General features: G+C 36.8%; 2 protein-coding genes across 2 annotated transcripts; both read left to right on the top strand.

The window, feature by feature from the left end:
* The first annotated feature begins 13,824 nt into the window (after positions 1-13,824).
* Positions 13,825-17,582, top strand: LOC120537082 (bone gamma-carboxyglutamate (gla) protein). The gene is made up of 4 exons (XM_039765724.1): positions 13,825-13,949; positions 14,527-14,571; positions 16,094-16,178; positions 17,136-17,582. Exons 1-4 carry the CDS (start codon positions 13,889-13,891, stop codon positions 17,236-17,238), a joined length of 294 nt encoding a protein of 97 aa, XP_039621658.1. The 5' UTR covers positions 13,825-13,888; the 3' UTR covers positions 17,239-17,582.
* An 8,313-nt stretch (positions 17,583-25,895) lies between these two features.
* Positions 25,896-58,262, top strand: LOC120537081 (WW domain-binding protein 11). The gene is made up of 12 exons (XM_039765723.1): positions 25,896-26,096; positions 29,083-29,167; positions 33,357-33,388; positions 38,100-38,193; positions 41,579-41,775; positions 43,297-43,430; positions 46,924-47,141; positions 47,271-47,501; positions 50,157-50,261; positions 51,222-51,551; positions 51,672-51,851; positions 57,125-58,262. The coding sequence occupies exons 2-12, from the start codon at positions 29,104-29,106 to the stop codon at positions 57,631-57,633; spliced, it is 2,094 nt and encodes a 697-aa protein (XP_039621657.1). The 5' UTR covers positions 25,896-26,096; positions 29,083-29,103; the 3' UTR covers positions 57,634-58,262.
* Positions 58,263-58,598: the final 336 nt, after the last annotated feature.

Genomic DNA, 58,598 nt, shown 5'->3' with positions numbered 1-58,598 from the left:
TTTTCATAACTTCTTTAAGACACTACTTCTCTGCTGCAAAGCACGGGTATTCTGCTAGTAAACAATAAACCAATCCTCCAAACTCCCAGACGCTTAGCCACCCTGCCTCCCAACTCAGCTCATCCGTCTGGGATTTCCCACAGTCCTTTATACTCCTTGCCCCGGAAGTGTTTCTGAGCCCTCAGTCCATGTGATTATCCAACACTTCCAGGTCAGGTAATTTTCTCTTTTTCTTCAGCCCGGAAGTATATCATTTCTTCCATTTCCGCGACTGTGAATTACTTCTGGGCTATAAGGAAAGTATAAGTCCCTGGGCCTCCCTGCAGTGTCCTCCGGTGGCCCCCATGGTATCCAGCAAGGCTGTGGTGAAAAACTCCAAATTCCATGATGCCCTGCTGGAATTCGGGGCCCTTCCATGTTGCAGGGATGGCTCCATCTGGCGGTTTGGGGTTGTTGGCCAGGATACATGGCCGGCAATCCCTCACAAAACATAAAACTAAACAGTGGCAAGTGATCTGTCCAAAATTAACTATGAAGATAGGCCTGACAATGAGCCTGTAGTCCAGAGGCTTCATAACCAGATTCTTAACCATGGTTTCCAGATTGTAGATTATTCCTATTTCGCTTTGTTAATCATTTAAACACAAATTAATTTCTGACATCATTCTGTTCAGGATTTCCAGGAAGCTACAAACAAGCCAAAAACACCTGCAATACCACATGCTAACATTATGGTCTGTCAGCTTGTGTTTGGACTATTGTTAGAAACCAAGTTCCCCAGAGGAAACCTACATAAACAACAAGAGAATGTACAACCTGCCAAGAGTGGTGTGTTTTACATGGCCATATCGGAGTCATCTTGCTTGTTACTGTTTTCTCTCTAAATAGCTAGGAGAGTAAAGTGAATTGTGTCACTAAGAAAGTAAACAGATGTTAAACTGTTATGTTAAAATTTAAAAAATCATTTCGTTTACATAAAAAAAAAGAATTAAAATGGGCAAAAAGCATACATCTTATATAATTGTGTCTCAAAATCTTGTTAAGGTATTGAGGCATGATAAAAATCTTTTCGAAGTTTGTGTTGAGCTTCAATTTTTGCTATAATCGGTTCCACGGGCATAATAAAATAAAAATATAGTGAAAGGTAAGTATACATTTTTTCCAGGGAAGAAAATAGTTTATTCCTGTGATTGGTGGTGTTCTGAACTGTGATAATGGGAGGTATTAACTGTAATTCATCTTAATGGTCCAAAATAATAAAAACCTACTGCCTAAAAAAACATTGAACATTGGTAAAATTCACTACTTAAAAGTGGTGACAGCATATAAGTAATACAAATTTTTTTTTCTATTATGTGTGAGTGTGTGCCCTGCGGTGGGCTGGCGTCCTGCCCGAGATTTGTTTCCTGCCTTGTGCCCTGTGTTGGCTGGGATTGGCTCCGGCAGACCCCCGTGACCCTGTGTTCGGATTCAGCGGGTTGGAAAATGGATGGATGGATGGATTTTGCTTTTCATTAGCTGAAACTGGCTTAAGCTTCGCACATAGTGTTACAAGGATAGGCTGTGGTACCTCGCAGCCATAATTTGGATTAAGTAGGTTTGAGAATGTTACATTTTGTTAAAAGAACTACTTTTCTCCAACATTAAAGACAAATATAATTTTATCTTATCTTCTATTTTACCTCTCCAAAACAATTAAGCTATAACACAACTGAGACATTTTTCAATTCATTTAATAAATACAGCCGAGTGTCTCTAACATACAAATGAAAGTTAATGCTATGTTTCCAAATGACATCTCCTACTGGCAAATACAGAGATAAAAGAGGAGTTATAATATCACTAAACCCTTAGGGATACTTAGGAATGAGAGAGCGCTATATGAATACAGCTGTATGCATCAGCATCTGTTCATGAGCTAGAGTCCTTTTAAGGTTTTCTTCTGTGAGCAGTGGTTCTTATCCTCTGTAATCTTGTGCTGGGAAAGAATTGTACTATATATGGAAACTCTTTACAATACAGTATATACATATAGTAAAGGGGTACTGGGGACGTCAAGTGTTCAAGAAGATGCAAGTATTACTGCTAAGGGGAAGCACAGGGTGTGTTTCCAGGGATGACCAGGATTATTTATTATCATATGTACTTGTACATACTGTACTAATAGGAATAATGGGAAATGTTTTAGGAGTCCTCTAATCTGACAGATGGAAGGTAGGGAACCATTTGTTATGCAATATAGTAGCCAGACCTCTGTGGGATTGCAGTTTCTTTTAGTTCAGACTGAGGTTCAAATGTGCAGGAACACCAGAAGCCCAAGATGGAGTTTCAGAAGGACACCCTCAGTAGACCCAGAGTTCATTTCAAACCTAGAACTTATCCAGGCGGTCATCCCAGAAAGAATTCCTACATAAGGCTTAAAAGCACCTTCTGGTTATTATTACAATGAGCTTAGAATGTGTAGCTAGGTTCTCAGCACTGTGAAACATTCATATGCAATAACTAGACAGAAAAACTTTCAATGGGAGTTGTTTTGCTTTTATTTAGCAAAAAAAATCTGCCAATGGGGTAAGCAAAATTTACTTGACAAGATTTCTTCAAGTAAGCTAAATAATTGTCAATACAAACTTTTGATGAGTCAACTTTTACAATAAGCAAAACAAAATTTAATGGCATGATATAAATACTTTTCCACTTAGATTTAATTTTTTGCAGTGATGATCTCTGTGTTATTTTCCCATTGTTTGTACCTTTATGTCTTTTAAACTCTTACATTTTGTAATAAAGACCTTTTTATTGTATTTTTTCCTTTGTTTACTTCATGTGGGTTTGGGAATAGCTCAGCCTTGCCCTTGATTGTTTACAGTATAAGGTTTTATATACTGTAGATTCACAGTATATGGTGGCTATAAGCCCAAACTGTAACTACCCCATGTCAGATTTAAAAACCCTTCATTATATAGGCAAATAATTACAAGTTTCATTTGAATAGAAAAGGATATGTATTATTTATAACAACACATCCACCCCTAGGCAGGCTTATTGCCACCATGAAGAGAAAGCAAATTGGAAAAGACTTATTAATGGTAATAATAAAAAAAAGTCTAACGAAAAACTCCTAAAGGAACGATAATTCGCTGTACTTAGCTGAAAGCAAGATAATATGAAATAAAAATTATATGAGACAAACCCTGCAGCATCTTAAACAAAAGTTGGTTCTGCTACATTAACAAGTCTTCAGTATTGATTTACTGTAAACGTCGAGACTACTTGGAGGGTAGATTATTCCAGAATGTGAGTGTAAGACTGACCTCAGCAATTCAGTGTACCCAATTCAGCACATATATATTATATATATCAATATTGTTGAGAAACAGAGCCTAGGCCAGCAGCATCAGGCACAAGACAAGACCTGACTGTGAACAGTCCACCGCATAGCATACTCATGCACATAACCACATTCACTCATGCAGGATCGATTTACAGTCACCAATTAGACAACCTTTACATCTTTAGCATTCAAAAAGAAAACTAGAACATCTAGAGAAAGTAAAAGCCATGCGAACAAAGAGAGAACATACATGCTGCACAGACATAGATATCAAGTCAGGATATAAGGTAAGTCCTATGGAGTTGTGGGCCACTTTTCGTGACTACAACTATGAATTTCACTGTATTTTGTACATGTGACAATAAACCTGAACCACTATGCCTCCTTTAAGGTATATATATATATATACACACATACATACATACATACACTGTATATTCATAGAATCCGTTGTCTGAGTCCCAATCTGATTGTATGGGTGGTTACCTACCAGATAATGCATGTAGTTGGTCTGCCACGGGTGCCCTCTCAGTTGCGAGAAGCAGATTAGTACATAGTTTACTGTCTAAAAATTAAAGGAATACTTTGAAAACACATCAGATCTCAATGGGAAAAAGATTCATGCTGGATATCTATACTGATATGAACTGGGTAATGTGTTAGGAATGAAAGAATGCTACATCGTTTGATGGAACTGAAAATTATCAACCTACAGAGGGCTGAATTCAAAAACACCCTGAAAATCAAAATGAAAAAATGATGCGGCAAGCTAGTCCATGTTGCTGAAATTTCATTGAGCTCCTCAACAGTCTGAAGTGCAACCTGGCTGCATTGGATGAATTGAAACAGAATGTCTCAGAGGTGTTCTATTGGATTTAGGTCAGGCGAGCATGGGGGCCAGTCAGTGGGATCAATTCCTTCATCCTCCAGGGACTGCCTGCATATTCTCACCACATGAGGCTCACTGCACCGCTACAGGGTCTGACAATAGGTCCAAGGATTTCATCCTGATACCTAATGGCAGTCAAGGTGCCGTTGTCTAGCCTGTAGAAGTCTTGGTGCATCCTTCCATGGATATGCCCGCCCCAGATCATCACTGAACCACCAAACCAGTCATGCTGAACAATGTTACAGGCAGCATAACATTCTGCATGACTTCTCCAGACCCTTTTACATCTGTCACATGTGCTCAGGGTGAACCTGCTGTCATCTGTGAAAAGTACATGGTGCCAGTGGTGAACCTGCCAATTCTGCTATTCTCTGACAAATACCAATCGAACTCCACGGTGCCAAGCAGTGAGCACAGGGCCCATTAGAGGATGTCGTGCCCTCAGGCCACCCTCATGAAGTCTGTTTCTGATTGTTTGGTCAGAGACATTCAAATCAGTGGCCTGCCTGCTGTAGGTCATTTTGTAGGGCTCTGTCAGTACTCATCCTGTTTCTCCTTGCCCAAAGGAGCAGATCCCGGTCCTGCTGATGGGTTAAGGACCTTCTACGGCCCTGTCCAGCTCTCCTAGAGTAACTGCTTGTCTCCTAGAATCTCCCCCATGCCTTTGAGACTGTGCTGGGAGACACAGCAAACCTTCTGGCAATGGCACGTATTGATGTGCCATCCTGGAGAAGTTGGACTACCTGTGCAGCCTCTGTAGGGTCCGGTATTGCCTCATGCTACCAGTAGTGACACTGACCGCAGCCAAATGCAAAACTAGTAAAAAAAACAGATGAGGAGGGAAAAATGTCAGTGGCCTCCACCTGTTAAACCATTCCTGTTTTGTGGTCATTTCATTGTTGCCCCTCTTGTGCACCTGTTAATTTTGTTAACACCAAAGCAGCTGAAACTGATTAACAAGCCTCTGCTACTTAACTGACCAGATCAATAGCCCACAAGTTTTATTGACTTGATGCTATACAGTATATATATATATATTATATATATATATATAATACACAGTATCAGAGCCAACAAAGAATACTAACTTTTATTTACCAATGACTTCCGAATGGTTTCATCTTCTTAGATCGGCCCTTTTGTAGAAAAGAAAAATAATGTAAAACAATCATTTAATAATTTCTTGACAAGCACATTTTAGATTGAAAGCCTGCTGTAGTAGGAGACCTGAGGAACTGCTATCAAGAGGATTATTATTAAATTGAAATTATCTAGTAAGCCTTTATTTAGTGCTTTTTTAAACTAAGTAATACTACAAATTGACAATTACATACTATTGATAATCATATTTATTCTTACATTTTATGTTTCAAGAAGCATTGTTTTTGTCACTTGCATTCAAAAATATGCAAACATACACACCCTGATATATAGACATATAAATTGCTTTGACCCAGACAACCTCATTCCTAAAATAATCATGTTTATGCTGCCCAAAAACAAACTTTTTTGCTTCGATCCAAGAAGTAAAAAGGACTTGCTAATGCCAAACTCAATGACTGCCAATTCCATATAAGGAATTCATAAGTATAAATATATACATCAAGGAAGAAGGTCCCTCCAAGTTTATCTAAGCCATATTTTGGGTCTTGGCAGGCAGCAACTAGTGGTGAAAGTTTAAAATTCAATTTCTAAATTGTGTTGGTAAAGCAGAAAACTGGCCAAAACACTTGAATCGAGAAAGCCTTGTTAAGAAACTAAATGTTTTCAATTAAAATCATCCTAGTTAACCTGATCTTGAAAGTGCATGTGAGACTAATATCAGAATTGCACAAATGACACTGCAGAATTAAGAAAAAATAACAGCTTTATTTTCTATTAGAGCACTTCAGTTAACATCAGTATGCATTACTCCGCGCAAAACTCATTTTCAATGATCATAGCAAATACAAATGTGCATGTTAAATTCTCTCATCATAATGTGTAGTATATGATATGGTATGAGGACATTAGAGGCACAGTGGTTCAGCTTAATAGCTCTCATCAGGTGTAAAAGTGGAAAGGTTACTTACTATACAAAGCAACCTGAGTAAGAAAATAGCCAGGGTAGACGAAAAAGGTAAATATGTTATTTTTGTTTTTCACTTATTAGCAATAATTTTTCCATCCTTAAAGTTTACCTTTTTATTTTAGCACTGTCCTTTCTGCATTTCTGTTTTGCATTTCTTTTTATTGCCTATTTACATTGAACTACATCCCGGTCTACTGAGCTCCACTTTTCAAACTTGACAGTTAATTTGAGTCATCTGTTGAAATTATAACATAATATCCTTAAATGCATTTAATCTAACTCATGTTTAACAGTGCTATGTTATGTTTTGATAAAATTACTTAAAACAGTTGGTCTGTGAATTTCTGTGTTGTGGTTGGGCATTACATTTTGCCATAGTATGCCATTGTATGCCAATTATGGTATACCACTAGTGTTATTAAATTGCTGTTGACTCTTGGCACAGGGACAAACAGAGATGTCTAAATGGGCTCAGTATATGTTGCAGTAAAATGACACATTTCTGACATCCGCTAAATGTCCCCTACTTATGTGTGGATTGTTTGCTTTTGTCAAGATTCTGCAGTACATATGATGGTAAGAACTGTTGTTAGCTGTTATAGCTACTGTATATGGAAAGAACTGAATTGATTTGCTACTCAAGTATTTTACTTTCAGTTTTAAAACCTCTTGCAATCAAGCAAGATTGGTTCCTGCTTTGTTGGATGACAATGTTGTATCTGCTATCTGCAAAAGTAAATAATAAAACACAAACTGCTGGCATCTGTGCCATATAATCTTCTTGACAATGGAGGAGTGACCATAAACCTTCAAAGAAGCAAACCATTGTTCCTTGTTCCATGTTGCAGGCTATTCGTGAAAACTTTACATCAAGCACGAAACTCAACCACTATACTGCCAGACGAATGTCTCTACATTTAGAAATTAAAGCAAACATTGTATACACATCATATACATTGTACAGTAACCCAACGAAACTTGACATGTAATTTTTGTTTTAAGTATATCATTTGCTTTAAGCAATTTCTTTTTGTTTACAGCAAAGAAAGAATAGGATATTCATCTTTATTGCTACTATTTAATACCCGCTTTTGTTGTACAGATATATGAAAATTTTCACAAACACATCCATCCACCCATCCATTATCCAACCCGCTATATCCTAAAAACCACAGGGTCACGGGGACAAACACATTAAACAAGAAACTTCCTACATGTAAATAGAGTTCCCAAATGTTCTACATGTTTTTACAAGTACGCATGAAGGTGAAACAAAAATAAGAACCAAGGGAGGAAGAGATTAAAACTTGATTGCAAATTCCAGCTTACTACTTTGAACAAAGTCTCCATGTAATAATATTAAGGTCAGTGAAGATTTTCTTTCAATATGTTGCTCTTCTGTATTCAAATGTATAATAAAAATGAACAATGATAATTTATTGACCCCTTAATTGCTACCAAGTATTTGTTACCACTATATAAAGTAAATAGTCATAAAAGACGGTAATTTTAATTGCAACACTATACTTAGAATGACCCCAAGGAGACAAAAATTATACAGAGAGAATTACCTAAAGAACAAAAATGGGTTGTTCACCTCAACTTTCTCTCTTTCTTTCTCTAAATCTGTAACCAGGCCTTCCTTTCACCTGACAGTTGCACCGTTACCTTACTTTCATTTCCCAGCTTTAGAGTCAGCAACCTTTGCGGCAGAGTGATTTCTGCTGAAGAACAAAAAACACTTCCAGTGTAAGGGTGGCCATACATTGACTCCTGAAAAAAACAGGCTGGGGACCGTGCTAACAGCTCCTTGTGTCCCTGAACACCTAGCATTCTATTACCCTTTAAATGACTCTTTGTGAGGCAGTTATCTATGTTACTGTTTTGTTAGAGGGACAACACTGTCCAAAACATTTACTTTTGGGACTATGTGCTCTCTATAAGTCAGGAGGTGCTGCCATTCATGGTGTTCCTTTCCTTTTTTTAAGCCCTCTGGTCAAAGGGACAGATATCTCTACAAACTGTTGGGTTATCTTCCTTCACGAATCATGGAGAAGCATTGCATAATTCCCCCAGAATGCCACCTCTTTCTTATATTCATGCTAGTATTTCTTCCTAATGCTTTTAGACACAGTGCCAGTGCTAGTTATTGTGCGTCCTAGGCCAAGCTTATTAGTGCGCCAACTGACTGTTCAGTAGCTGTTGAGTCCCCCTGCCCTCCAATGATCTACCCCTTATGTTAAGTGCCTAATTTATCTTAATGGTGTCCCGTTTACAGGGTAAACAGCTGGACTTAAAGGCTCTAGAGGGTCACATACACTCACTCCTAGTGACATGTGCAATATCTGTAATGTTGCCGTTTGGCTCTTTTACTTCTCTGGATGTTTTCTGTGGTTCGACCTCCTGACCTGTGCATACTTGGTGATGCTCTTGTTCTTGGGACCTTCTTGCAAGCCCATTCCAACACTCTCATACACACATCCAATAAAAAATAAAGTTTTGGAAAGGTACATATGGTGTATTCATTTTGATTGCTTTTATACAACATAAAGCATTTATCTGTATAACAATAAGAAAGTGTTTTTGATTTAAAGGATCTAATGTGGCAGTTGCTGCCAGAATAAGACCCAGACCTCGATGGACCTCTAATGGAAAATTCAGTTTTCAGAAAATGGAAAGTTGGATGAATGGATGTTTACACTGTGATTATCAACAGGTGTTTCACTTAGTCTAGCTTTACTGAAAAAGAAGAAAAAACAATTTGAAACTACTGGCTTGGCTTTTTCTGCCATCTAGTGGAAAAATATTTTAACTACTGTGCCATTACCTGAAAGAGAGAAACATAATTAAATTGAAGTAAATTAGTTGAGCTGACAAAAATGTTTCTAAAACAAACATTTAGGGAAAAATTAAACATAGTTCTGAGAAGCACCTAAAAATGGATTTTATGAATATAAAGCCATACCTAATGGGCAGACAGCTGAAACAATCATTTCCAGGAAAGATTTGAAAGCAATTGAAAGGGTGAAACAGACATCTTCTATTTATAAGCAACAGATGAATGGGTGATGTAAAAAATGCATTCACAACACTATTTTAACTTAAAATTTTGATTCCATTTATCTGCCATCTTTAATGTGTAACTCCTAATGTCTAGAATTCAAAGAAAGTTATTCATTATATTATCGATAATTTGTACCATTCAGCAGATATCTTTTATAAGAGACTTCATCTAATATTAAATAATCAAGTTGCAATTCCACTTAGTGGAACCAATTAACTCCAATTCAACTTCATGGGGCTAGAGCCTATGCCAGCAGCATAGGCCACAACAACCAGCCCTTAACAGGGCATCAGTCCATCACTGAGTGCACTAACACACACACCAATTTAACACCAGTTCAGCTAACTTGCACATCTTTATGGATGTGGGAAGAAAGCCAGCATACCCACAGAAAAACTCATACAGATGTGCAGTTCTGTGTTCAGTACCACTAACCAGTGTGCCACCATGCTGAGACACTTTGCTAATAGGTAATTATGTTTATTTGTTGTTATGGTGACATATTGAAGATGCTGCATCAGTGGCTAATTGTAGACAGTTGCAGGTAGCTAAATCCTTATTAGCTGACTTCATTCTTAATTATACATTGGCAATCTTGTTGTCTCATATATTTATAAAAAGCACTTCACTATGTGGTGCTACACTGAAACTTTTCCAGTTTAGATTACACTGCATTTGCGACAAAGAGTATAGAGCCAGTGAGCCCATTTAGAGTACAATCTTGATGCTTTGATTAATTTCTAGTCAGAAGGAAATATTATTGTAAAGGTTTTGGAAAAATACATTTATGGATTAAATATATTTATAAAATTTCATGTGGCCCCATTAATATATATATTGGAGTGGTGGCTCTGGGTCAAGGGATCTGTGCTGGCAATCGGAAGGTTGCCAATTCGAATCCCGTAAAAGGCAGAAGTGACTCTGCTCCACTGGGCCCTTAAATAAGGCACTTCGTCCTCGGTATGACGCTAATCTGCATCCAGCCCTGCGTGCAGGTCCTCCAACTTACAGGGAAAACTTGGGGTTTGGTGGCAGAATTGGCACTCCAGTCACCGCAAAAAACCTCACACTGTCCCAGTGTGGTGCTGAGGTGTCACCCACTGCCCTCAGGTCACAATCCAGGTGGTTCCTCATGTGGTGGGTGTAGCAACGCGTTATCAGCGAATGCTCCCAACCTCTCTATCCCATTAATAAGAATGCACTACTATTTTGCTTTTATATTGTATCACAATAATTGGAAAGCAGAAACAGCTTAAAAAAAATTTTGTCATAATAGACTAAGTAGTGTGAAACCGACCAGTCAGTGGTTGTTTCAAGGAAGAGCACCTAAAGGGGCTGGTGAGATGGGAGAAGCTAGAGAGAGAGAACAGAGCTAAGAGAGATAAGAAGAATATAAAGACCAGCAATCAAGGAAAGTGTCACAAAAATAAAGTTTTTGTACATTTTTATAGTCACTTATTTGAAATATCCAGGTGAACAGCCGATTTATCAGGAATATAACATATTTTGCACTTTTTTTCTATTTTGTCACATATTACATGTTCTGCTTTTAGTACTGCATCTATAAACTTGTGTAGCTTTATGTGTGTATATTATTAATAATGCACCAAACAAGGCTGCATTGAATTGAATATAGATAACAGCAACTTTATAATCTGCATTATAAATATGAATACAAGTGTGGTGAGTTGGCATGGTGTCAGATTTCGGAATACTTTAGAAATACACATAGCACAACATTCACAATCTTGTTAACACATACATCCTAGGAAAGACCGGGGGAGAATCCAACCAGGCAAAATGAGAATCCATAGACTGCACACAGAAAATAACTGATAACAGAAGTTAAATCTGAACACATTCTGTGCGGCAGCAGCACAAACCACTGTGCCATATCTATTGAATAGTCAAGTTCATTGTTTCTTACTGGGGCACAACATTCTGTCGAGTATTAAGACACTGTCACACACTCGTATAGCAGAGGCAGCTAAAGGGCTCAAATGATTGCAATTACTAGCCAGACCAGGGGATGGCAGTGTTTGCTAACCCTTTCTCTCGTTCCTCTGCAGACCAGCTGAAGGAAATCCCACCTGAGTCTAAGGATGTTATTTCTGGTCCTGGTTATTCTGACATCACTTCCACTTCCGGCCCTTCTGACATCATTTCCTCCAGTTCACCTATATAACCACAATTTGCATTAGTTTTTTTCATTTCTGTATTGGACTCAAACCTGTAAAGACACATTTCTTTGCTTTAAACTTACTTTCTTTTTCAAGTATATGGGGTGACTACCCCAAACCTTTTTCTGTTTTTGTACTCTTTAGTTCCATAATATATTTAAATATTACTTCCATCCATCCATTTTCTGAACCTGCTTATTCCAGTTCTCAGATACAGGGACCTGGACTGAATCTGTGACACTGATGACAAGGCAGGAAAAAGCTCTTGTTGGGCACCATTCTATTGCAGGCTACCTCCATTCTCATCTCACAATTTTGCATTGCAAATAAGTACCTTGGGAAACCCCATAGCAAAATTGGGAGATTATGCAAGCAATAAACACAATGGCAAGGCTGGGGTTTGAACCACAAACTCAAAATATGAGGTGGCTGCAGTATGTACACTGCCACTGTACCAATACAAATCCCGGACATAGACAGGCGGACACGTTAATGTCACCCAACACACGTTTATTCATAACTATTTACAAGTTCAAGTGCACACAAACCCCAAAAGTCCCCAAAGTCCTGGCCAACAACAATGCTTCAGTTCCTTCAGACCACCTCCTTGCCTCCTCCACCAAGCTCTGTCCGAATCCACTCCCGACTCTCACCATTGAGTGGTGGTGGCTGGCCCTTTTTAAAGCCCACTCGGAAGCATTCCAGGTGCTTGACCACCTAGTCCTAAATGCACTTCCGGGTGGGGCTGAAGATTCGTCCAGCCGTGCTGCTGATTCCATGCAGCTCCCCCTAGTGGCCATCCAAGCCCCCAACCAGGCTGTGGAGGACTCCATCTCCCGTGTAGCCATGCGACAGGCTGGGGGATCACCATTTGCCAGGGAGGCTGCCACCAAGTTTCCCGGGGGAGGTATTGAACTGCCCATGGTTGCTCCCCCGGAACAGATGCAGCAGGGGCGTCCCTGCCGGGCATGGGACCCGGCTGTTCGCAACAATATATAAAATCCAATGTCTGTCTGTGTGTCTGTCTGTCTGTCTGTCCACTTTTCACAAGAAAACTACTTAACAGATTTAGATTGTTTTTTTTCAATTTTCTTGAACATTCTGGTTGTTTTTGTGACTTCTCTGATCGCGCTTAATATCATAGTTCACTTGCAGGAGCTAATTATTCACGTTAATCCAAGACAGCGGCTGCAGTCCGAGGGGAGGGGGAAGCGTGGCATCAGGAGTGGGGCCCTCCTCATTCACGCGCCAGCCTCTATTTGACTCAATCTGCCTGTTGCCACGCTGGAGTGTACCTTGCCTCTGCTTAGCTAGCGATACCTGTTTGTTTATTGCTTTTTAAAGTGTGGTCTGTTTCACTACTATGTGGGCAGAGCTGCGGGGGACAGCTAGTATTTACTAAATTTAATTTAACTCTAGCTTCAGAATAAAAGCGTAAAAAATGAAAATTACACTTGAACAAATTTTTCAAAAATTATTAATACTAAAAATGCTGTACGTCTATAGAAATGATCTTAACATGAAATACTCCTTAGATTATGTGTTTACTAAGTATGTGAATAATTGTTGTTGAAATTAATTGCATACCTAACATTGTTCTCATATACATTCATTTTTCATCTTTCAACAAGCCATTATGACACCTGATCTAATTTTAATTGCAAAGATTTAGTATTATTTTTAAGTGTTTATGAGGGAGATAGCAGAATGCGAGTACTATAACTTTTATCTTCTTGTAATATGTCTTACTGTGTGAAACTGCATCAAGAAAGAAAAAAAACTTACCTGTTTGCTTTCCACCAAATATAATCAAATATATCCACCATCCACCATTCATGTTTTACCTGCATTATATCTACCTGTCAGTGATTTCCTTGATTAACAACACTTGCAAATCTAAATTTGTATGGTCCTGGCAGGGAGAAACCTTCCTAGGTTCACTGATGAGACAAGATTAAAATATTATTCAGAGTTAGCAGTTTCCTGCTCAGTAATTTAAAAAAATGACCAAAAACGGCTGAAAAAAAGCACAAAAAGAATAAAAAATATCATACTAGTGTATATTTGTGGAATCTGAAGCAAAGAGAGACTGATCACCACACAAGACAGATAGGTCCTGGCTCTGTTCCCAATGTGGTTGACCACTTTTTTTTTTTGTTTTGGCTTTTCTATTCAATTCAGTCAGACGTGGACATTGTGGGTTGACCTTGGCACTTGACTTGGTGGCGTGTAGAGGGGCGTTAGACTGCAAGGCAGAGTATAAATTTGAGGGGACACCAGATAGGAAATCACATCAAGACGGAAATCATCTAAAGGCATCTCAAAAGAGAGAAAGCAATCGAAGAAGGCAAACATGAGGAACCTGACACTTGCTGTTCTGTGTGCTGTCATCGCAATTTGCCTCTGTCATGGGGGTGAGTACACTCTTTAAATTTTCATCTTTGCTTGTGTTTTATTGGATTATTAAAAAAAACTTGCTCAGATATATTTATTAATTAATCAATAAAGGTCTAATAACAGTGTAAGAAACCTATTTGTTTCAGCTATAATGATAGTGTTTTGAAATGGTAACATGTATTGAATCATTTTTAATATTGTATTCATTTTTCCAGACTTTACTGTGCTTTCTTGGTGTTCAAATGTATAGTTACTAATGTGTTAAAGGCTATGAATAATCTATTAAAAGTAATAATTAATATTTAATATGCTTGGTTGTGCAAAGAACGGGAAAGAAAATATTTTATTTATAATATTTTACGTATAATATATTCAAACACTGAGGAAGGCAAGGCAAGAGAGAGATTCAGACTTTTCCTGTTATGCTAGGTTCTTTCTTTATGCCAGTTGCTTCTGTAATAGCAAGATGAACAGAACATGGCAGGTGTAAAGTTAGATGTATACTATATTTATATACAGACAAAAGTCAAATAACAATATACTGTATTTTGAGGCTTGTTTAAATGAAAATAATGCCATGATAATATTTTCCAGATTCTGACAACTCTGTTAGCGCCCCTGATTCTCACAGTTCAGAAGGTAAATGTTTTTCTTATATAAACATTACTTATGCATAATTGTAAATTCTGAAAAATGCACCAGCAGAGTAAAAAGTAAGGAAGCAATGGATGTTTTAAGTAATTCATATGGTTTTCAGTCATTGTAAAGTGCCATTCATAGTAAGCACTGCCAGATACAGATATTAATGTTGCTGTCAGTAAAGCAGGTTTAATAGAATTTATTTATTGTTTATAGCTGTATCTTTATAAGAAGAATGAACATGTGTACATTGATCATTTTATGGTGCCCAAAGACTAAAGGGAATTCCCTACCAAGCTTTTCTTTTCCCAGTACTTAGCATTTAACTCAAAATACAGTTTTAATGTCTTACTATACTGATCTGAAATTAATATTGAATAAATGAATAAATTAAAATGATTACCCAAGACATTCACTACTTACTGCTGTAAGTTTATCTCATGAACTTTAAAACATTATCATTGATTTAATTATAATGTAGGCATTTATTAAACTTGTACTGTCTGGAAATGATAAAATACACACGTATTCAACTAGACTATGTAGATTTCTTAGTGTACTATTGTACCTATAATGGAAAGAAGAAATTTGAATGCTCCCTTTTGGGTGCACTCTTTGACTAACAAGAGATTATAAACTAAATCGATAGATAGATAGATAGATACTTTATTAATCCCAAGGGGAAATTCACAAAAAGAGTAGTAAAAAGTGTCCAGGAAACGAGTTCACATAAAAGAAAAGTGGTAGGAGTTAACAGTGAAATAGAGAAAAAAGGTAGAAAGATAAAGTCATATACAGAGCTGCTGGAATGGCTGCCACTTGCAGCGGCACCAGAGTCAGAAGGCAGTTTGGTTTGCAGCGAAGCTACTTTATGCCCTCTTCTAATTATCCTAACACACGTGCTCCGGTTTCCTCCCACAGTCCAAAGACATGCAGGTTAAGTGCATTGGTGATCCTAAATTGTCCCTGGTGTGTGTGTGTGTGTGTGCCCTGTGGTGGGCTGGCGCCCTGCCCGGAATTTGTTCCTGCCTTGTGCCATGTGCTGGCTGGGATTGGCTCCAGCAGACCCCCATGACCCTGTGTTCGGATATAGTGTGTTGGATGATGACTGACTGAATGACTGACTAGTTCAGCATAAATAGATTTAATGTGTAACAACAATTCAGGTTACTATCCTTTGTTTGTGAGAACTAAAATGAAGAAAATACCATTCTTTCTTCAGATCAGCAGACTCCATGTCATGAATGAAATAAATGGACACTTAAGTTTTCTGGTGTTCCCTAAAAAACCTTCCATGTTCCGTTTAATTTAGTTCCCACGGACCTATTTCAATATTAACATTCTTGACAATACAAACACATTCACACAAACTAAATGCCACAAGATTTGTTTTAACAAATGTTTGAAATGTGACAAGGTTCAAGCAAGTCTCTGTTGTTAAAAAAAAAAATCTCCTTATTGTCCTACTGATACAACTGAACTGCGTTAATGTAAGCTGTTATTTTTTCTTCTTTTCCTTTAGACTTCTTTGTGAAGCGAGACACAGCCTCTTCTTTTGTGAAGCGCCTGAAGAGAAATGCAAATTACAGCCCCCAGCAGCTGGAAAGGTAATAAACTACAGTATACTAAAAAATATTAATTTCTTAACATTGCACAGACACTAGTAAACCTAAAAGAAAGGAAACAGTTTTTGCAGATCATTCCAGACAGCATACAAATGATCTTATGCTTATCCGAGGACAATGAGATGGCATGGTGCCTGCTATTGCTTTGGGGTTTTCATTTTTTCCTCAGCAATTTCTTTTTCTGATATTTATGTACTTCCAATGTGTGTGTCAGTTTTCCTCTGGGCACTCATATTCTTGCATGTTAGTTTATTTGGCAACTCCAAATTGGACTACTCTGAGTAAGTGTGAGTTGGAGTGAGCTGAGTTTACCCTGCAGTGGCCTGGCATGACTAGAGGTGCATACCTCCTTGTGGCTGTTGCTGCCAGGATAGGTTCTGGACTCAAAGACCCTTAATGGAGTCAAAAATAGATGTCCACAATACAGAGTCCAAAGTTACCTACTATACAGGTTGCCAAGCACAAAAGCCTTAGTTTATAGAATCAGCATTGGATATTCATAGAAAAAACAGAACATGAAATATTTAAACACAAAAAGTCTCAGTTGTCACACCTTGTACTTATTTATAGATGTGTAGATACTTTCATGTTTTTAATCCTTAAAAATATTTAATTCTTCATATCCGTATACATATGATAGGTTTGAAATTCTGCAAAATGTGAAGCATGAGGCAACACCCCATAAATGTAAATGTAAGGATTTGACATCCCCATCAACCAATGACAGCATTGGAAAACAGGAAAAAACATAGCAAAAAAATGTACAGTTTAACCAATCCATAAAGATACTTTTTCTGCAAGACTGCAATTGCCAATAAAATATACAATCATACATTGACCACAATTATGATCATTTATTCTGAATGAGTCTGGAAGCCTGAATGCTCATGAGTAATCTGTTTAGTTTTTTCTCTGTTTCTTTCTCCTTTTTTTTTCCAGTTTGCGTGAGGTGTGTGAAGTCAACTTGGCTTGCGAGCACATGGCAGAGACTGCTGGGATCCTCGCTGCCTATCAACAATACTATGGACCTATTCCTTTCTAGACCATTCGGAATATGAATAACAGAGGACACCCATGCCCAACCACCCTGACCCCTCTGCTATGTAACCACTACATTATTAGGCCACTATCTGCCCAAACATGGCCGGGGTTAAATTTGCCAGCCATTAATGGGAGCAAGAATCTGCATTTTATGCACAACTGCACCAAGTACAATGTGAAAAAAAGCTTTCAATGTGACAAGTTATCATCTATGTCAGCACAGAAAGTACTGGATGATATGTATGTTCTTTTAGACTGTTAGAAGTTTTGAAATGTATTTGAAAGTGTTAAAATGATTAAAGACTGTATTATAGGGTGCCTCTTATATTAAAATGTATAAATATATAATTGAGTGATGTGTATATCTATGGGACAAAACACTTGAAACCAATGATTTTCTACATGTTTGAGGGATACTGTACTGTGTTATAAAACAGTCTTCCACTATGCCACACTATACAACGCAGTAACATAAGCTAAATGTTTTGTAACTTTTTTTTCTTTGGTATTATATCCAACCTTGTATAAAACTGTCAGCTGTAACTAACATGTATTAAAATAATCCCATAAAAACCTCTATAAGATCTAAGAACATTAGTATGTATAAAGGAGAGATTGAAATGATCTCATCTTCTTACACACACACACTTATCTCCAAACCGAATTTGGAGTCACTAATTATTAATTTTGTCTTTGGAATGTAAAAAAAAAAAAAACAGAAAAAATAAAGAAAAACATCTTTGGGAAAACCATGCAAACTCCATCTAGACATTGACCAGACAGGGGTTCAGATCCAGACTCCTGAACATGTGAGGAGGCAATGTTATCCACTGTGCCACCGTATCCACTCAACTGCAAATTGCTTCATGATGATAAGAAAAGATGAGAAATCAGAAGATTTAATCTTTTTAGTTTGAGCACATGGGGATTATAAGGTCCTTTGAGTCTAGGAAAATGCACCGGAAATTGGAAGGCTACCGGCTTGAATCTCGTAAATGCTAGAAGTGATTCCACTCCTTTGGGCTCTTGAGCAAGGGCCTTAACCTGCAATTGCCCTGTCCTGGGTATGATGTTAACCTGCATCCAGGTCTGCAAGCATGTCCTCCAACTTGTAGGGAAAACTCCAACCTCTGTAATAAAACCTCACAACTGTTCCAGTGTGGTGCTGAGGTATCATCCGTTGTATGGCTGCACTCAGGTCCTAATTTGGAATCCTGAGATGGTTCGTCATGTGGTGAGTGCCACAATGCACTGTATCAGTGCATTCTCCCAACCTCTCTCTCATATGGAGATTAACATCAAGAACGTTGAATGACACAATAGTACAGTGGTTAATGCTTACTGCTGCTGAGCTCTAGAACACACATTATCTGTGTTAAGGTGAGCATGTTCTCCCTGTCTCTGTATGCATTCCTCAGAATTCTTTGGTTTCTTCCCATAACATAAAGACATACAATTTAGGTTAACTAGAAATTCTAAACTAACCCAGTGTGAGTGAGTGAGTGAGTGAGTACCTCGCATATCCCTTCCCCCGGTACCGTATACCCCCTGGGACTGAGATGGATGGTCATCCTCATGGTGGCTAGAGAATCCAGCCCAAGGAGTAACGGAACTGACAGGTGCTGGTCCTCAGAGAGGGCACCACTTATGTAACGGCCGACCCCTTATTCCCAGCCGGCAGCTACACCTCCAAGACCTGTGGCCTGGATAATTGACTGAGAAACCTTTTCCTGTCAAGCCGTACTCCTACACAGATTAACTTTCCCCACAATCGACGGTTTGAAAAGCAAAGACAATAAGCAGAATGTAAAAGGAAACAAGAATAAATGTATTAAATGGGACAAGACACGCCACAAGACAAATGTACACTCAAATATTCCTCCACCCCAACAATCCCACAGCAAACCCGACAATATATATATATATATATATAAATCCCCTCCCTTGTCCACGTTACATATGACACACACCACACAAACGACAAATGGCTGGCAAACGGAATGATCATGAACTTGAGTCCGGTACGTGAAATAAATGTCCTGAATACGGGTACTGATTAATGACGATAGTAATGTTCGTATTTCCCGGCGTTTGGAATAACCTCACCGTGATTCCTCGGCGTGCGGCGAATGATGATTCGACCCGGGGTCTTCAGCGGTAAGCAGGTTGAAAGGCAGTCCGGATGAATGAAATACAAACTGGATGATAGCGCAATGGAATGAAACGGCAGGCAGGTTGTAATCGTGAATGCGTTATTGGTTGTTCTCCTTCTCTCTCCTCGTGCTGGTCTCCTTTTTCGTCTCCTCCTCTTCTCCTTAAATAATCCGTGACGGCAGTAATTGATTAATTGATATACAGGTGTTTTCCAGGTAAGTGATTGTGAACTCCTCCCATCATCCGTCCTCCTTTACGGGGACAACATTAACTGATACACACAACGCAGTCAATGGGACAATGAAAACGAGACACACACAGCACTGACATTTAAACACTATGTGGCACCGCTACAAGTGAGTCAGTGAGTCAGTGAGTGAGTACTGTAATGGACTGCTTACTCCTCAAGGTTTAGTTTCTTCCTTGAATCTGATATTATTAGGAAATCTGGTGTTACTCAGTCATGACCCTGTATTGGAATAAAATGGTACAGGGAAAAAATGGGTACATGCTAAGAATAGTGAAAGTTACATCATTGTTACTCATTATTCACAAATGCAAATGTATAAATAAAAATCATTCATTATTCATTATAATGATCCCTGTCTGGGGTAAATTTCTCGAAAATGATCGATCTTTATGAATAATGATCAAGACAGTAAATGTAGGTAAAGAAAAAATACGTATTGCAAATGTTTCTCAAAGCCCTTGTTCTTCTGATATTTAACAAATGTGTTTTGTTTGCTCTTCTCCAGTGTCAAAATGAGGCAAATAAAACTGCCCATAATGGGAACATCAAAATCGAATATATATATATATATATATATATATATATATATATATATATATATATATATATATATATATATGTGGCAGTAGTGCACCCTCGAACCCTCAGGTACAACTCCGGAGACCAGGTAACAGTCCTAGACTCTTTATTATTTTTTCCCACAGTGCACCAAGCACCTTCCACACTACTCATAAACTCTTTATACAAACACAATAACCTCTCCTCCTCGCCCAGACACTTTGCTCCTCTCCCACCCAGCACAGCTCAGTGTCTGGACTGAGGCACCGTCCTTTATAGCCCCTGACCGGAGGTGTTCCTGTCCCAGCAGTCCACAGTTCCTTATTCCTTCCGGGTCAGGGCAATCAGTCTTTCACATCACCCGGAGCACGCCATTCCTTCCCGCCACGTGACTGTGGCGTACTCCCGGTCATAAGGCACAACCGATCCCACAAGTCCCCCCACAGCGACTCCTGGTGATCCCCAAGGTATCCAGCAGGGCTGTGTATAAACACTACAGAGTCCATAAGGCCCTGCTGGACCTCGGGGCACGATCCTGGTGTCGGGAGAGCTCCTCCTGTCGGCCTGGGGGTGCGGACCGGCCTGGGAAGCCGGCAGTCTTCCACAATATATATATATATATATATATATATATATATATATATATAGTATATATATATATATATTCAGCAAAAAAAGAAACATCCCTTTTTCAGGACTGTGTATTTCAACAATAATGTTTGAAAAATCCAAATAACTTTACAGATCTTCATTGTAAAGGGTTTAAACAATGTTTTCCATGCATGTTCAATTAACCATAATCAATTAATTAACATGCACCTGTGGAATGGTCATTAAGACTTTAACAGCTTACAGAAAGTAGGCATTTAAGATCACAGTTCTAAAAACGCAGGACACTAAAGAGACTTGTCTACCGACTGTGAAAAACACCCAAAGAAAGATGCCCAGGGTCCCTGCTCATCTGCGTGAACGTGCATTAGGCATGCTGCAGGGAGGCATGAGGACTGCTGATGTGGCTAGGGCAATAAATTGCCATGTCCACACTGTGAGACGCCTAAGACAGCGCTACAGGGAGACAAGAAGGACAGCTGATCACCCTCACAGTGGAAGACCACGTGTAACAACACCTGCACAGGATCGGTACATCCGAATATCACACCTGCGTGACAGGTACAGGATGGCCGCAACAACTTCCCGAGTCACACCAGGAACACACAATCCCTCCATCAGTGCTCAGACTGTCCGCAATAGGCTGAGAGAGGCTGGACTGAGGGCTTTTAGGCCTGTTGTAAGGCAGGTCCTTACCAGACATCACCAGCAACAACGCCGCCTATGGGCACAAACCCACCTTCGCTGGACCAGACAGGAGTGGCAAAAAGTGCTCTTCACTGATGAGTCACGGTTTTGTCTCACCAGGGGTGATGGACGGATTCGTGTTTATCGTCGAAGGAATTGAGCACGTCTGGGACCTGTTGGATCGCAGGGTGAGGGCTAGGGCCATTCCCCCCAGAAATGTCCAGGAACTTGCAGGTGCCTTGGTGGAAGAGTGGGGTAACATCTCACAGCAAGAACTGACAAATCTGGTCCAGTCCATGAGGAGGAGATGCACTGCAGTACTTCAAGCAGCTGGTGGCCACACCAGATACTGACTGGTACTTTTGATTTTGAGCCTCCCTTCATTCAGGGACACATTGTGAAACATTTTTAGTTTATGTCTTATGGTGTTGACTCTTTTAGTGTTCATACAAATATTTACACATTAAGTTTACTGAAAGTAAAAACAGTTGAAAGTCAGAGGACATTTCTTTTTTTGCTGAGTATACATATATATATATATACAGTATATATAGTAACAATAAATCTGCAATTGTGAAAAAATGCAATACAAATAAATATAAACACATGAAAGCACAAAAAATAAATGCCAAATTAATTTAACATCTTAGTTGAAAATCTATAAATGGGGTTTTCTTATAAAAAAAGAAAAATGGTGAGCAGCTATAGGAAAAGGAAACGACATTTGACAAAAGAGGAGTTAAAACAACTTATGCAATAGGTGACAAAAAATAAAGAAGTGTTGCAGAAGCCCCTGAGCACTTGTGCAGGCACCAGAATTGCATCCTCCACATGCCCAGAATGCGCCCCAAAACAGGGTATGCCCTTTGGTGTGAAGTGTTATACCTTTTTTCAGCCACAGTTTGGGGATTCAACATTGGAGTTAGCTGGTATTCGTGAAGAGGATACCCACTGTCTCTCAGTAACCAGCAACTAGCAACGCACCATTTCTTGCCATCTGACACAATGCAGACTTGAGCCAGATGTAAGCATTAGGAGTACTCCTAAGCCACTTGTCCGCAACGTATGTGAAAAGGGCAGAATAGTTGTTTATCACCTGGACATTTGGTGTCAAGAACCCTTTTCGACAGGTGTAGATGGGATTAAACAGGATGGGAGTATGAATAGGGATGAGCATTCCATCCACTGTACGTGCAATGTGAAATACTATGAAAAATATATAGAAGTAGTTCAGAAAATATGCAGAAATATTTTGAAATTACAATGGTTTTAGAAGGTATTCGGACACCTTAACTTTCTGCAGAGTTTATTATGTTGTAGATTTAGTTTTAAATGGATTCTTTTGTCATTTTTGCCTACCAATCTGCACTCAATAACTCCTAATGACAAAGTGGGAACATGCTTTCAGAAAGGTTTGCAAATTTATTAAAAATCAAAACATAAAATCTCTCATTCATATAAGAATTCAGACCCTTAAATTAGTATTTTGTAGAAGTCCCTTTGGCCGCAATTACAGCTTCAGATCTTCAGGGTAAGTCTTTAAAAGCATTGCACAGCTGGATTTGGGCAATTTATTACATTGTTCCTGGTATAAACTGCAAACTTCAGGTCTATCCCCATATGCTCTTTGGGATTTAAGTTTGGGCTTTGGCTGGGTCACTTAAGGACAGCAGTGCTGCATTCAGGCATGAGCTAAACAAGCTACAGCTTAGGGCCTCACAAAATTATGTATACTGTCATTTTAAATATGTAATTAGTAAATGCGTCCATCCATCCATTATCCAACCTGCTATATCCTAACTACAGGGTCACAGGGGTCTGCTGGAGCTAATCCCAGCCAACACAGGGCACAAGGCAGGAACAACAAACCCCAGACAGGGGGCCAGCCAACCACAGGGCACGCACACACACACACCAAAGACAATTTAGAATCACCAATGCACCTAACCTGCATGTCTTTGGACTATAGGAAGAAACTGGAGCACCCAGAGGAAGCCCACGCAAACACAGGGAGAACATGCAAACCCCATGCAGGGAGGACTCGGGAAGCGAACCCGAGTCTCCTAACTGCAAGGCAGCAGCGCTACCCACTGCGCCACCGTGCCGACCATCAGTAAGTGCATTAATTTGAAAATGTTTTCTATTTCTATCTTCCAAGCGTTATATACTGAAGGACAGTCAGAGACTTGTCCTGAAGCCACTTTAGTGCTGACTTGGCTGTAATGCTTTGGGTCATAGTAATGGTGAAAGGTAACTGGCATCCCCGTCTGAGGTCGCATGCACTCTGGAGCAGGTGTTCAAGGATCTCTCCGTGTTTAGCGGCTATCATTAATCCCTCAGTTCTGACTAGTCTCTGCCATTGAGAAACACCCCATAGCTTGATGCTTCCATGACCATGCTTCACCGTAGGAATGCTGTTAGGCAGGTGATGTGAAGTACCTGCTCTTTATCAGATATAGTGCTTGGAGTTCTGCGCAGAGAATTCAATTTTAGTCTCTTCAAACAAAAGAATCTTTTTCCTCATGCTCTAAGAATCCTTTAAATTCTGTCAGATTCCTTTTATTTAAGAGCAACTTCTATCTAGCCATTCTACAATAAATGCTTGATTAAGGGAATGATGCTAAGATGGTCATCCAACCAACAGGTTCTGCCAACTCAACAGAGGACTGTCCATTTCACAATTAGTGAAGTCATTGTGCTCCCAGAAACACTCAAAGCTTTAAAAATGGTTTTATATCCTGGTTCTGATCTATGCATCACCACAAATTTTATACCAGAGAGTCCCTTGGACTTTATAGCTTATTTTTGTCCTGACATGCAGTATGACTTGTGAGACCTTATATACACGTGTGTGGCGTTTTAAATGACACCCAATCAAGTGGATTTGTTACAGGTGGACTCTAATCAAGTTCTAGTCACATCTCAGGGAGAATTAAAGCAAATAGAATGCACTTGACCACAAAAGGGTTAGAATACTTACCTGTATATGAATGAGTGATTTCACCTTTTGATAAAAAAAAAAGCAAATATTTTTGAAAACATGCTTTAATCTGCCACTATGGATTATTTTGTGTAGATTGAGGGGCAGAGTTGGCATGTGTATCCATTTAAGATTAAATCTAAAACAGACTAATGTGTGCAGAAAGTGAAGGGTTATGAATGCTTTCTGAATCCACTGTACACTGGAATATTATCTGACCAATAAAGTAAATACAAATAAATGGAAATAACTGGACTTTTTTGGAATGACAGAATGAATGTATTTTGGAAAGCAAATATGAAGGTACATTGAAATGGTAAGGATATTTTTCAGTATTATAGCAATTTAATGGAAATTGAGAGAGAAAAATGTATGTGAAATGTCATATTTATAAAAGACAACTCATTTTATGTTTGAAATCTGTATTAATAATTATTTTGAAAAAGGTTGATTTTTAAACTATATTACATTTATTTATGTTTCTTATGTTTCTGTTGACGTAATAATTTAAATGAACCAATAAAAATCTGTATTCTTACACAAGTATGTGCCACTTGTTAAACTGTTCATTTGAAATTTGCCAAAAAAAAAGTTCTCATTTCCTATATGTCCTACAACACATGAATATCAGAATGCTGTGTTGCCACTCTAACTTTTTAGGAAAACATAGACCATGTAATCAAACAAATATAGAAAAACATAGACATGTTTAATACTGTATACAAGGAATTTTCTAATTAAATACAACAGCAGCACATGTCTGCTAAATAAATCTAAGTGTCAAAAAACTATATCATATTCCTAAAAAGCAGGAAATGCCAAATTCAAGCTTGGGAGCAGAACATTAAATAAGACTTGTCCTCACTCAATTCAACAACTTTAACTTTAAAATTTCCTGTTTGTACTTTTTCAGTTTCTCACAACATCGTTTATGCCACTGTCCTTCTTTACTGTCTTTGATGACAGATTTTGGTGACTTCCAAATGTAGCAGTTGATATTTAATGACCTCTTTTGCTATCAGCACATGACTGCCTGACATTAAGACATATGCACTATGCAGGATGTGATGTCAAGGCACATGTCACCAATCACAATCACCAAGTTAATTTGATTATGCACAGACTAATAATTACATTTTAGAGATGCACAGACTTTATAAGTTTTTGTTAAGATGTACGAAATAATAAATTTATTTAAGAAACTGTGGTTTAAGAATTGCGCTAAACGAAACACATGATTGTGATGAAAAAACAGAATAAAGAGACAAAAACACAGAAACAGAAAAACCTAGGTAACAATGTCAGAATGAAAAGTGACAGCGACCTTAAACCACTATCTCTCATGTCACATGACGAGGACGACTGCCTCACGACACTGCCGGTTTTCCGGAAGTCGTGCTGCGTGTATTCTAATTGTAATTCCGGTGATGGCGGTTGAAGGCGATTCATACTGCAAATGGAGAAGATGGTGACTGTATTAGAAACGTGAACGGCGGTGATTTTAAGTTGTTTAATCTAGCATAATTTATAGTAACGTATGCAAAACAGAAACACGACAAAAAGAAGTCGGGATCGACGTACAGCGTAGCTTTAAGCGCCGAAGAATTTCTGTGCAGAAAAAGTGAGTACAGTATTCACTGAGGTTCAAGCGGGTAAACCTAATCTAAACGTGTCGAAGGATTTGACGTACTTTGTAAGTCGATGGTACCGCAGACCCTTCGGTGCTGAATTTAGCAGTTTTTTTGTTGTTGTTTTTACAAAATGATGAAGTATTTTCCGTGCGTTTCCCTGTGGGGTAGTCGTCCACCTCATAGGAGCCCACCTTTCTAGCTTTCTCGCCCATGTGTAGGTTTTCCTCAGCATGCTACAAAAATATATAAATAAATATCCAAAAAAGTAATATTGTAGTTGACATTCATTATGTCAAGATTGAACTTGCATTCGTTCTTAGTAGAAAATAAGATTCTTACACTTTACATGGAACAGTTTAAATGGCAACTTAATGTACAGCTGAAATAAATGCTTAGGATGTGTTTATTACCGTGGGTGAAAATATTTAACGAAATTTATGGTTACATCCGGATCATTTATTTGATAAGCTGTAAGTTAGTTCATTGTTTTAAACTAATTTAATTTGTATGACCGTGTGAATATTTTATTAGGCATCATTCTTCATTCAATGTGATTCTTCCAGTCCGCAACATTAAATTGTCAGAGTCTAGGCAGTGTGTTCAACGAATTTGTCCCATCTTAATTCCAAAACATTTTAAATACTGTAACATCAAATATGTTTTTAGAATTCAATGCTAAATGTTGGTTCAGTGATGATGTAATAGCACAACTGCCTAATGGTTCCAGGCAACTGGATTTTAATCCCATCCAAGTTTGGTTCCAGCCCTAAATTTAATGCTGCCGTGGACCTGCTCAACTTAAAGCATAAAGTAATCGGTATTAAAATATTTAGGCTACTTTTACCCTTTGAGATTCATAAAGTACTGTATATCAAATCAGTACATTTCTCTTTTGACTTCTAGTTTTTCCGCAAAAAAACAGCTGCATCCCACTCATTCATTTTAATGTGAAATACATTTTTAATGTATAAATGGGATAGTTATTAAGAGATATTACAAGATAATGTACACTGGAGTACAAAGAGATTTCAAAAACTACAAACATGCCCCAATAAATGAGCTTTTCCAGTAAAACTGTCCTTAAGCTACAAGCCTGACCCTAAACTGCAGTATGTTTGTGTTTGCGAAATTATACTTTTTTTGAAGTACTGTATCTTTTTATTAGTGAATTAGGTCTGATCTTTTGTGAGTTGTTGTGAAAAATAGGAAAAACTACTTTTATCAGGTGTGTGAGGTTATTTGACACATTTTGTTCAGGTGCTGAAAGTCTGTAAGCTCTTAGTGAATTCAATCAGTAAATTAGTTAATCAGTGTGAGTACTGTGATTAACAGATTGAATTTACATCATATAAATCTGTCCTGTTTTTTATGGTCAGGCAGAATTTGTCAGCATGAGGACTTTATAAGTTTCTTATGCTACAGTCCAACACAGTTAAGGAAAATAGTTTGTCAAAATATTGGTATGATATTTAGTCTTCTTTGGGTCGACTGTTCTCCCAGGAGTTCTCTAAAGGGTAAGATGAAAACCTAAGACATATCCATAATAAACACAAGAACAACATTTGGTAATTGTCAGACATCTTATTATTTCAGTTGTTTAGCACTCAACTGTGGGACTTTGGTCCATGGCAAAGTACCGGTCACTATAGTGGCATGGTTTCAGGTGATGTCCGTGGTTTGACACTTCTGACAGAGCGATAATTTCTGTGTTTTATCAACTGATTATCCTGTAGAATCTGCCTTTGACCTGAAATTGAAGTGTGACTGAATCATGCACAAGACAGTGGTCATAAAAACACAACTAAGTCAACCTACTATGGTTGAAGAAAAAGAGGTTTACAGTTTTGGAATGGTCTAGTGGAAGTCCAAACCTAAATCTCATTTAGTATTAGTGACAGAACCTGAAAGAGCAGTACACTGTTCAATAATCCAAAAATGTTGCTAGACTGAATCGGTTATTTGAGAGCTTAAATGTCAGAATTCCTACAGGAAGCATCTGATTGCTGTGTATGGCATATGTAGTAGTTAATAGGCCCAAGGCACAGTTTTTACAAGGGACATTAGATGTCACAATTATCTTAAAATCTGCAAATTTAAATTATAACCTATTTTACAGTGCTTTCATTGCCTTAAATATCTTTATTTGGATGCTTTGCATTTTCTGTAAATGTCATGGCCTAGTGGTATCTGCACCTACTGTAGGTCCTCAAGTGAAAGCCCAGCACTGCTTACTATGCGACTGTTAGAAAATTATTTTAAGAGCTCATGCTTAAATTGATCAAGTATACACATCTAGTGCTAAACAGTGTGCATCTGTGCTTTTGGATTTTATTCCTTCTGAAAGGTGTTAGATAAAATATTTGTGAAGTTTATTCACCCGTTTCTTGTGTGGACAGGGTTTCAGGGTTGCCAAATCTCAGTGCAAAATTTCCAATGCAGAAATTGTCCTTAGACTATTACAGGGCATACCCACATTCATATTGGCTTACACTGATAGGATTTTATATTTGGTAGTCCAGAAAAACATACTTGAAATAAGTGGATTCTTTGAAACATTGTCAAATTATGCACTTATGTAAAAAATAGTTAAGAGTATCTCTGTTGTCTGTATTCAAAGTCTTTTAAAATTTTCAAAACAGCTATTTAAGTTATTTCTTCTGAAAATGTAAACATTTAGAAAAGTTCAGAATCTACTCTTAAGAATTAAGGATTTATTAAGTAAAAATTTACATGGTGTTCTGTCTAGTGATGTTTGGAATAGGTACCTGTGATAAAAAATTGGTATAACTGACAATGTCATGTTAAGTTGTATTTGTGAATTATTTTTTACCGATGAATTACATTTTTTTTATGGTGATTTATTATTACATTTGTATGCTGCTTTCATAAAGTTTTTCTTTACTCAGTATTTATTATTGTAAAATAAAAACACTTAAAGTAACCCTCTAAAGTTTGTGATGTTTTTTGTTTCTTTAGGTTTGGACACTACATATCATCATGGGGAGAAGATCAACCTCATCCACCAAGAGTGGAAAGTTTATGAACCCCACTGATCAAGCCAGTAAGTGGTTTCTATTACTATTATAAAAAAAGATCATTCTTGAGACCAAGGTTGATGCCCCATGTCCTACCTTTGTGGAGTCTGCATGTTCTCCTTGTTTCTGCGTGGGTTTCCTCTGGGTGTTCCAATTTGCTTCCACTGTCCAAAGACATGCAGATTAGTTGGCTGTTAACACTAAATTGGCCCTAGAGGGTGTGTGTGTGTATTTGTGTGTGTGTGAGATGGACTGGTGCCCTGTGCAGGAATTATTCTTGCCTTTTGTCCCATGCTTGCTGGGAAAGGCTCCAGCCACTCATAACCCTGCTTGGGATTAAGTAGGCTTTGAATATGGTATGCAATATCACTAAATGCCATAGTCACATTGCCTTGCAAAAGTATTCATGTATTTGCCCCGTTTTGTTGCATTATAACATTGCAGCAAATTTTGATAGATTAGCACCATTTGATTTATTTAACTTGCCTATCACTTTGAAGGTGCATTTTTTATTGTGATACAATCAATAATTAGACAAGAAATAGACAAAAAAAATAACATTTTTAGTCTGCATAAGTATTCAACCCCCCCACCCCCAAAGTTAATACTTCGTAGATCTACCTTTTGCTGCAAGTTTTTTTGGTAATGTCTCTATTAGCTTAGCACTTGGCATCTAGCCACTGGGATTTTTGTCCATTCTCTAAAGACAAAAACTGTTTCATCCCCTTCAAATTGGATGGGTTGCATTGGTCTACATCAATTTTCACTTCATGCCACAAATTCTCAATTGGATTGAAATCTGGGCTTTGACTAGGTCATTCTAAGACATGTAAATATTTGCCTTTAAAACACTCCAGCAGTATGTTTAAGGTCATTGTCCTGCTGGAAGGTGACCCATCGTCTAAGTCTCAAATCTCTGGCAGACATAAACAGGGTTTCCTCAAGAAATCCCCTGTATTTTAGTGCCATTCATCTTTCCTTCAGTCCTGACCAAGTTGTCCTGTCCCTGCCGATGAAAAATATCCCCACAGCCTAATGCTTCTACCACCATGCTTCACTGTGGGAATGTTGTTCTCAGGATAATGAATGTGTTGAGATTGCGCCATACATGGTTTTTCATGATGGTTAAAAAAGTTACATTTTTCTCTTATCTGAACTTCTGACCTGAGAACCTTCCATGAGTCTGGGGAGTCCTCCCCATGGTGGGCAAACTCCTAATGTGTTTTCTTAATTTATCCTTTAAGCAGTTAGTTTGTTCTGACCACTGTTCCATTAAGCCCCGGTCTGTGGAGTATACAGCTTAAAGTGGTCCTATGTACAGATAGTCCCATCTCTGCTGTGGACCTTTGCAGCTCCTTCAGTGTCATTCTGGGTGTCTTTGTTGCATCTCTGTTTAATGCCCTTCTTGCCCAGTCTGTGGATTTTTGTGGAAGATCTTCTCTTGTCATGTTTGTAGTGGTGCCATATTGTTTCATTTTCTTTGTGGGATATTTAAACTTTGGAGTTTTTTTTATTTTTTTTATAACCCGACCCTGATCTATACTTCTCCACAACTTTGTCTCAGACCTGTTTGGAGTACTCATTGGTCTTCATGTTGCTTGTTTAGTTGTATTGCAGAGATTGGGGGAGGGGGGGACTTAAGTACTGGTCTGTTTAAACTGACATCATGTGACAGACCATATGACACTTTGATTGCACACAGATGGACCCTAATCGAATAATTATTTGACTTCTGAAGTTAATTAGTTGGACCAGATCTTATTTAGGGGTTTCATAACAAAGACGATGAATACATATACAATCACAACTTATCAGTTTTTATTTTCATTCGAGAAAGAGGAAGGCCTAAAAGAAGGTTTATGGATGTGGTGAGAGAGGAAATGCATGTAATGGGTGTAACAGAACAAGATGCAGAGGACAGAAAGATATGGAAGAAGATGATCCGCTGTGGTAACCCCTAACAGGAGCAGCCGAAAGAAGATTTTCATTTCACTTCAACAATTTTGATTTTATTGTTAAGTCCTTTGCATAAAATCCAAGTAAAAATCCATATTATTCCGGATTGTAATGCAACTAAACATGACAGATATATAGGGGGATAAATACTTTTGCAAGGCTCTGTATTTAGTTTTGCATAAATTATCTAATTTGTTGACACTTTTATTTTAAATTACTAATAGTGAATCTGGAGTATTTTAGATTTGAAGGTACAGATTCTCCTGACCAGTTTCAGCCTCTGTTCAAGTTGTAAATGTATTGTCCTATTTAACTCTTACAACAGTGACATCAGCTCAGTTATGTTTGCTGTTCAGACCCGAACATTTAAAGGTAAATGTGCTCACTACCACTTTCGTTTTTTTAATATGCTTGAATGTTTTTAGAATAAAACAGTTGATTAGGCTTTATTACAATGAAGTTAATTACTTGAAGTTAACCATCAAGGAAATGAAGCAGAATAAAACATACATATGGCTTGACATTTTTTGTAGCAATAAGTGCATTATACTTGTTGTCCACTGGTGCCACCATGTCCTTCTTTTGTTCTTTTGAAACATTTTGCAGAGAATTTACATCCACTATTTTCAGTGCTGCTTGATTTGGAGTAAGTTTGACTTTATTTTTCAAATTTAAGCCAGAAAATTAATTTGGCTAATCAAAAACGTTTACTTTTTCCCTGGGGTTACTCCTTGCCTGTGCTGTTTAATAAGTTCAGAGTGGCCGTCTATTGCATAACCATGCAAATCCATTAGGAATCAAAAATATAATTTACTTAAAGAGGTGACCAAGCATGCCCAAGATGTAAGAGCACATTCATACGACTGCATTTTACCGTTTATTTCTGAAGCCACATAATGCAGGTAATCTGCAACCAACCAGTAAATCAATTATATTCTATATTTTATACCACATAGGAGCACAGTGCATTTAAAGATATGTGACATGCTGCATATTTTCCATTTGAAGACACATGAAGATGCACCGTTATGCATACTGATGCAATTTTTACACTGCAAAAACACACAATATAGGGAGCTAACTTCTTGTCATTCCCTATTAACCTTCCTCTGTTGTTTCCTGTTTGTTGCAATTCAGGTTGAGCACATACACAACCGAGCAGTGTAAAGGAGTGTACCCAATATTATCAGTCTCTCTCTGATGAACGTTTAGGATAACTATAGCCATGAATTGACATTTTAATTGGTACTGTTGGCATCATAAGACTATAATACACTTTACTCAACTAAACAAGATGTCTGCGTGTAACTATAAATTGCTACAGCTTGGGTTCTCCCCATACACACTAGGGGGTAAAAAAAAAGAAAGACTGAGTGGTGCATGGTGGGTTAGCAGATAAAATGCATTGTGCATTAAAGAGCATTAAAACAGTTTATCTGTGTTTGCAAAAAAAAGCACGCACAATGCTCCTACATTCACCTCAGCTAAAACAAAGTTGCAAAACAAGCTTAAGACTATTGGAGACAAAGTGAAAAGGTTTTAGATGTGCTGATTGTAATTGGAGTAGAGTTTTATCTTTGTTTCTTCTTTCAAAATCAGTTTGTGTAAGATTTCTGCTGACGTACCTTTCATTTTATAGCACTTTTCAATTTGACTTTCCTCCTTTTGTTCTGATGAGTGTTTACTTTTTGTTATTTGTAATCTGGCTTTTTGAAGTCATCTTCAGTATTAGATTTTGTTATTTATACTGCTTGTGATTTAAGCAAGAAATGTTTTTTTTTTCCTACTAATTGTTTTTTTAGTATCGCCACAATTTGATTTTCTTTGTTTTCTTGGCTGCATGTTTTGTGCCTGCTTACTCCAAAAGCAACCAACAAATAGAAACACAAGGGCTTATCCTGCGCTACTCATACATGGCTCTTTATTTGCGCAATGCCAGTCTATGTAACAATAGACACCTGTCCAGAATGAAACTACAGACAACAAGTTGAAAATAGAGATGTGACACAATACACAATGGCATTGATCTAATAGTTTAATTGGCTCATTTGTAGAAATAATGGGTTATATATTGTACATTTGCCTGCTATTCATATTTTCGTTCCAAACGCAAAGCACACATATTCAGCAAAAAGTGTAATTTTGACTTCATTTTAGTTTGTTTTCTAATTTTAAATATTTTTAATCAGATATATTTAAATTGAGTTGAAGTAGGTTAATGTTTATCTGACCAAAAATCTGATGTTTTCATTTTAACAGGGAAGGAGGCTCGGAAAAGGGAGCTAAAAAAGGTAAGAGGGTTTCAAGGAAACTTTTTTTTACAAATTTGTATTTTATGTTAATTTTTAAGTGACTTGGCTGGTTATAAGAAATGCCTAAAGCTGTCATTTTTGATAAATAACAAAATGCTTAAAGGTATTAAGCATTGGCTAAGTAAGTGCTACATTTCTTTTGTTTTTGGTTCAGTCTGTTAAATTTTCAAATCAATTGTGCTAAAGTTTTTTTTTGTTGTAAATTATATATTGAATGTTTTATTTGAAAACCTGGTTATACTAAATAGGTTTAACATTTTTAGTATGTCTGAGTTTATAAAATATTAATTTTAATTATTGTGCTTCTGCTTGCCCCCCCTCCCCCAGACTACTGATCAGTACTTCAAGTAATTAAGTGAAACCGTCCCAGTCCTATCTTTTCTCTTTTGCACAGTTAACTTGTAATGATTGTTTGCTTAAAGTGACAACTCAGATGTATGTGTTCACATATGAAACTGTCAGACAATAGTAATACTTTTTATTTAATGAGTGCCCTTCTCATGCTAAAAAGTGTTTGACAACATCAACAGACCTCATAAGTTGTTACATTTTTACCTATATTTTTTTGCAATTGGTGCACAGGCAGCTTTAAATAACTTAAGTTGAGCTACAAAGTAAGCTGATAAAATAAAAGTTGCTCGTTGAAGTAATGTTAGATACAGTGCCTTAGTCACTATACTACCCTGTCTGATGAATCAATTCTCTACATCAACATTATTGTTGAGAAAGTTTTATTAGTTGATAGGTAATAGTTTAAATGTATTTTTAAGTACAGATATTTCTAAAAATAAATAATAAAATACTGGTGTTCTTCAGGTGTTCAGCTATTTATTTTAAACACCCTTTTCTTTACTGATATTCTGCTTTGTGTTATTTTACTAATATTATATTCAGACAGAACTTAACAATAAACACTTTGGTTGCTCTTGCAAGTGTGTTTTTTGCCAATACTGTACACTGGTTTATGGTTTGTCTATATGGATGAACTGATGCATGTGCACTCTAGTTAAAGAATATTTTAAAAATATTTTCTGTACTTCAGGTTTGCAGTAATTCTGTGATCAAATTAACTTTCATTTAGATTCTTGTTTCTTAAATGACATGTTTTGTATTTTTCTTGTCCCATAGTGTCATAGTGTATGTTCATTTGTCACATGAAATTGCGTGCTAAAGAATTTTTTTATACATTTTAGTCAGGGCCATTCTTTAAAATAGGATTCAGAAGTGTTTAAACATGCCTAATTCCTCCATTTTTTTAAATTTTAGAATGTGATTATTTATGTGCATCATGTGATTGCACACATTTTAAACTAGTGTATCTGTCATTTAAAAAAAAAAGAAAAATGTGCAAATTTTTTGAGATTCTGACTTTTTAAAAGAAGTCTGGCTGCACATTCATCTCAATTCTTGTCTCTCTCTCTATAGTAACCTTTTACCAAAAGGGGTTTGCTTTCTTCTTGTTAATTTTTTTCCCCACCTCAAAAAAAAATCCTGTCTTGTTGCTTGTTGTCCAGGTGTAAATTATTGTCAGTTGCTTTTAAAAATGCTTTACGTTAGAACACAATTTTAGGTGGCAAATTAATATATGCTATAATTATAAAAAAATATATTTAACTGGAAAGCTACCAAACTTATTCTTTAAAACTGTTTAATGCGTCTATTTGTTTTATTGTTGTTTTCTTAAATAGTTAAAATGTGCATATTTGGTCATTTTTAACTTTAAATTGACCCTGTGATGAGCTAACACAATGTCCATGATTTTGTTTCTGCTTTGTGCCTAATAATGCTGGAATTGGCCCCAGCTTTGGTCACCCTTAAATATTTAAAAAAAATCAAAGATTTTGCTAATTTTTTTTATGTTCTTAATAGAACATTAGAACAATCTAGATGAGAAAAGGCCATTCAGCTCAACAAAGCTTGCTTAGTTCTTCTAAAAAAAACATCAGGTCGCTTTTTGAAAGTCCCTAAAGCCTTACTGTCTACCACATTACTTGGTAGCTTATTCCAAGTGTCTATGGTTCTCTGTGTAAAGAAAAACTTACTAATGATTCAGCGCAGTTTACCCTTGACAAGTTTCCAACAGTGTCCTCATGTTCTTGATGAACTCATTTTACAATAACAGTCTCGATCCACGGTACAAATTCCCTTCATAATTTTAAACACTTCAATCATATCACCTCATAATCTTCGTTTGCTTTTAATCTTTCTTCGTAATTCATCCCCTGTAGCCCTGGAATCGGCCTAGTCGGTCTTCTCTTGACCTTTTCTAGCACTGCTCTGTCCATTTTGTAGCCTGGAGACCAAAACTCCACACAGTACTCCAGATGAGGCCTCACCAGTGTGTTATAAATCCTGAGCATAACCTCCTTGGACTTGTACTCCATACATCATGCTGTATAACCTAACATTCTGTTTGCCTTCTTAATGGCTTCTAAAAACAGTCTCGAAGTTGACAGCATAGAGTCCACTACAACTCCTAAATCCTTCTCATAAGGTGTACTCTCGATTTTCAGATATCCCATTGTGTATTTAAACCTAACATTTTCACTTTCTGTGTGTAATACTTTACACTTACTGACATTAAATTTTGTCTGCCACAAATCTGCCCAAGCTTCTGTAATGATTTAATACATTCCAAATTATACGCCAATCCATCTATCATCTGCAAACTTAACCAGCTTGTCACTTATATTCCTATCTAAGTCATTTATGCATATATGACCCCTGTGGAACACCACTCTTAACATCAGCCAATTCTGATAAGGTTCCTTGCACCATCACCCTCTGCTTCTTGTTTCTGAGCCAATTCTGCACCCATTTAAAAACATCACCCTGAACTCCCACTTCTTTTAGTTTGATGCCCAAGCTCTCATGTGGCACCTTATGTAATGCTTTCCAAAATACAAGATAAATAATATTATCATATGCTCCATTTTGATCATATCCTTTTGTTGCTTTTGTTTAGAATTCCAGCATGTTAGTAAAACATGATCTCCCTCTTCTGAACCCATGTTGACTGTTCAGAAAAACTCCTGAACTTGCCATGTGCCGCTCAATTATCCTTTGTAATTCCTTCCATTAATTGTTCTTTGATGTACATTAAGCTTACTGACCTGTAGTTGCTTGGATCTGCCCAGTCACCCTTTTTATATAACGGGATAATATTTGCCATTTTCCAGTCCTTAAGAATCTTCCCAGTGTGCAATGACTTCCTAAAAATATTTGTCACGGGTTTATGTGTGCACTTGCTAGCCTCCTTAAGAGCTTGAGGGTAAATATCTGTTCCTGGTGATTTGTTTGATTTCAGCCTATTTAGCATGAGCAGTACTTCTCTTTCTACAAGTTCTAAATCCTTCAGTACGTCCTTACTAGTCCTGTTTACCTCTGGGAGGTTATCCACTTCCTCACTTGTGAGGACCACAGAAAAATGCAAGTTTAGAGCATCCACTGTTTGTATCTTTTAATTCCTCTTTACTATTTCTGATGCACTTCACCGCCTCCTTGACTGTTCTTTTACTACTAAAATACTGAAAGAATCTCTTAGGGTTATCTTTCGCCTTTTCTGCTATATTCCTCTCCAGCTGTCTTTTAGCCTCACTGATATCCTTCTTAATGGTTGCCCTCATGTTCTCATATGCCCTACGATTCACTTTGGAGATATTAATCTTGCATGCCTTATATGGCTGTTTTTCCCTTTGCAGCTTCTTTTTTTTTTAACTCTATTAACCCACTATGGATTTTTTTTTATTTCCTATTAATTCCAAATTTAGGTATGTACCTTTCCTGCATTACATTTAAAACGTTTTAAAACCTGTTCCATTACTCTTCGACTGTCCCCACACTTAAAAGCTTATCCCAGTCTATCCTTAGACTTTGCCAAATCTGCTCAAAATTTGCCCTGCCAAAGTTAAACTTAACAGTTTTAGTCTTTGCATCCACACTCTTACAAAACACAGAACTGTATTATTTTATGGTCATGTGACCCTAGTGGTTCAATCATCTCTACACCCTCAATTCTGTCCTGATTATTACAAAATAATAAATCAAGACAAGCTTCAGCCCACATTTGGGCTTTTATATACTGTGTTAAAAAACAGTCACTTATTACTTCTGCTCCTGCTCTTGTTCTCCTCCATTTGCAGGGTTATTCTATTTAATATTCGGATAATTAAAGTCCCCTATGATTATAATATCCCTTTGTAAACTTGCCTTTTTAAAATTACCTAAATAGATTTAGGTTGAAATTACTGTCTGCATTAAATGGTTTATAACACACTCCTAAAATATGGCCTCTTTCCCTAATGCTTACCAGGTGAAGCCATACGTACTAAGATGGGGCTAATCATCCAACTGAATAGGACTTGCATTTAGATTCTGTTTTACATAAACAGCAACTCCACCTCCTTTTCTGTTCTGTCTATCCTTCCTAAAATGTGTATCCCTCTGTTATACTCATCTCCGTCTTTATTATTTAGCAAGGTTTCCGTTATTGATCTAATATCATAATCATGCTCAGCTACATACATTATAGCAGGTTTGAAAATGTTTATACATGTTGTATTTATTTGAATAGAGTCTCTTTAAAAAGCAGTATTTGCATCTGAATTATTATTTGCTGATTTGACACTGACTGGGTCTCCCATAACAACAAATTATTTACAGTTAAATTGAAACTACTTTTGAATTCTAGAACAAGAAACAACGTATGATGGTAAGAGCAGCAGTGCTGAAAATGAAAGACCCAAAGCAAATAATTCGAGATATGGAGAAGCTGGATGAAATGGGTAAGAGATTCTGGTCTATGTCTGATTGGCCTGTGTGTGTTCACCTTGCAATGCAATGGCACACTGGGTTGCATCTGATGTTTGCTGGGAAAGCTCCAGCATCCCCAAGAGCCTGCTTAGGAAAAGCTGGTTTGAAAATAGATGGTGGATAGCTTCACACTAAAGACAAGTTATATGTAATCAATTAATAAGACTTACTCCTTGGAGATAGATTTTTAGTGTTTCCTTCAAAGTACAGTTAATCATTTGTTTTAAGATACAAAAGTTGTTTAGTAACTATGAAGCAAAGTATGTTGTGATATAAAAAAAATGTGAAAATCATGTGATATATAACTATTTCCAATTGTATTAATAAATAACATTCAACATCAAAATGAAAATAACATTTTAAAAATTCTGAACAAATTAAAATTTAATTAGTGGAATACTTGGTTTGGATAAGTGAACAGCCCTTCAGAGGAGCATTTGCTATCTTTCTCGGGTACTGCCTGAGAACTAACTTGCCCCCACCTGACTTCAGCAGTAGTAATTCTGATTAGTTAAGAGTAAATATGACTTTTACTTGAAGATTTCACTCCTAGTAGTGCTTAGCAATGCAAATAATTTGTCATGGTTTAAAGTTGCTTTCAAGCAAGCTCTGGAATAAAGTTGTTTAAATGCATATGTTAGAAGGATACAAAAAGATTTCTAAGACTTTTAAGTATTCTTCTGAGTGGCTTTCAGGTCGTTATTAAGATGTGAAAAGCGTATCGCACCACCATCTTTTGTAGGTAAGGCCATACAGCCAAGCTGGATAATTGAGCCAGGAGGATATTGATCAGGGACGCTATTAAGTGGCTAATGGTAACTTTGAAGGACTTAAAAAATATTCATGGCTGAGACCAGTTGGTCTGTGCATATAACAACAATCTCACAAGCTTTACACAAAGCTGGCCTATATGTCAGGGTTGCTGTTTGCAGAAAAACTCTTGGAAGATTTTAATGTCATTTGGCAGAAAGTTTTATGGTCAAATGAGACTAAGATTGAACTTTTTGGACTGAACTTCTGTACCGAATGCTATTCGCAAACAAACCACACCACCCAAAACACACCATGCACACCATTCCACACATCTGTGGAAGTGGATGCTGGCAATTACACACAAATTACTGAGGAAAACCAGTGGCCCTTTGCCATACAGCTGAAGATGTGCAAGTGGTTGTGCTAACAGCATGACGATACACACACACAAAAAAAAAACACAATGGAATTGGTTAAAAATAGGAAGATGAATGTGACTGAGTGGCCAAGTCAGAACCCTGACTTAAAACTGATAGAAAATCTGTGGATGGTCTTGATATTCCCCAGTCTAAGTGCACAAAACTAAATGAACTCTGTCATTAAAGCAAAAGGTGGCTCTACAAAGTATTAAATCAAAGGATTGATCAGTTTTCCAATCCTTTCAATCTAGTTTTTATTGACTTTTTCAGAGCTATTGATTTTTTTTTGGTTACTTGAATTTGATAATGCAGAATGTGTCGTTGAAGGTGGGAAAAAGATATTTTTACTGGGTTTTGATGTCAAGCTGTAAGTCAAAAAAATGTCAGTTTCAAAGAGGTATGATGTTTTTCTGTAAGTGCTGTAAAGAAACCTTGTTTTGTCCATTGAATTAGTAGACTACACTATTAGAAAGTGGTATTACCAGAAGGCTTGCTCTTTTTTTGGTAATGTATCACTTGTTAGGAGCTGGTAGTATATCAGTTAAAATAGTTAATGTCCAGTTTTTTGTATTTAAGTAGAAATTGTCTAAATATCAAAACTAAGAGATTTATAGTGTCTACAGTACTAGCTGTGCTATCTGTCTAAGATGGGTTGAAATCTTAGTGATCAGTATAGACCTTGTGTTTTTTTATTTGATACATGGGTTGTACATTTGGTCTGGTAAAATACACACCCCATCCCCTTTCCTTGCAGCTGCCTTTTACTGTTTGGATAGAGCTTCCTCTTGGTATTGCTCATTAAACTGATCATCCTTACGGTCAAAGTGTTTTGCTGGAACAGTGCGGCAGCAGCCACTAACAAACAGGCCTGGTTTAATGACTCTAACCTAGTTGTGTTAGGGATTCCGTTTCTTGATGTGTGTCTGTCATTTTATCATTATTTTCACCCACCCATTACACACCACGTGAAGTTATCAGTCATTAGCATTACAGCTGTAAACCTTGTTCATATGGACTGAGTGGGTGCAAGAAAGCCATTACCACACTTCTGTTGCCGGTGTATACCTTGAGACAACAGAATAGGCTAGTAAGACCCATTTTCTTATTTTTTGACCATTGTTATTTTTGATTTTTTTTTACCCCTCTACATATTTTTCCTATTTTTTTCTGCCTATTTCTACAGACAGACACACACATAACACAGACAGTTAGCCTTTTATTAAGGTGGATAAGATTTCTATCCACCCAGTTAGTTACTCTATGTTGTATGTGCTCAGTGTCAACATTTGTAGTGCACCATCTATTGTATTCTATTTTCTAATGCATCTAGTAATAAAATGCACTTAATTTTTTATTTCAATGGATAGTGCATCACAAACAGTAGCACTGTTTTTACAAATCCCTTACCAAATGGCATATAACAAAAACATAGCAACTGGACATACATACTGATGCACATACTCTAGTCCTTTTATTAAGGTGGATGGTTTAAAATACACCTAGAGACATATCCATTGTATTTGTTACTTGATCTTGGAATGTGAGAATTTAGTTATGTTAATGAATCTGTTTAGGTCTGATAATTCTTGGCTTTTGATAAAAATATGATTGCATAATATTGTTAATATTTATTAATATTTAATTATTAATTAATAATATTACTGCATAATATTTTTTGCACTCGCTTGCAGCACATTTTTGCTAGCTTTCTGATATTTAAGTGTGTATACCTTCCACATCATTCTTTCAGAATACATTTACAATATATCATAGTAAATCCTGAGATTTTCTCTGTCATCAATGTACATTTTGTGATGTATGATGTATTAGCTTGTTTTGCAGGGCTTTCATATTTCTTTTAATGAATAGTTGGGTAGTTTTGCTAACACCAAGTTCAAGTATCCAATGGCTTTATTTTAAGTTATTTGTGTTGATTTCACAGATCAGTATTCCACATTATATTCTAAGACAAAACAAGAGGGGTTACCTCAATAAAGTAAATTGGTAATGAATCAACGTTATACGGTAATTAGTCTACATAACTCCTTTACTGTAGCATTCATTAGTCAGTTTTTGAGAGCTGCTTCAAATTGGTTAAATAGAAATGGAAATAATAGTATACAAAAAAATCTTCCTATGGAAAAAAATAACTTAAGATGTAAAAAATATATGTTTCTTTTTTTAGAGTTTAACCCCGTGCAGCAGCCTCAGTTGAATGAAAAGGTGCTAAAAGACAAAAGAAAGAAGCTTCGGGAGACATTTGAACGTATTCTGCGACTGTATGAAAAAGAAAACCCTGACATGTACAAGGAGTTGCGAAGACTAGAGCTTGAATATGAAAGCAAACGTAGTCAGCTCAGCCAGTACTTTGATTCTGTTAAGGTAAGAGTGTTTGTTTTAAATAGGTGGGTTTTGTTATGTAGCTTGCCTATCTAGTGAATTTTTTTATTTTAAATATGTAAACAGTTGTTTTATTTTTTCCATGTAGTATTTTTATGATGTTATTATAGTTCCCATTATGATGCTTAATTTTTTTGTATATAGTACATTTTCACTTGGTGAAAGTTTGTACATATGGCATCAGGAAAGACATTTAATGAAAATTAATGTCTAACATTTAAGTCAAAATTCCAACTTTGAATAAGAGCTATCTTTATTGTCTGGTCATTGAATCTTACTGAAAGTAAACCGAAAAATGGTCCTGATATCACTTTTTAATCACCAGATCACTGATTATCATCATCCTGGATACAGTAATTAATTTTTTTGTACTTCACGAATTCGTAGTCAAGCTGTACACTCTTTAGACTTTATTGAAAAAAGGTTGAAGACACTACAGAAGTTTTTAGTGAAGTCTGTATTAAGTGTTGCTTCATGCTTTGTGAGCCCATATTATTCCCCTTAAATGTTATATTTTTATGGTAAAGTTTTGTTTTTTTTTTTCAGAAAATGGTCAAACACCAAAAACTCCATGCTCCAAGAAACATATTTTAAAATATAATGGTTGTAGTATTATGCTGTGGGATATAGCTCATCAACAGAGAGAGGGTATTTGATAACTGTTGTTGGGGAAAATGGATGGAGCACAGCTCTGAAGAAACAGAACAAACAAATACAGGAGTGTTAGCAAAAGTAAAAAGAGTCAAAACTCCAAATCTCAGTTATATAAAAAATTCTTTGGAGACATTTACAAATAGATGAGTGGAAACAGTTTATGATATAATGTAACTTAATGGTGACCTATTCTGGCCAACTGTAAATGATATGAAAATAACTTGCTTCCAGAAGACTGACCATACAAGGTAAACAAGAAAGATATATTCCCATAATACTGTTCATTTGAACTGAAGATCTGCTTCTCACCCTTCACTAGTCAAGAGTCCTGTCCTTTTTTTAGACATACAGTATTATAGGAATGTCTTTCCTGTTTGTCTTGTACACTGAGTTTTCTGTAAGTATTAATATAATTTTTGCATATAATGCATATGTTTTGAACATATGAATGTGTAACAGCCATGTGGATTATGTGACACGAGTTACATGAGATTTATTTTTCTTTTTTCCGTAGACTTTTTTTCAAATTGTTTTCCATTAAACAGAGCGGGTCACCATTAATTTCCATTATATGTTAGACTGTCTTCATAACATAACATTAAAAATTTTTCTTGCTCACCCCTGCAAACTACATGGGTTAAATAAAATATTAAAAATCTTTTTTTGGATGGTGTATACCTTTTAAATATACAGTAGAGTATTAGTTTAGAAATACCTAAAAACAATTTGTTAATTTAATATATACTGTAAATTAAAAAGAATGCTACACACATTTGTGCCAAGACCAATTTTACTAAAATAAACAGTTGTAGCTAATTGCTGATCTTTTTTGGTAAACTTGTTTTCCAGAATGCAGAGTTAGTTGAAGTTGAAAGTATCCCTCTGCCTGATATGCCTCATGCTCCTTCCAGCATCCTAATTCAAGATATCCCTCTTCCTGGAGCTCAACCACCATCAATTCTAAAAAAAACATCTGCATATGGGTGAGTAGTTTTGGTTGTGACCAGTTAATTGTCTACTGCTGTCAGTAAGTGGCAAGTAAAGGAGGTGGCAGCTGATAGTATAACCCTATCTTGATCCTTTCATGTTAATTGGATACTTTTGGCCTGTTGCGAATGCATTTAAGTGTTGGCATTTATGCTTATTATTATCAATTTCATAATTTTCAGATATTTAAAAAAATAAAGTGAAAAAGACATTTTTAGCATTGAATGGTAATACATTTGTGTGCTACTGTCTGCTAGTGTCTTGTGTTATGTTAGGGATGGACAGAGGTAACTGTAATCAAATGATTATTAAAAAAAATCAAAAGTGAATGCGATCAATAGAGGTTCTTCGGGATTGCAAAACCATTAATACCAGCTTTAATACTTTTTTGGCTTCCTGCAAGTGTCGTCTTCTCATCAAAAAGATAAATTATGTCTACTTCACTTTTTAATCTGTTAATCCAAACAATTACTTCTGAAATGTCTCATTTGGTGCACTGAAATCTTTTCTGTTTAAATGGGGACATCCTGTTAATAATTTTTCATTATTTCTTTAAGAGGAGTGATTAAAAACAGAGATTTCGATAAAATATATTTCTGTCCGTATTTAAGTCGAGGGCTTAGTTTCATTTTGGGTTTCATGGCAAAGAAAGAGTTTGATATTAAACATTACCTTTTGCAGATCAAACACTCCAGTATACTACAGCATAGGGATATTCATACTGTATGTATATTCTATTGTGTTTTACAGTGTTAATTTTCAAAAATGTATTGAAAACTTCAGGTTTATCCAAGATGTTCCAAATTATTAAGAATGCTGTCTGTAACATGTTCCCATAGTCATCCCATAATTTTTTGGTTGGACAATATCTGCTTCAAATATGAAATAGTCTTCTGCTAAGTGAGAAAGAGTTGGATTTTGGTATTTCAGAGAAGGAAAAAATATACCTAGTCCTAGTACCATCCTGCCTTTGAATTAAAATTGCCAGCAGTAGTGACACCTTAAGAAGAACATACTTGTGGGGCAGTTTAAACCTGCTACATGTAGTGCAAAGAAAGATTTATTTATTTATTTATTTATTTTTCTGATCAGTCGAGGTTTTCCTTAACTGTAAATATTGATTAGCTAGAATGAGGCTTAACAAGCAAAAGAAAGTAATTCAAAATAAAGAAGGAAAGAGAAAAGATAGGAAATCATTAGATATTTAATTAACATGCTTAGTTGCTTATTTAACATACAAGCCCTAATCTGTCAAATACATGAAAGTTTAGTTTATTGTAAAAGCAGCAGATTAGTTATCACCTATTTATGTACACCTTATATGGGAGATAAATCTATGTATGGCTGTCACAATACCAAAATTTCAAACATTGATATGATGCTAGTAAAAGTATTGAAATTCAATACCATTTTTAATACCCAATATAGTACATTATCTAACTCAAAAATGTATTTAAATTGCAGTTCTGTATGTATTCAAATCTTAAAAAACAAATAGAAATTTTAGTTATTATGCATATATAAGTAGTGTGATATTTTGTAAAAGGATAAAGTTCTGTAAATAAGTTTATATCCAGTCTTTTTTTTTTTAACCACCATTGTTAAAAAAAATAAAGGTACTTAGTACAGTGAAATGTTACAAATGACATTAAATGTTTGCAGTATTTTGTAAACAGTATACATAAATATATTTAAAACAATATTAAAAATATTTAAACTAGCATTAAACATTCAAGTACTGCAAAAACATTAATTTGTTCTTTTCTAAATAATTGTTCAGAAAAGCAATCTATAATGTCTTGATAACTTCCACATTTTTCTCAAGAAACGTAGTAAATTTGATGAAATCTAATTTTAAAATCGCATGTAATAAAATAATGTCCTACAACAGGAGACTTTGTGGCGAGAGTTTAAAAATCAAAATGAATGGCAGAGTAAAAGTGACCCACATGTAATAATTGAAGATCCCTGTCTTGATGTTTTAAACTAGCTAAATTAGAGGCTTGCATGTATCTTGTGATTTTGTGTCCCCATTTGCTACAAATAATACAATAGTATTTCCAGATATTGGCTGCCCTAATTGTCAGTTAAGTGTGCAAATGAAGGCTCTGAAATTGCTGTCTTATTAACACGTGAGTGGGTGGAAATGGGGCTACAACTCAAGCAATGACTAACTTGAAAAGGCCTTTGTAATTTAGGCTATCAAATCAATAACTTGAGGAAAAAAAGTACAGTATTGATGCAATTTTAAAATGTTAAAATTAATACTTAGCAATATTTTGATACTTTTGAGAATCCTATATGTATGTAGCCCCCATAATTGTTGCCCCACATTTGAAAAACATTGAAACATATACTGTACATATTTTAACATGAAAATGCTAATCTTAATGATTGGTTAAAACCATGCACTGATACATTGATCAGTATGATTTTGATACATACTTTTTTGCACCTTTGCTGTACTCTTCTAATAGAACTAAGTTTCAGGCTCTTTCTCCCTTCCAGATATATACTGCATATCCTCTTCTTACTATAACACAAACTATACACACATCTGCTGAATACTTTAATAACAGTCAAGCATCAAGTATATAGTGTTATATGAAAAATAAAACAGTGGAAGTGTGATGCAGAAAGGAGGCTACGCTCTAATTTTGAGTATCTCATTATACTAGCATTTTGGAGAGAATGTATTTATATTAAAAAAAAAAAAAAAAAGCTGTTTTAATTGCTTCATCCTAGGTATGGCATTAATCTGCATCCAACCCTGCAAACCAGGGTAAATTTGTGGGTTGGTGGCAGAATTGGTACTCCAGCCACCAGTGTGGAGCTGAGGTTTCGCGAACTGCACTTGGTCCCAATTCAGGTGGTTTGTCATGTAGTGGGTATGGCAATGTGCTATCAGCACATGCTCCTAACTATTACAATGCCTATTATTAAGAATTTATTATTCATTGTGAAAAAATACTTTTGCGTCATTTAATAAACTATAATCGTGTCCACAATTGGTTCTTTATTTATGAATATTACTGTTGCCTTTGATTGTCTTATCATCCCCTGTGACAATGGAGGGCCCAGTGTAATTTCTCTAAATGAGAACCCTAAACCTTTTCACTTCCTTATGGCAGTGGTTTATTGGTCTTCTGTGATGAAGGTCATTTTTATGCAAATCTGCCAGTATTTTTATTTATAGAATATGTGTAAATTTGTTTTATTGTCAGAGCACCAGTGGATAAACTGTCATTGATTGTGTTGATCCAAGAACCCAGCATTTTGTAGTCCAGTTCCTTAGTCATACTCCCTGTCTTATAACTGGTATTTTTATTTTTATACATTGCTGTCTCTAATTATTGACTAATTATTTTTGAAAAAATGCTGTTAATATTTGTAGGGTTCATTATTTAAATCGTAGAATTTTTCCTGCTTGCCCGGTTGTTTCACATTCTTTTTTTTTTTTCCTTTTCTCTCTGTCTCCATTTCTTTAAGGCCATCTGGCAAATCAGTTTTGTCTTTGACAGTCCCACCACCAGCAGTAGGTGTACCTCGATTGCCCCCTTTTAAAAAGCCTCCTGGTCCTCCACCAGGACCTCCGCCTTTACAAGTACTCCAAATGTATGGCCGCAAACTGGGATTTACTCCTCTCCAAAGCCACGGAGGTACCTATAGGAGGGAGGATGAAGGAGTATTGTATGACCCAGAGGCAGGTAAATAGTGGTTACATTTTATGAAATTTGTTATTTATAATATTTTTTTGTACAGCTTGATGTACTTTGCGGAGCTATAATAAATAAAAGGAGCTATTTTATTTACAAAATTCTTTATTCTTGTCATAGCTGAAAATGAAATGGAAGGTTTCCACTCGGATGATGATATGGAAGTTGGTGGTCGGGGTGGAGGCAGTGGAGGTGATAGCAACAGTGATTCAGAAGATGTGGAAGATGACCGGACAGATGATGATGACCGGGATGAAGAAGGTGATGAGGAGGATGATGATGATGAAGAAATTGAACTTAAGGATGATCTTGGGAGAAGTATAATTTCTGATGGCACCACAGAAAAACAAGGTATTGATATATATTTGGGGCTAAGTGTAAAAATGTTAGCAAATGCTGTATGTAAGGATTTTGAGACATTGTAACATTTCACTCTGCCTTATAATCATTTTTGCTAGGATATGCTTTAGCCCTGTGACACTGAATTAGATTAATATGGATTTGATATTATGTTTGGATGTATCTGTTTATTTTTGTTTCTACTAATTAACAATCGTTAGTATCATGGAGCAGACTTTGAAATGGAGCTGGGATTTTTTGAACTTTGATACTGCAAATTTTTATGCTGTCATTCATGGGCATCGTTTCTTAAAGTGAAAGTTCTATTGTGACTAAAGTTATAATTGTTTCATAAAAGCAAGTTAGTGTGAAGGTACTGTATCACATTTTCTATATTTCAGAGTTTAAAATAAATCTATAGCAGCTATTTTAAAAATATACACAGATTGTGTTTGACATGAAAACAAGAGTTCTCTTTTTCATTCCTTTTTCTTATTTTATATATTGATTAAAGGACAGCTCAGTATTGTGAGTTTTGAACATTAATATCTTCATATGGCTTGCCATTACAGTCATTTAGAAAAATTGGTCTGTAGGAAGTACACTCTTTAAGAGATTTTTATCTGCTTTGAGAAAATGGTGGTAATTGCTTATAGATTAGATGCAAGTTCCATAGGAGCCCTGGAGCTCAAATAATAGACAGAAATAATAACTCAGAAAATACAAATTCATGCAAAAATAATGCAAGAAAAGATTCAATACACCAAAGTTCTTGTTACTGCAATGAAAGAGGCTTAAAAAGTTGGGTAAAAAGAATGCAGTAGGCCATGGATATATAACCCCTGTGACTCTCAAAAGTTGGCACATGTAGCTGGAAGTAATCTTTTCAGTAGTGTGTTACCTTTTCCAGGTTGCTTAAATACAAAATGTTTTAATGGGTCTAATTTAACAAACAGCTTTCTGTAAAAATTCAGCAGTTTCTAAAGTGGAGCTCTGACTTTCCTGCTTTGTATGGAGTTAATATCATCTTGGATTGTAATGGTCATCAATGATTTATTCAGTTCTTCTGTGTTGACTGCATTGAGAGCTTTGGCATTGTGTTCTGACATGTACAAAAATCATATAATATGCCTTAAATATGTTGTTTATATCTTTGAGTAACCTTAGTTTAAACTGCATGACTATTTTTGTAATTGTATTCTGAAGTTCCTTCTTTTGTACTTGTTGATCGAAAATTGTATTTGTATTAATATTGAAAGTGACCACATAAGATTTTGTCCAGTTTCCCTTGTGGTGAAAAATAGAATTCTCTTTGTAATGACAAAGTTTTCAACTTTGGAAGATCTTGCATATTTCTGACTGATTTTAGACATTTCGGTGACTGATTAATGCTCCCCTATTTCAAAATTTATATTTGTACAAAACAAGAAATGTATTTGTCCCTCAAAAATATTTTAAGTGTTTACCAGAGTATTCCCCCAGATATATTTACAGATAGGTTTGTCTCTATAAAAATTTCAGTTTGTCCAAAAGTTACTGTATTTTAATTAAACCTTTGTCAGTTAATATGAAATAAATTACTGGATTGCTTTTTGAAAGTTCAATCAGTAATACAGAAGGTAGTAAATGGTGAGCAACTGTCATGCACTAACAAGAAAAGGATTGTCTCAAATATGGGTGCAGGTTGGTTGTAGTCCTCCTTGATAAAACAATAGCTTATTAATTTTACATATTGTATTTGCAGGTTCTGATGACCTGTCTAAAGTGGGATTTTAATGCACATTTAGAACTTGTCATTTTAAGTTTATAAGAATGACTGTTCAAAGTTATAGAAAGAACACAGACTATAAGTTCCTTGCTATACCAATGGGGTGTATATGCTAAACAAAGTTAGTTTAGTTTTGTTCATTTTACCCATCACCATAATATAGTGCCATTCAGAGGCCAGTTTTGTACTTGTGATGTGAAATGGGTTCTTATTTAAGAGTAAAAAACATGTGCGTCTCTTTTTTTTACTTTGGTTAACGCTTTACTATTTAAATGGATCTCCAGCAAGAATGAAATATCAGATTTGAAACAACTGGGATGTGATTGCATTTTTTCCTGATGACATGGTGAATGAAACCACTGACATCCCATCATAAAAAGTAAAGATTATTTAATATTGTATGGATTTTGTATTTTAGAATTTATTTCTACACTTTATTTTTCTAGATAGAAAAATAAAAATAGCATATTTTCAATTTTTTTAACCCTCAATGACATTCTTCATCTTGTTTATCATTATGAATTATTGGAAAGCTTCAGCCACCAAGCCCTGCAGCCAGTAGTTCTTCAGCTGCATGACAGTATTGGCACAGAATAAAAGTAAATGAAACTTCCTTTTCCTCAGAAGATGCCCCACATCTCCACTATCACCCCTGCCAACATGCCTCCCTAAATGAGGCTTGGAGCAGATGCTTTGGTCTCAAAACATATATTTACCAACAAATGTAAAATGATAAGTTACGGAGATATTAATAGCTACTAATTATCATAGTTTTAAATATAGACTTATTGCCATAGTACTGACTATTACATCCCACTTAATCTAGTTAAGAATTGTTGTTAATTTGTTGTTATGTAGCTTTTATCTATAAAAAGTTTGTCATCTTCATTTCTTTACAGGACGTAGTGTGCGCTTTGCTGATGTTCAGGAGAAGTCAAAGAAAAACCGAAGGAAGAAGATTAAGGAGATCACTCCTGTACAGGCTATGATGTTACGAATGGCTGGTGCGTATATCAATTTGGCTGGATATGAGAAACACCAATCTTTGGCAACTTTGGTGCTTTTATTTCCTTCTTTGAATAAAACGTTTGTTTTTGTCTCCTTGCCAATGCTCTGATATTCTTGGCGTTGTTTTGTACTTTACATGACTTATTCATTTAAACATGAAATCATTCTGAAGTCATCACAGAAATTTGGAAACATCTTCATCGGTATAGTTCACTATCATCATTTTAGAGAGTTTGTAAGTGAAACATAAGTTTTATTTAGTTATAGTTAACATGCTTCATGTTTATTTTTAGAAAGCTGTACTTTTGTTACCTTTGACCACTTTTAACTATAGCTTAATAAGTAGGACTTAATACTTTATAAAATGCTATAGTAGTTTTTCTTACATGATGTATTTGGAATTTGGGGAAAAAAGCAACTGAACTCAAATAAGTCTGTCCAGCTAAATATTAGTTTTACTTTTGAGTACTGTTCACAGTAGTTCTTGTGAGAATAATCCCAAAAGACACCATAGCATTTAACTAAGCAAATATTAAATCTTCATTTAGTAATGTAGATCAATTGTTAGAATGTAACACCAAGCAATATGTATTGAAAGACTATATGATTGGCAAATTTTATTTTTTTACTTTTTTGTTTTGTTGGAATGGAATGCTATCCCACTGAAATTATTTTGGGCGAAGAAACAGTCCAAGCTTAAAAACAAATAGTTAACCTAAAAATAATAACCTCATGAAGATACAGTATTTATAAAGCTTAATTTGATCAAAATACGAAACAGAAAAATTATTATCCTTATCTGTCTTCTTAGGTGACTTAATTTTATATAAAATTCAAATCTAATTCTGTTACATATTAGGTAGGTGAATATGTTTTGTGTCAATTAGTGTTTGATATGTAAAGGCCATATTGTAGAAGATTGTACTAATTTAAAATGTATTTTCTTGACCCCTAAGGTCAGTCTATCCCAGATGAAGAAGAGGAAGAAGAAGAAGATGAGAATGAGGAGCAAGAATACACAGATGAATCTGAGGATTCTGACACAGATGAACAGTCAGGTTCAGAGCAGCCTCCACAGCAGCAACAGCCACCTCCACAGCAGCCACCTCCACCCCTTGGTCAACCACGACTTCCTCCTCCAGTTGTGCCTGGAGTTCCTACACAGCCACCTCCCACACACATGCAGGCCCCACCAATGCCTGTTCCACCTCCGCTTGGACTACCCCCAGCTCCACCAATAAGACCTCCAGGACCACCTACTGGGCCACCTCCAGGTCCACCACCTGGTAGGTTTAACCCTAACGTTTTACTGAAGAGTATCGGCCTATTTGTGCTTATTTACTTTAAACCTATTTTAGTATTTGTTTAAAATTGTAACACAACATTTTTACTTTTACCAACATTAGGTGCACCCCCCTTCCTGAGACCACCTATGCCAGGAATGAGGGGTCCGCCACCAAGATTGCTTCCTCCTGGCCCTCCACCTGGTCGCCCACCGGGACCACCTCCAGGTCCTCCTCCAGGTTTGCCACCAGGTCCTCCTCCCCGTGGACCTCCTCCTCGGCTACCACCTCCTGCACCACCTGGTAAATATCCTTCACTTTGTCTACCCATTCTTGTTCATGTTGTGTTTGTGTGTATATTTATGTATTTATATTTATTGTTGTTTACATATCAGTTGGCTCTATTATTTGTCCGGCAAGTTTGTTTTTGCTGTTGTATGCATGTGAATTCCCTTTGGGGTGAATAAAATACATTCACTGAATGGCTACTTTATTAGGTACATCCTTTCAACTCCTTGTTAACATAAATATCTAATCAGCCAATAACATGGCAGCAACTCAGTGCATTTAGGAATGTAGACATTGTCAAGACAACCCGATGAAGTTCAAATTTAGCATCAGAATGGAGAAGAAAGGTGATTTAATTGACTTTGAACGTGACATGATTTTTGGTGCCAGATGGGCTGTTTCGAGTATTTCAGAAACTGCTAACCTGCTGGGATTTTCTTGCACAACCATCTCTAGGGTTTACAGAGAATGTTCAAAAAAGGAAAACATCCAGTGAGCGGCAGTTCTATGGACGAAAATGACTTGCTGATGCCAGAGGTCATGCCACACTGTTTTGAACTGATAGAAAGGCAACAGTAACTGAAATAACCAGTCTTTACAACCTGAGGGATGCAGAAGAGCATCTCTGAATGCATAGCATGTCAAACCTTGAAGCAGACAGGCTACATTAGCAGTAGGCCACACTAGGTGCCTCTCCTGTCAGCTAACAGACAACTGAGGCTACAGTTCACATGGCCTCACTAAAATTTCACAGTAGAAGATTGGAAAAATGTTGCCTGACCTGATGAGTCTCGATTTCTTCTGCAACATTCAGATGGTATGGTCAGAATTTGATGTCAACAACATGAAAGCATGGATCCATCCTGCCTTGTATCAGTGTTTCAGGCAGGTGGTGGTGGTGTAATGGTGAGGGGGATATCTTGGCACACTTTGGGCCCCTTGGTACCAATTGAGCATCACTTAAATGCCACAGCCTACCTGAGTACTGTTGCTGACCATGTCCATCCCGTTATGACATCATCTGATGACTACTTCCAACTGGATAATGTGCCATATCACAAAGCTCAAATCATTTTAAATTGGTTTCTTGAACATGACAATGAGTTTGCTATACACAAATGGCCTCCACAGTCATCAAATCTCAGTCCAGTAGAGCACCTTTGTGTTGTGGTGGAGCAGGAGATTCACATCATGGATGTGCAGCTGACAAATCTGCAACAACTATGTGATGTTATCATGTCAGTATGGACTAAAATCCTTGAGGAATGTTTCCAGCAACATTTGTGCCACAAAGAATTATGACAGTTCTGAAGACAAAAGGGTTTCCAATCCAGTAATAGTAAGGTGTACCTAGTAAAGTGGCCAGTGAGTGAATAATATATATATAGTATGTTTATATGTGTGTATACAGTATGTATATATGTGTGCGTTGTGACTAGTAGGGTGTGTGTCACAGAGCCCCGAACACCAGACACAACTCCACAAAACACAATTCTAGGTTAAAATAAAGATATTTATTACACAATGGTATCTTGACAGGTTTTAAACACAGTTCAACACTGTGCCATACAATAATGGCAACTTTTCCGTCTCCTTCCTGTCCTCTTTTGTTATGTGTTGTCTTCCACCTAACAACTCTGACCTCCTGACTGAGGTAGAGTGGCTCAATTTATGTAGGGCACTGGAGTACATGTGGTGTAGTTGCATTGCCTGCTGGAAGCAATTCCGGGCCAAACAGAAGCTGCATGCACCAGGGAAGTTCTCTCCCTATAGCATACCTTGGTGGACCTCAACATGACCTCGTCTCCACACTACACACCCCAGGCAAAAGCAGGAACCAAGCTAGAAGCATACTGCCACCTCTCACACTGGGGTATAAATTTTGCTTGATAGCATATGTCCTCTAGTTCATTCATTATCTTTTCCATCCGTCTGGCACAAGACCCGAAACCCATCCTGGCTGGGTTGCACCTCTTTATAATGATATTGACTTAACAGTTAAAAAAGAAAGGAAAAATTAGGAATTATTATTTATTTATACCAGTAGAGAACTGTAATGCCCAGCTTAATAACCAAACTTATAGTCAGATTGTGTGACCATGGAAGACTGGAAAATGAAAACTTAACTTAGTAGGATGCTAGAGAAAGTACACCTGTGGGGTTTCAAGCCCAAAACGCCTCCTCTGGGCATCCTCCAGTCCTTGGATGTGTAACCATTTACAGGATACTCTTGTAGAGCTTTCTTCATTAGTGCCTAATCTTTAAGGGTGGAGTTGGAGTAGTAACATGGCTCCCCATCTAATTTCTTATTCAGGGATTTCTGGTTCAGATGAGAGATCCCTCTGACAAGCACATCTAGAAGTGATCATTCTGAATGTAGCTTATAACTCTGCTGTACTGCCAAAGGAACAGCAACTCTGCTTTGTAGTTCTCTCACTCCTCCAAGCTCTTTAACACTCCATTGTTAAGTTATCATATCCTGATTCAGTTAAGGAAGCTGGTTTTAATTTTATTTGACTTGGTCACACATTTCTTTCATATATGTACAGAGAAACCACTATTATTAACAGAGGTGTATAGGCTGTAAATAACTGTAGGTTTTACTGGATAGCATTAGTGTAAGCCTTGGATCATGTTTTCCAACATTTTTGAAAGTTATGAACAAAACATGAAATATACTGTTGAAAACTGGGCAGTGGCAATTTTGATAGTTAATAGCTTAATCTATACTAATAAAAGGCAAAGCCCTCACTCACTCACTCACTGACTGACTCATCACTAATTCTCCAACTTCCCGTGTGGGTGGAAGGCTGAAATTTGGCAGGTTCATTCCTTACAGCTTCCTTACAAAAGTTGGGCAGGTTTTATATCGAAATTCTACGCGTAATGGTCATAACTGGAAGCAGTTTTTCTCCATTTACTGTAATGGAGATGAGCTTCAACGCCGTGGGGGCGGAGTTTCGTGTGACATCATCACGCCTCCCACGTAATCACGCAGTACATAGAAAACCAGGAAGACCTCAAAAAAGCGCTCAAGAAAACATGCATTATATAATTGAGAAGGCAGCGAAACAATAAGAAGCGAGCGAGTGACATATACAACCATATTCATGAGTTCTGCTACTTCGGAAACAAAGCACGATGTAAACCTACACTTTAAATTAAGTTCATAGACAGGCTGCGCTGGCGTTTGTAATTTAGTGCCTGCCCATATAAGGCCGTCCGTCAGCGGCAATCCAATAGCAAACTGCCACGGGTAAATATTCACGGGTAAAGGACTGTGCTTATGGAGAGGAAGATGAGATGGTCAGGGTGGTGTTTGACACAAACTCAGCGAAACTGCGAGAGAAAGTTTTAAGTGCCAGGACTAAGGTAACATTAAATAAAGCTATGGACATAGCACGAGATGGCACCAGCACAGCTGGGAACCTTCGATGCAGGCAAAAAATATGAAGCGTCTGATAAGCATATTCATAAATGCAGCTACTGTGGAAACAAAGCACACGGTGGAAAAAGTCAATGTCCCGCTTAAGGAAGACAGTGTAAAAAAAACCCATGCATGCAGTGTGTCAGGTCTCAGATAAAGAAGAAGACGAGCTGTTTATTGATGCAGTAAGAAACGAATCGATGAATGAAACCTGTCATCTTTACAACGATTGACAAACACGGAATGTAACTTGAACACAACACATCCTACAAATACGAGCCTGATTGAAAGAAATAATGATAATCAAATCCTTGATGACAGCAACACTCAGTAACACTCACAAAACAAATACTGTATATTGACAGTCATGTTACGTTATTTTTAAAATGTTCCCTTTTCTTTTTCTACCTTTTTAACACACTACTTCTCCGCTGCGATACGTATATATATATGTGTATATATATATGTGTATATATATATATGTGTGTATATATATATATATATATATATATATATATATATCCCGCTCTACATACTCGAATAATGGATACTTTATTCGCCATCAATGATTGTTTTGGTAAAGCCATACTCAGTGTATTCATTAGATGAACGGTAAAAAGTAAGAGCGAGGGAGGATGACTCATTGAGGCATGCAGGCTGTAGTGTGCGTCAACTCTATCTGAATTGCGCGATCACATTTGAAAAAATATATCTTTTCAAGTTCTATTTAGTCCATATGTGTCAAACTCAAGGGCCAAGGGCCACATCTGGCCCGCGTGTAATTATATCCGCCCGCAAGATCATTTTATATACTGTATTATTGTTATTAAAGCCCGGTATATGAAGCGCTGGTAACACAATAAACTACAGATCCCATAATGCAGCGCTTCAGCTGCCTTGCCGAACACTTACCGCTTACTACAGTTATTGCGCACTGAGTTTGCACGGCGCTTTGGTGACTTTGAAGAACAAAAAAAGTCCGTCTACATGCGGCTCGAACCTTGTGCATGTTTGGTAGCACATATCTGTGTGAGAAGCTCTTCTCAGTGATAAAGACTAACAAAACAGCCCACAGGAGTCGCCTCACTGATGAGCACCTGCAATCCATCCTGAGAATCTCCACAACACAGAACCTCACACCAAACAGAAACGAACTTGTGGCCAAAAAGATGCCAGGCGTCCAGCTCTAAAATGACATATGAGCAAAGACAACTGAATGATTTGATTTGTTATTGCATGTAAGAGCGGAGTCAACCGTTTAACAAACAGCGTATTGCACTGATCTGAAATAGCTGTGCGTGTATATATGTAGATATGTATGTATATGTATATATATGTTTATATATGTGTGTGTGTATGTATGTATATGTGTGTATATATGTGTGTGTATATATGTAGATGTATATGTGTGTATATATGTGTATATGTATAGATATGTATATATATATATGTTTATGTGTGTGTGTGTAAATATATATATATATATATATATATATATATATATATATATATATATATATATATGACAACAACACTCATCACTCACAACAGTGACAAAACAATTACATTGACAATCAGGTTACGTTATTTTCAAAATGTTTCCTTTTCTTTTCATTGCTTCTTTAACACACTACTTCTCCGCTGCGAAGCGCGGGTATTTTGCTAGTAAAACCATAAAACACATTATGCCTAGACACTCATCTGATCCTTTCTTGTGTAACTAATCAGTCCTTTGTTATTACACTTTCAAAAAAGAGTAACGCATCAAACATTTGTGTTAATGCATTTGTTGTAATATTGTTAAATGTTAGGTATTGAGTTGTAGGTGCTGTGGTTGATATTTACTTCTTCATTTCTCCAGGTATACCCCCACCACGCCCCACAATGCTGCGCCCCATGGCCCCTCCTCTTGGACCTGCCCCCCCAGGTTTATTCCCACCCCCTGTGAACCCAGGGGTGCTAAGTGCTCCACCCAGTTTAATCCACCGGCCTAAGTCTGATGAAACTGGTTTAGACACCAGAGGAGCCACTATTGAGAAACGGGCAACCACAAATCTGGCCACTATCAGTGCCAAACCACAGATCACCAACCCGAAGGCAGAAGTAACCCGGTTTGTGCCCACTGCTTTGAGAGTTCGCAGAGAAAAACAGATGGGAACTCCTAGTGTTCAGGCACTTAGGAAAGGAGAAGAAGAACAACTCCACTTGGCAGGAGTTGGTGCCAGTAGCCAGCGAAATAGTCAGGTTAGCACTGGTGCTGCCAAGCCAGCAAGTATCAGTGGCAATCCTGCTAGCACCTCAGTAATGGCCATGCAGACCAAGGATGATGTCTATGAGGCATTTATGAAAGAAATGCAAGGACTACTATAGGGGGGTTCTGTTTTTCCATGGACTTGGACTTAAGTGTGGTCATGAAATCTATTTAATTGGTCTGCACTAAATTTCAATAATAGAAACCGGACTCCTGTGTCTCAATCTAAAGTCTTCTGATAATGTATTATATAAAATGAGGCAGCTTTCCTTGCTGCAGTGGGTGTTCTGTATGCTTCTAATTGATGTACAGATAAAATAAACTTATTTTTTGTATTTTTCCTCAAGATTTTTAATAGTGTGTCATTATGGATCAGTGAAAATTGTTTTAATTTAGTTGTCTGTTTAAAACATTATGGTTCGTGGCTGTTGGTCCATCATTATGTCTTGACTGCCCTAACCATAGGGTACTGGATTCATGTGACTTGGTCTCATCAGTAGTCACAGTTTAAACTTTTAAGAATGTTACAGCAGATATTCTTGCTAGTGTTTATTTTTATTTAGAACTGATCACATCTAGATTTTTGAAAACTGTGCAGCTATGTTTTCCTCGGAATATGGTAGGCAAAAAAAAAAACATTACCACAAAAATATATGTAAGAAATTTGAAAGCTACCGTAAATGATGTACTGTGTTTTCCCCAGCTACTTAAGTGCATCTACAAAAAATAAACGTAACTTTCTGACAAATGTTTGTGAAGAAGTCTATGTATCCACAGCTTATGAAGTCTTTGCTTGACTCTAGTAATTTTTGTTCTGTCTGCCCAAGTCATTTTGAGTTTGCTGATGAGAGAAGCAAATGTGTGTTTCTGCTTCTAAAACACAAAATAAATGATCACATAAGAATTTATCTCCTGTAATATGATACTCCTGAATCATCTCTGGTGTAGCCACTTGGTTTCAGAACTCCCATAATTAGTTCAGTGTAGATCACCTGTCTGTTGTCTGAATTGCCTGCTCTATAAATACACTGGCATGTGGAAGGTGCAGCTTGTAGTGAGTCAGTATTATGACCTAATCTACGTA

This window comes from Polypterus senegalus, chromosome 10 (assembly GCF_016835505.1).
Source record: "Polypterus senegalus isolate Bchr_013 chromosome 10, ASM1683550v1, whole genome shotgun sequence".
Classification (NCBI taxonomy): domain Eukaryota; kingdom Metazoa; phylum Chordata; class Cladistia; order Polypteriformes; family Polypteridae; genus Polypterus; species Polypterus senegalus.
Note: the sequence above shows the minus strand (reverse complement) of the source record. Positions and strands in the feature narration are given on the sequence as shown.

What these genes read in the sequence shown, in the direction of transcription:
- LOC120537082 (XM_039765724.1), top strand. Translation starts at nt 13,889, where the DNA reads ATGAGGAACCTGACACTTGCTGTTCTGTGTGCTGTCATCGCAATTTGC. An exon ending in TGATTCTCACAGTTCAGAAG is followed by an intron (nt 14,572 to 16,093) that starts GTAAATGTTTTT and finishes CTTTTCCTTTAG; the next exon opens with ACTTCTTTGTGAAGCGAGAC. An exon ending in AGCCCCCAGCAGCTGGAAAG is followed by an intron (nt 16,179 to 17,135) that starts GTAATAAACTAC and finishes TTTTTTTTCCAG; the next exon opens with TTTGCGTGAGGTGTGTGAAG.
- LOC120537081 (XM_039765723.1), top strand. Translation starts at nt 29,104, where the DNA reads ATGGGGAGAAGATCAACCTCATCCACCAAGAGTGGAAAGTTTATGAAC. An exon ending in GGAAAAGGGAGCTAAAAAAG is followed by an intron (nt 33,389 to 38,099) that starts GTAAGAGGGTTT and finishes TTTGAATTCTAG; the next exon opens with AACAAGAAACAACGTATGAT. An exon ending in TATGATGTTACGAATGGCTG is followed by an intron (nt 50,262 to 51,221) that starts GTGCGTATATCA and finishes TTGACCCCTAAG; the next exon opens with GTCAGTCTATCCCAGATGAA.